The sequence below is a fragment of the Ictidomys tridecemlineatus genome, chromosome 4 (assembly GCF_052094955.1).
Source record: "Ictidomys tridecemlineatus isolate mIctTri1 chromosome 4, mIctTri1.hap1, whole genome shotgun sequence".
NCBI classification, from domain to species: Eukaryota; Metazoa; Chordata; class Mammalia; order Rodentia; family Sciuridae; genus Ictidomys; species Ictidomys tridecemlineatus.
Genome location: NC_135480.1, coordinates 58,839,188 through 58,911,276, shown reverse-complemented (window position 1 = coordinate 58,911,276; position 72,089 = coordinate 58,839,188). Strand labels below are relative to the sequence as shown.

The window sequence follows — 72,089 nt, the reverse complement described above, 5'->3', positions numbered from 1 at the left end:
TGCATCTCAAGACTCAGATGGCTTTTGAAGAGAACAATCTCTGCACTCTTCTTCGTATCTGATGGGTCTTGATACTGTAGATAATGGGATTCATCAAGGGTGGGAAAAGGATATAGATGTTGCCCATGAGGACATGAACCAGTGGAGAGAGGTGTTTGCCAAAACGATGAACCATGGTCAGACCAATGATTGGGATGTAAAAAATCAAAACAGCACAGATGTGAGACACACAAGTCTGCAAGGACTTCATTCTCTCTTCCCGAGATGCGATGGCTAAGACAGTGTGCAAGATCATAATGTAGGAGATTATGATGAGCACAGCATCTAATAAGAGGTTGCTGATCACCAAAGCCAGACCATAGATACTGTTGAAGCGGATGTCTGAACAGGCCATTCGAATTAAGTCTTGGTGCAGGCAGAAAGAGTGAGAGAGGATGTGAGGACGGCAGTATTTCAAGAACTTCAGGCGGATGATGACTGGTGGAATGAGTAAAGAACTCCTACATGAGATTGCCACTCCGATTTTCATGATTTTGTCATTGGTTAGGATGGAAGAATAGCGTAGAGGGTTGCAAATGGCAATGTAGCGGTCAAAGGCCATAGCTAGCAGGACAGAGGACTCCATGAAGGACAGACCATGGATGAAATAGGACTGAGCAATGCAGAAATCCAGGCTGATCTCTTGCATAAACCCATAAAGAACTCCCAGCACCGTGTACACAGTGGACAGTCCCATGCAAAGGTCTGTGAAGGCCAGCATGGCCAGGAAGTAGAACATGGGCTGGTGCAAGCTTGGCTCAGTCCTGATCACATGAAGGATCATGCAGTTTCCCAGGAACACCATGGCATAGATGGAGGAGAAGGGGATGGAGAGCCAGAGGGAGTAATTTTCTAGACCAGGAACGCCAGTGAGAACAAATGTTGAACTATTGAGGTGGGAGTGAGAGAGAGCAGACATGAGTAGAAGATGGAAACTTCTCCCAAAGAACTATTTTAATAATACAGGTTTGTGATGTAAGAATTTCCAATAATGTTGACCTTCATTGGTGAAGAAAATAATATATAAAACAATTCCATAAGCAGTAGTAGAGAGACCCTCTTCATTTTTCTTTATAAGTAACCCTTTTTTCTAGACTTGGAACTTGCAATGGGAGTAATGAGTATCTCAGAAATTTAGGGAGTTTTATGAAGAAACAGTAATTGAACGGGCACAAGGGATTTAGATTAGAGGCTCAACTTCTGGGAGTCTCTGTTCAATTCTGAAAAAAAAATAGTGCATGCTCAATTATTTTGAATTGTCACTAGGGCTGCTATCACCCTCAAGGGAATGTAAAATACATAGGTAACTTTTCTCTTTGGTACCATTCTTCACATAGGTACATTTGGTCATAAAATCCCTAAAGAAAAGAAAAGGTTGGAGTAATCTAACTTTTTATTACATAAAAGTTAAATGAGAGAAACTAAACAAGGTGGAATCTGAACACATCCAATTGACCATTCTTTCTTTTCTATAGATCTGTATTTATGTCTCATATTATTTCTGTGTGAAGGTTCACATTTCTTGTACATATTTATTGACCAAAAACGTCACCTCCTTTCTTGCTTTTCTCAGGAATTTTCATTTGGTTTTGAGTTATGAAATATATATTTGCACTGTACAATATTCAAATGACTACTTTTTTCTCCCCCAGTATTTTAAAGATGGTTCTTCATCATCCAATTTGAAACAGTTTCAAATATCCTGTAGTCTCATATTGTTTGCTTTATTTCAAGTATATCTTCTTTTATATCTGTATTCTTATTATAATGTTGTTTAATTTCAATTCAATAAACCTTGAATTGAAATAAAATTCAATTCTGTGGTTTGTATTTTTACTACTATTAACATCTATCCTCTTTTGAGCTTTATGTGTATATGGTTAGTTCCTATTATGAATTTTGAAGAAATATATTTGGAAATTATTTTTCAAATGTTTCTTCTACCCCATTTAGCCTCTTTTCCCCTTCTAGAGTCCAAGTTGTTTTCCCTAACTGTATGGCAGATATGAACAGCTCTTTAATGTTCTTTTGTTGTCCTCCATTCCTCCTTTCTACCTTCTCCTTCCTTTCTTTTTTTTCCCATTTTTGTCTTCCTTTTCTTTTCTTTTATTCCACCTGTTCTCATTATGTTTCCTTCAGTAGCCCTATTTTCAAACTTACAAATTCTTTCCTTATTACGAGTTTCTCAAAGGCCTTTTCTACCTCTCAGTAATTTATTTTACCTTTTTTTTGTTCTAACAATTTATTTGATTTTTTGGAATAGTTTCTCTCCATCTGCTGAAATTGCCCATTTGGTATTGTGTATTTTCTACATTTTTCCATCATTGACCTAAACATCTTAAGTATATTTTTTTAAAATCTCCCATTAGATCCAAAATCTGTGTCATATCTTAGTCTGGTTCTGATGATTTGTTTATTACTTGGAAATTTGTTTATTACTTGGCCTTGATCTGATACATTTTATAAGATAATATGAAAAAGACCATTTTTTTCTTATACATCTGGTAAAATGACAATATATATTAACCAGAGTTTGGTAATAGAAAATCTTTGTGATGAAATAAAACTATATAGTGATTTTCACCTTATTACTATATTGTATCAAGTAAAATTTTCCCAGATCAAATTGCTGTTGTAATTTTTTTTTCAGTGCTGGGGACAGTACCCAGGGCCTTGTGCTAAGCAAGTGCTCTACTATGAGATATGTCCCCAGCCTATGGTTATAAATTTAAATGTGAAAACTTGATTTTCATATCAGTTTTTTTTTAACTCTACATGTCTATTTAAAATGACACTTAACCATACAGCATTGCCACAGTAGATCATGTATCTTCATGACTAAGGAGGCTTCTTCATGAATTCTTATTGGCTCGGTACTTAATATAGCTCCTTCCTGAAGTAGTAAATTTTTCAATTCCCTTCTGCCTAACCTCTTCATTGAATGAATAAATGCTTCTGATTAAGAACATGGAAAGATATAGTCAATAAATTCACGAGTTATCACAGATAATGAAACTTACTTTCAGTAGAATAATCTTTAACTGCTTGTACTCAAATTGCATGTGACTACATTACTAAAAATATACCTTTTTCCTCTGGAGTGAATTTGTGTAAGCCTGTTGGTAAGTAAGTATCTGTGTTCATGTGGGGGTTTGTGTGCGTGTATAAGAAAGAGAGGAGAAGAGAGGGAGGAAGAAAGAGAGAGAACAAAAGACAGAAAAGAGAACTAAAATCTGAGGTAAACAATTTAAACAGAGTATCTATCTCTATACACATTCCTGGACCTACTTAATTGCCTCATCAGTAAGTGGTTATGTCTGAATAAGGGCATGTGAAATATATTCAATGTATATGCCCAGAGGCTGCAGGTTGGTGATGTAAAGTTCTCCAAAACTCATGTGCTGAAGATGAGAAAAAAAGAAAGGAAGGAGAAGGCAGAAAGGAGGAATGGAGGAGAACTATTTGGAGGAGGTAGAGGCTTTAAGAGTTGGGACCTAGTGGAAGGAAGTTAGGTCATTAGAAGGGTGAACTACAAAAAGATGTGTAAATCCTAGCCCCTTTCTGTCTCTCTCTTGTTGCTTGCCAGCCACCATGAAGTGAAGAGGTTTCCTTCGCCATGTGTTCCTATCAGGTTGTAATGTGCAGTCACAGGCCCAAAGCAACAGGACCGAGTGACCAAGGATAGCAAACTCTGACACTGTGAGCCAAAATAAAACTTTCCATATTTAATTTGATTGTTTGAAGTATTTTGTTACTGTAAGGAAAAGTTGATTAACGCACTAGCTGAGAAGAGAATACAGAAGAAACATACCCAATATCTACAGTCAGCCTGAATCAGAAGGAACGAGTCTGGGAGCTCTAAACACTAAGCTGACGTGCTCAAGCTCAGTGGCTGAGTCTCAGTCCTTGGTGCTCACACTGATTGGGATCCCTGGCTTTGGGTGTGTGAAGTTCAGGATTGGACTTCTTTCTATGACATGAACATCATTTTTCCAGTAGTAATTCCTTGTTTTTGTTTATCATGAAAGCCATGTACAACTTTAATGAGACTATGTTGCTCTTTCTGGCAATTCTTGCAGCAACGTATATTTCTCTCAGTACCTGCATCCAACTAAACATTCTAGAAATATTCTAGTGTCCTCTGCCAAAAATGTGTTGATGCCTTTCTCTTAAAAAAACATGTGGTTCATCTGCAAGCTCCATTGTATTGAGTCAGGCACTTTGCTAATCATGGCACAGGGCCATATTGTGGCAATCTGTGATCCTCTGGCATAAACAATTTTAAATCACCAATTTCTCATTCAGATTAGCATTGGCATTTCTTGCATGTACATGACTCATTCTCATCAAATGCAGAATAAGTGGCTACTATGGTCTCCCATTCATATTGCAAGCACATGGCTATAGTGATGTTGGCAGCAGAAGTTGTTGAAATCAAGAAAATATGTGGTCTATTTGTGGATTACAATATGCTTGGATTCACCATATTCTTCACACTCTCTTGCATTCAAATATTTATAACTCAAGCTGCCTCCAAGGAAAACTAAGTTCATCTGGGCTCATTGGTAGATGCTTTTAATCCTAACTACTCAGGAGGCTGGGGCAGGAGTAGCTCAAGTACACTGTCAGCCTTGGTAAATTAATAAGACCCTGTCTCAAAATAAAACTTATATCCCCTTTCGGGCTGGGGATATAGCTTATCAGTAAAGCACCCTTGGGTTCATTCTCCAGTATTGTAAACAAATAAACAAACTAGATTCAAGGCCTTTAATACCTGCATCACCCACACTGTGTCCTCTTGGAGTTTCATCTCCTGCTTTGCTGTGCCCCCTCCCCTGACTCAGACAATGGCAAGGCCCTACTGAGGTGGATGGCACAAGGTGTCCATCCTCTGGAGGAGCGCAGCATGTTTCTGGGAATGGGCTGGTTTGTTTTTGTATTCCTTTAATAAGTATAGTTGCGACTTCTCATATGACCATTAAGTATGAAGGAAAAAACATGACTTTCCCAATTAATGCAACTACTTCTAAAGAATAGATCTGTTTGCTCTAAATGCAATGATTCAGCTGTGGAGCGTAAATTGTTAATGTCTAATGAAAAACTCCCTGTATTCCTGTCAAGGAAGTTTTTGAGAAATTAAGTTAAAATCTAGAGAAGAAGAATTAATGTTAAGAAGACAGATTAGTGCTTAGTACTGGGCAACTTGTTCTTGTTCCTGTGCACAATGGTTTGTTCTCTTACTCTTGTTTGATTAAAATTAATAACAAGTTAACCACTTGCCGTAACCATGGCACCGGTTCCAGTTAGTAAGTCAAGAAAGAATAGTCAAGGTATAGGTCAATATTCTGGGACATTTCTAACTATTATTAAAAGCTAACTAAGCAGAAACAGCTCAAAGCAAAATGCTAGCTGAAAGGAAAAATGCTTGCTTATGCATAACCCAAGATACATTCTTCTATTCTAATTGTAGCAATTTAATACTTTGTTTCTTTGAATAATGATTCCTGTTTTGTAACCACAAAGTATTGTGAGCCTGCCAAAATGAAAAGTATATATGATCAACTTCACAAGTAAAGATTGGGATTCAGCTCACTTTGGTGTCTGTGTTGTTTCTCCACCCCCTTTTGCCAACTCCTCACCATCCATTCCTCTCCTGAGACCCCCTGTTGGAGCTGGTCTCTGACACTGCTTTCTTTATCTTTACACAAAGGTTTAGTTTCCATATGCCAGCCCATATTCATGTTCTATCTAATCTTATTTAGCTATCCCACTTTTCCTCAATCCTATCATTTATTTGGTAAACACCAAAGAGGTTAGAGATCAAGTGTCCAAAAATTTCTACACTAAGGATTCCTCTTTATTTCTCACATAACTCATTTTATTCATTCTGAAAAAGCTTTGTTCTTGGTGAGCATTGGTGTTTTCTCAAATTCATAGTGTAATGAAATACATATTTTAGATCTTTGTTCAAAATGGTCAGTTATTGTCTCTTAAACAATCACTTGATCACAGATATTTTGAAACACGGGGAGTTAATCACATTTGATCAGCACATGACATAAAAAGCTAAAATTATGAAGTTTTTAAAAGATCAGAGGCTCCAACAAAGGACATTCTTAAAAAGCAGTACTAAATGTTACAATTTAGTTCTGATAAAAGGAAACATTTTAATTAAAGATATATTTAAAACTTAAATTATAACTATCAATTCTTTTATTTCCAAGATGAGGTATATGGCCTTGACATTATTGCATTCCACATGTCCTAAAGATATTCCTGCTGTTTTTTTTTCATGTAACATAATCATATTATATTATTATTATATTATCAAATTATTATTATATTATCAAAATTGTCTTGCACTAAATAATTACCTTAAAAAATCCAAGATTTAAGTTTAAATATTTTATTTATAGCTTGAAATTATCATTTAAACTTTTTTCAGTGTTTGATCACTCAAAAGAAGGATCTTTTAGGTAATTTTCATGGAAGTGTTACAGAGAATGATATTATGCTTGTTATAACAGTTTTCTGTAAAACATGATCAAAGGAACATGTGTATTAGACTGATAGAATGCTAAGTTTACAATCTATTTTTTTTTCTTCAAAATTCTAGACAGGCTTTCTTCAAAAACTATACCTTCTTGTCCAAATGAAAGGACTATTGAAAATGTAGCTGCTATCGTCTGGAGCTAGAGGGCTCATATCCACTTGACAATCCAATGAATCTGATTATTTTTTAAATGATGTAATTTCTCTGCCCACTACTATTTATATTTCTTACTCTATATTAATGCGATATTTCTTTTAGAGAATTGTGCAAACTTTGTGATTACTATGTGTATTTCATTATCTTCCTTCAATTTGCTCCAAAACATAAACTCTGTATTATAAAATTATTTAAATATAACTAGAAATTTTATAGTTTTGATAAATGAAATTCTGTGACAATTTCTTCCAAATCCTTGAAATGACATTGACTAAATAAACAGGAATAACAAATTTGGCATGAGACTATTGTATTATGGACACATTGTTTTGGAGGCATAGTTTTAGCACCTAGTCCAAGAGAACAAAACCCACTCTTAAGTTGAAATCCAAAGTTTATAATAAGAATTATTGAAAGACATATTAATGTATATGCAGAATACTTAACAAATTAGAACAGTTTAAAAAATAGAAATAATGTATATTTGTTATATTTAACAAATAGAAATAATCTATATTTGTTTCCTAAAAGTTGGCAATAAAGATGAAAAAGTAAGTTTATTGTGATTTTCAAATTTTTGTGTGGCCTCTGATTAGTTTACTAAAAATGTTGTATTGGTATTTGTTATTTCAATATCATGTTGCAGGTCAATGTTTATACTTATTCATGTTCTTTATTTGTTACACATTGAAATCATTACGTTGGAATTTGTAGGAATTAGAGTACAACATGGTTCATTGTAAAGATGAATATAACCGACACACTTAGTCAAACTCACCAGAAAATAAAAAGATAAATGACCAATTATATATTTAGCAAATAGCATGATCAAATTTTACCAATGTATTTAATAACTTGGACAAAAAAGGGAAAATTACTTTTTTAACACACAAACCACCAAAGCTCCTTCCAAAAGAAGCAGATAACAGAAAGAGCCTTTCACCTATCTGAGAAATTGTAATTGGAAACATTTTACCAAACAGTTTACCAGGTCCAGCTAGATATACTGGGTGAACACAACCAAATGTATAAAGAAACTAAAATTAAAACTCTATAAACTTTTCCCAAAACATTTTTAATAGAGTATAATAATTATACATAATAGTTTGATTCATTTTGACAAAATCATACATGCATGGAATTTGATTTACTCTATTTTGGTCCCTAGTGCCCCCTTTCCCTCTTCTCCCTTCTTCCTCTACTGTACTGGTTTTCTTTTCACTCATTAATAAATTATTTCTGATCTGTGTTTTATACACATACATAAAGGTAGAATTTACTTTGGCATATCTATACATGCATATAATGTGATTTTGTTAAATTAATTCTGTATTTCCTCCCCTATCCACCACCCCTTCTCCCCTGCTTTTGACCTCCTTGTTCTACTCCACTGATTTTTCCAATATCATTATGATATTTGACCATTCCCACTTCCTCCTTATTTTGCTTTAGCTTCTGCATACCAGAGAAAACATTCAACCTTTGATTTTCTGAATCTGGTTTATCGCATGATGTTCTCCATTTCCATCCATTTACTGGCAAATGCCATAATTTCATTATTCTTTATGGAGTAAAAGGCATACACACACACACACACACACACACACACCATATTTTCTTAATCCATTTGTATGTTGACAGGCATCTGGGCTCATTCCATAGATAGGTGCATCATAAACTCTGGTTACTGTTTCATAGCTTAGATCAGTAATTTAAGTTCTGTCAGATTTTCAGCCACACTTAAGGATAACAAATAACGGTACATAAGCACAGGTCTCTTGCAGCCTGGGGTCAGCTTATATTACAGCTTTGAGTGGGTACTGTGTGGCATGAGAAAAGTTACAAAATTTTCTCTTGTCACCAAGTGCCTGTGGCAGCAGGTCAGGCTCTCCAAACTTTTAGCATCATAATTCCCAGTCCAAAATCTCGCCTTTAAATATTTATAAAATCTGTTTATAAATTTTATTTACAAAATCTGTTTACTGTTTTATTTATAAAATCTTAGGAAATTTATTTTATCTATGTGTAAATACTCTCAATCAAGGAAGTTTATACAGAACAGTTTTAATGATGTCTAGAGCATAATAAATATTTTATGAATGTCAGGAATTATTAATAAATAAAATAATAAAGTTTAATTTTCACATTTTCATAGCCATGTTGGTGTTGAAATTTGGTTCAAATATGGAACACTGAAAAACAGCTAATGTCAAAAACAAATTAGCATTATTTTTAAGTAGAAGTTGCCAAAATTAGGAGTTTTTACCATAAGGATAGAATTAGTTGAAAAGAGTACATACACATATATATTATGTGTATACATGTATTTGTCTTCCATATATAGGGAATTTTTTGAAATGTAAAGCTATTTTGCTTTTTGACTATTCTTGATCTTACCCTAGAGTCTTATTCTCTTTAAGTGTTACTACCAGAATGTGGACTATATAATGAGAAAATTCTTGTATGCAGAAAAAATTCTTTCTACACACACACACACACACACACACACACACACAAACTGAATCCCTTGAGCATGAGATGTGGGAGAGAGACAAAGACAGAAATGAAAGATATGATCTTCAAGATCCCATTTTCAACTACACATTCCCTGGTCCTCATTCAAATTGTCAAGGTATGAAAGGACAAACTCAATGTGATTTGAGAGGTAAACTGAAAGCCAGGAAAGAGTGACACTTGATTTCTTACTTGAGTATCTGAAGGAGAGTCCTGGTGTGACATCTCAGGACATGGGATGTTAGCACTGGAGTGCAAATGACACTGATACATGTTCCATATGAGAAAGTGAGTGTGCCACTGGTTTCCTTCTCCCCCCAAAGGCACACTGGGATGTGGGAGAGCTCAGTACTGTGGGAAACAGGCTAATCATGACAAATAATTGTGACATTGTCATGAGAGACATCTTGACTATGTCTACATTTGTCAAAGGACTTCATGGCCAAGGACCATAAAAACAAATGTTCAGTGGGATCAGTAAAAGAAAGTAGGTCATGTTTGAGGGATTGTAAGGTAAAAATCAAGGATACAGATGGGTCACAAAATGAACACCAAAGAAAATATCAAAGTTCAGCAGAGAGTACAGAAAAGATAAATTTTTATACAAAGTCTGGAGATAAGCTGACATTATTTCAACATAGGCCAAATAAAATGTCAAATAACAACAGGCCAAATGACATGCTGGAGGCTAACCCTCTCCTCTCCCTTACTCCTCAAATACAGGTCAGTTTCCTCCTTTTAAAAATTGGTTCTTTGTAGTTTTACATAACACTAGAATTAATTTTGACATAATTAAAAAAGTGTGGAATATACTTTGCTCTAATTCAGTAGCTTTCCTTTTAAAGAGGGTGATATGGGGTGGAACGTGGGAGGCTCAGAGACCTATGGAGAAAAAAGTTGTCCAGTACAGATTGTCAACTGCCAATTGGCAGAAAAGTTATTCAAATACCTCATTTTATACTACAACAAAGGAATTTTTGTTCAGAAGCATTAATTGACAGTTAAGTGGAAGGTTTTCAGTTCATTAACATATACAGGGTCACTTGGAGCAAAACAAGACTACAACAAGAAACAAACAACCCCCCAAAGCCTACCCATACCTGTCTTTAAATACAAACTGCAAAACCTACTACACAGGAATTTGATACCAGGATATTGGCTGACAAAGGATGGATCTATTAAATAATGTATTCAGTTGGTAACCCACTTGAAAGTAAATATTCACATCAATATACAATTTAAAATACTTCACAAAAGTAATACCACCAACCACAAAGTACCAGAATAATGAGGGAATAGCTCTTATACAAAATGAAATATCACTGAACATTTTTATGGTAAAAGTGCTATTTTTTAAAAATTGTCCCATTACTATTTATTTTCTACTAATGTAAAATCCATTTACTGCAAGATACTCAGCTGCATTTTGAGAAATGTTTTATAATTATGTGGTATATATGTTTATATTACCTTTATTCAAAACCCAAACCAGTAAAATGTTGATCAACTGATGAATGAATAAACAGATTTTTGTATATGAAACAAAACAAGCAGTAACGAGTAGAATTCAAAATACAACTATGCAGGTCTGGGTATATGGTTCAGTGGTACAGTGCTTGCCTAGCATGCATGAGATCTTGGGTTGAAATCTTAAGACTGAAAAACAACAACAAAACTGTGGATATAACCACAGGAATAAGTCTATAAAGAGTTATTTTAAGTGAAATTACCCAACATGAAAGATATTAGCAACTACTTAATGTGCGTGACTTTCTCTGAAAGGCAAGCATATATGATGGAAATGAGAAGAGAAGCAGCCAATAATTAGAGGTTGTAATAGAGGGTGAATTAAACTCAGTTAGAAGGGTACTTTTGAGGGAGATGGAAATACTTTATTTATTAATTGGGTTACAGCTATAGGACTCTCAGGTATTTTTCATAGCTCATGAAACTATTCACATATCTAACTATAATGTATTATATTTGTAATTCTATCTCAAGAAATCAACCTTAAACCAACCATGATCATTTACGCGTTTAAGTACTATGCCCCTTTTCTATTCATCTTGTCTTTGAAATTTAATGTATAATATAGCAAGCCAACTTATATTCCAGAATATGCACATGCAATGGATTGAAAGCACACTTAATTTGTCTTTAATCACTTCAATATGCAGGTTTTATAACTTAAAAAGTGTCAGCAGTGAATGAGTAGATTGTTATTATGACATACTAATGAAATATGTTTCTAATTTAATCTTTTCAAAGACTGAGGTATATGTTGTTATCTTTTACATTAATTGATATTTAAATGCACAGAGTTTAAAGGATATGCCAATGTCTAATATTAATTAGATATGTATCATTGTAGAAATACTAATTAGGAGTATCTAATGCTAATTAGATATTTTTAATTGTAGAAATGACTTTTTAAATTTTATTTTATTGGTTCTTGTTAGTTATACATGACAATAGTAACCATTTTAATATATTTAGACAAACATGAAATATATTTTATCCTATTCAGACCCTAGTATCTCTCTTCTGCTTTCATTTCCTCTACTTCTGTTCCCTTCCCTTTTAGAAATAATTTTTTTTGCAAATGTACACATACAAACTAGAGTGTAAATATGTTCAGCTTATTACCATCCAAGATTTAATTTGGTGACTGCTTGTACATCTGTTTGTCATATAAATGTTTAGGATAGTCACAAAACTATTTAAAAACATTGTATTAAAGAGAAAAACAGAAGAAAGCAAGAAGGAAAGAACTGTCATGAGACCTTTTACAAAGTATTTTAGACAAAAGACACAATTTCCATCACAGGCTACCACCTAATTATTGGCATATCTTTTAAACTCTGCACATTTAAACATCAATTTTGTAAAAGATAGCAACATATACCTCAGTCTTTTGAAAAGATTAAATTAGAATCATATTTCATTAGTATGTCATAATAACAATTTACTCATTACATCCACTGCTGACACTTTTTACGTTATAAAATCTGCAGATTGAAGTGATTAAAGACAAATTAAATGTGCTTTCAATCCATTGCATGTGCATATTTTGGAATATAAGTTGGCCTGCTATATTATACATTAAATTTCAAAGACAGGAAGAGTAACAAAAGGGACAGTACATAAAAATGTAAATGATAGTATAAATTGAATTTAGAAACTATTTTTAAATACTTACTGAATATCAACTTTTCTTAATTCTAGTGGTTGACTTTTAAATACATTCATATTGCATCTCACGATTTAGACAGCTTTCAAGGAGAACAACCTCTGCACTCTCCTTCGTATCTGGTGAGTCTTGATACTGTAGATAATGGGGTTCATCAAGGGTGGAAAAAGGATATAGATGTTGCCCATGAGGACATGAACCAGAGGAGAGAGGTGTTTGCCAAAGCGATGAACCATGGTCAGACCAATGATTGGGATGTAGAAAACCAAAACAGCACAGATGTGAGACACACAAGTCTGCAAGGACTTCATTCTCTCCTCCCGGGATGCAATGGCTAAGACAGTGTGCAAGATCATAATGTAGGAGATTAGGATGAGCACAGCATCCAGCAGCAAGTTCATGATCACCAGAACCAGAGCATAGATGCTGTTGAAGCGGATGTCTGAACAGGCCAATCGAAGTAAGTCTTGGTGCAGGCAGAAAGAGTGAGAGAGGATGTGAGGACGGCAGTAATTTAAGAACTTCAGGCGGATTATGGCAGGAGAAATGAATGAAAAACTTCTACACAAAATTGCCACTCCGATTTTCATGATTTTGTCATTGGTTAGGATGGAGGAGTAGCGTAGAGGGTTGCAAATGGCAATGTAGCGGTCAAAGGCCATAGCTAGCAGGACAGAGGACTCCATGAAGGACAGACCATGGATGAAATAGGACTGAGCAATGCAGAAATCCAGGCTGATCTCTTGCATGAACCCATAGAGGACTCCCAGCACCGTGTGCACAGTAGACAGCCACATGCACAGATCCGTGAGGGACAGCATGGCCAGGAAGTAGAACATGGGCTGGTGCAAGCTTGGCTCTGTCCTGACCACATGGAGGATCATGCAGTTTCCTAGAAACACCATTGCATAGATGGAGGAGAAGGGGATGGAGAGCCAGAGGGAGTAATCTTCTAGACCAGGAACGCCAGTGAGAACAAATGTTGAACTATTGAGGTGGGAGTGAGAGAGAGCAGACATGAGTAGAAGATGGAAAATCTTCCAAGAGAGTTATTTTAACTGCACACGTTTGTGATTCCTGAATCTTTAGTGGTTTTTATATGCTTTCAGGAAGAAAATTAAACATTAAATTTCATGATTAGCAATATAGAAACCTGTGTCATTATTTTTCCAGATAAACTTCTTCTCTCCTCATGGAAACTACAGTGTGTGTGATCAGTATTCCAGGAAATTAAGAACTTTTATGCAGTAATATTATTGGAAATGGGCACCTGGGATTTGTGGACGATGGACTTCTGTAATCCTCTGTTCACTTCTAAAGAGAATAATACATGCTCACAGGTGTGAAGTGGCACCATAGAGGCTTAACCCTCAGGAGACTGAAATACAAATGCATTTTCTAAGCTCTGCCTTTGGTTTCCACTAAAGATTTATGAAATCCCTAAGGAAATGGGTTGGTTAATGTAATCTAATTTTGTAGAACTCAAAAATCAGCCAAGATCCACTAAACAAGTGGAATCTGAACTGCCAAACGCAATGCCTCCCAATAAAATTGGGAAAAGATTGAAAATCTTCTGATGAGTGTTTGGTGAAATAATAAGAATAACCTGAATCTTCCAAGTTCGTTGTGTTATTAAAATGACATGCTTTCTACTATTTCCTTTTGTGTTTCAATAGCAGATCATGATGACCTCGACCAAGAATCCAGTGACTTAAAGATAAAATTTCCCAGGTATTTTAATTTAATTTTATTTTATTTTATTAAGAAAGAGGGAATATGTGGGAGGCTGACTAGCACATGACCGTGTCTGACTGCCCTGCTGATCAGTGAGGCAACTGGCGGTCACGCTGTGATCTGGATAGCCCTGGACTTCTATGGTACAAGTGACATGGGCATGACTTCCTATATCCCCATGGGTCCAGCTATGCTCACTTTTCCTTTGTAATATTACCCCTTGCCCTGTTTAGAATAGAATGTTCCATGGAAACACCTTTTGTGTGTCCCCTTCTCTTACTGTGCCCTTGGGTGTGGCCTTCCTAGATGTCAGTCAACCTTGGGACAGCAGTCATCGTGAAGCTAGACTCAGCCCTCTGAAACCTGACCCCTTGCCTCATTTGAATGGCTTCTCCTCAATAAAAGAGGTCAAGACATGCACTCGCACTGTCTCTTTTTTTTTCTCTCTCTCCAGACCATCACAGGAGCTGTCACAGCGCCCCCAAAGAAAAAGGCATTTTTTTCTCTTGTTTGGTTATTTTGTGCAGCCTAGTTAGCCCAGTTCCCCTGGAGTGACCCCTGATTGTTTTAGTCGTGAGCAACCTGGCATTCACAGCAAACAAATAATCAAGGATGTGAAGAGACAGCCTTCAGAATGGGAGAAAATCTTCACCACCTGCACCTCAGATAGAGCATTAATCTCCAAGACATACAGAAAAATTTAAAAACTAAACACCAAAAAACAAATAACCCAATCAATAAATGGGCAAAGGAACTGAACAGACACCTCAAAGAAGAACAAATATGATTAGTCAACAAATACACGAAAAAATATTCAACATCACAAGCAATTAGAGAAATCCAAATTAAAATTACAACAAGATTTCATCTCACTCCAGTCAGAATGGAAAGTATAAAGAATACAAGTAACAATAAATGTTGCATGGATGTAGGGAGAAAAGTTAACTCATACATTGCTGGTGGAACTGCAAATTGGTGCAACCACTCTGGAAAGCAGAATGGTGATTCCTCAGAAAACTTGGAATGGAACCACCATTTGACCTACTTATTCCACTCCTCAGCATATACCCAAAGTACTTAAAATCAGTATACTACAGTGACTAGTCCACATCAACGTTTTGAGCAGCTAAATTCACAATAGCTAAGCTATGGAACCAGCCTAGGTGCCCTTCCACAGATGAATGGATAAAGAAAATATGGTGCATATTTCCAATTGAGTATTACTCAGTCATAAAAAGGAATGAAGTATGGCATTTGCTGGTAAATGGATGAAACTGGAGACTATCATGCTAGTGAAATAAGTCAATCCAAAGAAACCGAAGGTCCACTATTCTCATGTTTCTCTCTCTCTCTCTCTCTCACTCTCTCTTTCTCTGTCTCTCTCTCTCCAGTACACTGGATTGAACTCAGGGACACTCGACCACTGAGTCACATCCCTAGCCCTACTTTGTATTTTATTTAGAGACAGGATCTCACTGAGTTGCTTAGTGCCTTGCCCTTGCTGAGACTGGCTTTGAAATCTCAATCCTCCTGCCTCAGAATTCCTGAGCTGCAGGGATTACAGGTGCCTGGCCAAATGTTTTCTCTGGTATGTGGATGCTGACTCACAATAGGCTGGGAGGTGTGGAGACAGGATGGGAAGTTTACCAGAACAGAGTTCGGGCAGTGGGGGAAAGGGAAGAGGATGGAAATGGTAAAACAGTAGAATAAGTTGGACATAACTTTCTATGTTCATATATAAATACATGACCAGAGTAATGACACACCATTTACCACAAAAATGGGAAGTTATGTTCCACATACATATGATATGATAAATTGCATTCTACTGCATGTATAACTAAAAACAACAAACTAATAAAGAGAAAAACAAAAGAGTAAATTATGTGATTTTTCCCATAATATTTTTTTGTAACTGCTCTTATGCAATCAAGTTTGGAAATCTTTATAAATATATAAATCATTGATAATCATTTTCAATTTACAATAATTGCATATCTGTAAATGGGTGCAAAACAAATATAGGGATTGCCCAGAAGTTAAAAATAAAACTGTCACATGACACAGCCATTTTACATCTAAATTTATAACAGAAAATGAAATATACATGAAAACATTATACTTCCATATTTTTGCAGCATTATTCACAATAGCCAAGGTACAGAAACAAGCTAAGTCTTAATTGACAGATAAAAATATAAGGAATCATGATATATTAATAAAATGGAAGATTATTCAGCTAAAAATATAAGGAAATACCATTGTGTTCTTAAGTATGAAACTCAAGATATTATGCTAAGTGGAATAAGCCAAACAAAAAAATATGTTCCATTATACCACTTAGATATGGAATCTAAAGAAGTGAAAGATATATCAAAGGTATAAATGATACTTTCTAGGGGTTGAGGGGGAAAGTAGTGAAAATAGAGGTTATGGGATTAAAATTTTGATCATAAGATGAATATATTCTACATATCTAGTGTATAGCATGTTGGTTTTGGTTAATTGTAATGTACATATTTTATTCTGAGAATTTATTCTAAGAGTAGTTTTAAAGACTCTTCACACACACACATACAAACACACAAACACAAATACCATGTGAGGTAATGGATATGTCATTGCCTTGCTTGTGAAAAACATCACAAAGGTATGCCCTATCAAAACACCACTGTATTCTATGCCTTAAAAATATACATGTGTTTATTTTCAATTATACCTCAAAAATTTAAAAAAATGCAAATTGATAAATCTAGATGTTCAATTCTTCTATAAAGCAGTATTAGCATTCCCTATGATACATAGTCCCAAACTACATTGTAGACCTAAGTATAAAGCAGTGAGAGTATAACTTACATTTTTCTGTTGTTGATCATGTTTTGATGGTGTCCTTAATAAATTAATTGGATAAGTCACAAAGATTTAGTCCTACAATTTCTTTCAATGTTTTATAGATATATAGTGGTGCACATCTTAAATTATAGCTACTTTGGAGATCAAAGCAGATGGATGGCTAGTTTAAAGTCAGTCTAGACAATTTAGCAAGAACATCTCTCAATAATTAAAAAAATACAAAACAAACAAACAAACAAACAGATAAAAAGTCTTGGGATATTGAATACTCAGTCGTAGAGCTGTTGTAAGCTTGTGAGTCCATGAGTACAATTTCTAGTAGAATCCCTGTTATTATCAAATAGGTGTATGTGTGTATTTTTCTGTGTGTGTGTGTGTGTAGACCAAATACCTTTTACTAGAAATCTGTGACTTATTCTAGAGTACATCTTTTCATTCTATATATTCAAGAATCTAAAAATATTGGCAAAATTGGCAAAAATTTTCAGTACAGGTTTATCAAAGACAATAATTGTTTTCCTTTCTTTTTTCCAACTTTATTACAAATCAATAGCATATGAATGGATCATCTTACATCTATGATGCCCATGTCCAATTTGAAGAAGAGCTCATTATTAGTAAATGACAACCTTTCTAAAGAACATATGTAGTAGGTTAGTAGGCATGGTAAGAACTCAATCTAAAAACACCAAGCAAATTGTCCAGCTGGAAGGTAGTCTCTTATGCATGACAAATAAACAGTACAATTTAATCTCAATGATTAGAGATCTCTATGCCGAATCTTAACCTATACAGGGGTAAAAAATCAACAGGGACTTTGTTTCCCTAGCACACTTTTATAATTTCAGTTTCCCTGAATTCAGCTAGTCCATTTCAGCACTCATGAAAAGTATATTAAAGGTCCTACATCAATGTTACCATAACAACAAAATAATTTAATATTTTATAATCCCTCCCCCTATTTCTACATGTTTTGCCTCAAGTTTCACCACTTAAATAAGCAAGGGAAAGATGAAAATTCCAGTTTCCCAAAGATCCTGTTACCTGAAAACTGGTGGTTGGACAAATGACTAAGACACAGAGGTTAGGTGATTGATTGTGGCTAATGCACTATCCATTACTACTTAATTTTTTTTCTATGCATTTCCTCTGTGCACACTCACCAATATCTGCTGAGTTCTCAGACCTTCAGGAATATATTTCTTTCTGTCTCCTTATGTGAAATACAGAAGAAAAGTAAGACAAAGGAGCTATAATAAAATTTAATCTAATATGAATAGATAGTTAAGCTGAATCTCATCATGCAAACCATTGAAACTACATGTATTTTAAAAATCAATTTATGTTAAAGAAATTACTATTTACCTCATCCTTGATGTAGAGCTTATATTAAAAACACTTATATTTCTCGATCACAGTAACAATGCAGACACTTTATTCTTTTAATGGAAACTAGGAATTGAAATGATAAATGAAAATATGGCCTCAATCTAAACATTTTTAAATGATTTTAATGGCTTTCAAATTCTAGTTACTGTTGGTATTATACTTTAAAGAAACTGATAACAAAACTCTCTTTTTCTCCACTAATGCCAATACTGATTATTCATATCTTTGGCTAAATGATTGCACACAGAGTGGGAGGGGGAGAGTATTAGGACGATGGACAATCAGGCATCAAGACTACTTACTCTTTGTTTATTTCACTACTCCATAAAAGATATAAAAAGTCCAGTCTCCATATGATGCTCTACCCATTGAAAGGCCATGTTACTGAACTTGTTGTAGGGTACATGCATAACAACTAAATATATTGCTTAAAATAATAAAAGAGACAAAATAATGGTTGATGTTTCAGCAATTATTTGATGAGACTTTAACACAAACATTTACTTTTGCCTGATGGATATGTTAAAAAATGTTCTCATTCAGCTGTCCTTGAAAAGGTATAGATTTTACTGTCAAATCTACCTATATTAATATGGTTTTCATAACATATAGTGTGACTTATAAAATTGTTCATTTAAACATATAGTGTGACTTATAAAATTGTTCATTTAAAATTGTTACACATGTCAACATCATAGACTTATGATAGCTGTGGAAAAAATGGGGTAGAATTTGTGACAAGTAAATCATCATTTAAATGGAAGTGAGAAATATATTTTGAAATACTTACTGAATACAACATTTCTTAACTCCAGTGGTTGACTTATAAATACATTCATATTGCATGATAAGACTTAGACTGCTTTCAAGGAGAACAGCCTCTGCACTCTCCTTCGTATCTGGTGGGTCTTGATACTATAGATAATGGGGTTCATCAAGGGTGGAAAAAGGATATAGATGTTGCCCATAAGGACATGAACCAGTGGAGAGAGGTGTTTGCCAAAGCGATGAACCATGGTCAGACCAATGATTGGGATGTAGAAAACCAAAACAGCACAGATGTGAGACACACAAGTCTGCAAGGACTTCATTCTCTCCTCCCGGGATGCAATGGCTAAGACAGTGTGCAAGATCATAATATAGGATATTAGGATGAGCACAGCATCCAGCAGCAAGTTTGTGATCACCAGAACCAGAGCATAGATGCTGTTGAAGCGGATGTCTGAACAGGCCAATCAAAGTAAGTCTTGGTGCAGGCAGAAAGAGTGAGAGAGGATGTGAGGACGGCAGTATTTTAAGAACTTCAGGCGGATGATGACTGGTGGAATGAGTAAAGAACTCCTACATGAGATTGCCACCCCGATTTTCATGATTTTGTCATTAGTTATGATGGAGGAGTAGCGTAGAGGGTTGCAAATGGCAATGTAGCGGTCAAAGGCCATAGCTAGGAGGACAGAGGACTCCATAAAGGACAAACCATGGATGAAATAGGACTGAGCAATGCAGAAATCCAGGCTGATCTCTTGCATAAACCCATAGAGGACACCCAGCACTGTGTGCACAGTGGACAGTCCAATGCACAGGTCTGTGGAGGCCAGCATGGCCAGAAAGTAGAACATGGGCTGGTGCAAACTTGGCTCAGTCCTGATCACATGGAGGATCATGAAGTTTCCCAGGAACACCATGGCATAGATGGAGGAGAAGGGGATGGAGAGCCAGAGGGAGTAATCTTCTAGACCAGGAACGCCAGTGAGAACAAATGTTGAACTATTGAGGTGGGAGTGAGAGAGAGCAGACATTAGTAGAAGATGGAAAATCTTCCAAGAGAGCTATTTTAATTGTACAGGTTTGTTATTCCTGAATCTTTAATGGTGTTTATATGGTTTAAGGAAGAAAATAAAACATTCCATAAGAGGCAATATAGACACACCCGTGTCTCTGTTATTCGCAGATAATCATCTTCTCTCCTCATGGAAATGACAGTGGCAGTAATCGGTATTCCAAGAAATTAGAAACTTTTATGCAGTAGTATTAGTGTAAATGGGCACCTGGGATTTGGTGTGGAGGATGGACTTCTGGGAACCTCTGTTTAATTCTAAAGAATATAATGAATGATCACAGGTGTGAAGTGGCACCATGGCTGGCTTCACCCTCAGGAGACTGAAATACACAGGCTCTTTCCCCTTTGGTATCACAGCTGTACCTTCAACTTGCACAAACACATCATAAGATCCCTAAAGAAAAGGGTTAGTTAATGTAATCTAATTTTGTAGAACACAAAAATGAGCTAAGATCCACTAAACAAGTGAAAACTGAACTGTATTGCATTCTATATTGGACACTTCCCTTAAATATTTGCATATTTAAAATTTATTTCATTTTCTTCTTTATTTTCATCCCCTTTTTAATTGCAAATGAGATTTCTACATTTTCTGATTCACAGTACTATTATATCTTATGTGTTTCATTAATAAGCTAGCACAATTGTCATGCATTTTATACTGGATATTAATAAATAATATTGTATGCTATCTCTGTTATCAATAACTCTGCTGTCTGTTTATAGTTAGAATAAAACTAGATATTTTGAGCACATATCACTTCTGTAATAACCAGTTTATAAGGTTATACTATATAGATCTAGCCTCTTTAGATCAACTGTAGTACCCAATGATTTCAGAACTTTCCATGAAATGCAAAAAAAAAAAATGACATGATTGTTTTGTTTGTCTGTTTTGTTTTCTTTTGTTTTGTCTTTTGGTGGTGAGGATTTAACCCAGAGGCACTGTACTCTTGAACTTGTAAGGTCTTGATAAGTTGCTGAGTCTAGCCTCAAACTTGCAATCTTCCTATCTCAGTCTTCTGAGAAATTGGAATCAAAAGTATGCACCAATGTGACTGGCAACATGAGTTTGTTTTTTAACAGACTTTATGAATTATTACAGCTTATAAGAATATATCTAGAATTTTTTGGAACTTCATAAAAAACTCCCAAATAATTTGTAAACTTGGTTAAAAGAAACTTTTTTAAAAGCATGATTGTATTTCTTAAAGAGAATTTAATATCTACAAATATTTTTTAAAAATCACATATTTACAACATATATGACATTATCGTGCAATGCCTCTGATTGCCAGAATACTATATGAAAGGGTAATTAAGACAGCTAATAAAGATGAATAATCACCTTGATACAGAATAGAGTTATTCAATGTGTGTAATTTTTTTCTGAATAGGGATTCAGTCAAAATATCAGTGACTAATGCAATGAGTTTCTGGTAATATGGCTAAGAAAAGCCACTGGGAAATGTAACCAAGGTATTGGATAGGTCAAGATAGAAGGGAAAATAAATAAATGCCAGTTTTTAGGCAAAGACTTTCCCAGCTTGCAAGAACAGATATTTTAGTCATGTCACTAATAAAATTGATTAAATAAGGAGCCCCTTCTTAATGATTCTTCAATATATTGTGACCACCTTTGGTTTCACTATATTTTATGTTTATGCCCATTAAATATGCTAACTAATAAAAAATTCAATGCATATTTATGAACACAGGAAAAAAATGATTTAGAATAAATTATATGACCTTTCTAATAGTATTTTTGGAGAAACCACTATTATGTGTTCAGGTTAGAAATTGTTATAAATGAGTAAATCATTGATAATCATTTCCAAATTAAAATTATTGTGTATCTCTAAATGTGTGCAACATAAAGTATGAAAGTTGCCCAGAAATAAAAAACAGGACTCTCATATTTCCTAAGTATTCCATTTCTGAATTTATATCTAGCAGAATATAAAATAGACCTCAAAACATGGTATTTTCATATTTATTGAAGCATAATCACAACATGTAAGATATGGAAACAACCTAAGTGTTCACTGGCAAACATATAAGAAGTTGTAGTTAAAACTGAATACTATTCATCTTAAAATGAATAAAACTGAGGAAATTATGGTAAGTGAAATAAGGCACATAAGGAAAAGAGAATGGTCCATAATATCCCTTAAATTTGATACCTAAAAAATTGAGAGAATATTGAGGGTAGAAATGGTAGTTTCCAGGGACTAAGGGAGTAAGTAGATGGCCCAATACTGGCTATAGCTAAAACTTTCACACTTTTTTTTTCACATTTTGTAGTGGTGCATTATTAGGATGGGATTTATAAATTTCATATTCATACAAGCACACCATGTAGCTATAGAATTTGGCCAGTATCACTCCTCAGCACTTCCCCGTTTCTCCCCATCTGACTTAAACCCTTTGGTCCTTTTTCTCTCCTGATCTCCTTTTGACCTCTATGGGATCTGCTCAACTTTCTTTTTCCTCTTCCTCTCTAGTTCCAAATTTGAGAGAAAACATATGACCCTTGACCTGAGTTTGACTTATTACAATTAAGATAATGGTTTCTAGTTCCTTCCATTTTCCTGCAAATGTCATAATTTCATTTTCTTCATTGCTGAATAAAATTATATTGTGAATATATATAAGATATTTTCTTTATCCATTCACTCCTTTATAGACACTTAGTTTGGTTAGATTTTATTATTGGGAATTGTATTGCTATAAACATGGGTACTTATGTATCACTCTATTATTGTGAATTTAATTCTTTAGTATACTTATTGAAGTGGCATAGCTGGGTCATACTGTGATTCCATGTCCAGTCTTTTGAGGAATCTCCATACTGATTTATATCGTGGAAGTACTAAGTTATAATCCCACCAAAAGTGTAAAAGTGTTCTTTTTACCCCATATCCTCTCCAGTATTGATTATTACTTGTTTGTTTATGACTTCTATTTTGACTGGATAGGATGAAGTCTCATTGTAGTTTTGATTAGCAATTCCCTTATTGTTAATGATGCTGAACAATTTTTCATGTATTTGTTGACCATTTTCATTTATTCTTTTGAAAAGTGTCCATTTAATAATTGGGCCATTTGATTTTCTGGTGTAAAGTTGTGGGGGTTTTTGTTCTTTATACATTTTATGTATCAGTCCTCTGTCAGAAGGTTAGCTAGCAAAGATTTTCTCCTATTCTGTAGACTCTTCTCACATTCCTGTTTCCTTTGCTGTATAGAAGGACTATAAAATAGACTTAAAACATTCTATTATGAAGTGAACAGGTCTACATACTTAGTGTACAGAATGATAACTGTGGTTAATAATAATGTATATACTGTATTCTGGGAAGTTATTTTTAGGTAGTGAGGTAGTTTTAAAGAATTTCAACACACACACACACATACACATACACACATACACACTTCCACATAGATGTAAAATAATGGGTATGTCAATTGGCTTGAATGTGGAAAACATTTCAAAAGGTGTGCTCTATAAAAACACCACCATATTCTATGCCTTAAAAACATACATTTGTTTCAATTGTCAATTATATCTCAAAAGCTGAAAAATGGAAATTGATGAATCTAGATGTAAGTTCATTTTTTCCAACAGCATTAGCATCCCTCTGATACATATTCCAAAAGTGGATATTAGATATTATCTTAGACCTAACTATAAATTAGTAAGAGAAAACATGGATAAAATATGTGTGAACTTGGACATATGTTGAATTTGGTCATAGTTGATTTTGTACAGAAGCTACAGAATTACAATGGTGTTTTTCCTCTTCAGTCTGTCGGGGTTGAGTGTCACAGCACTGATGAACTCAGGTGAGGTTGAACCATGTGATTCTCTGCTCTCCTGTTTCAGTTCTCATACCACACACAGATGTCCTCATGTGGTCGTTTAGTGCCATGTTGTAAAGATTTTTGTGCTTTTTATTGGTAATTGTTGTTGAATATGTCCCCCAAGGGAAGTGGTGAAAGTATGAATAATTCCTAAATACAAAAGCATGGCAATGTTACTTAGGGAAAAAAATATGTCAGACAAACATCATTCACCATTTGCATGAGTTATAATGCTGTTAACTGTGTGTTCAATGCTGATGAATCAATATGTTCCATCCAGAAACAAAAATAAAGTTGCCCATTCTGCACATAATGAATTTCCAAGAACAGTGGTGAAGTAACATTTATTATATAGATGGGAAATATGAGTAATATGGAAAAGCAGAAATATTTCAAGACATATGAGGTGACAACTGACTAAACTGTGAAGTGAACAACATTGGTATGAGGCTGCTCAGTATTATACACAGGGTCAGGAAAATAAACTCATCTAGGCTGCTGCTGGTTGTCTCCCCAGGTTCAAAAGGGAATGGGAAATTATAGACAAGGCAAAGGTGCAGATCAGGGGAAAATGAAATAAATTAAAGCCAACAAGAGAATCATTAAGTTTTATCAAGAAAAAAGTTTTGAGGATGAGCATATTTTTGATAATGATGACACTGTTAGTTTCACAAGGACATTGGTATATAAACCTATATTGTAACAGGATTTCAATTGGTAAAATTTATTGGCCACAGGCTGATAGTAATTGAACTCCCCATAGCAGTAGTTTTCTATGTATTGTTTATATCAACTTTATAGATCACAAATTCAATCAATAATGAGATTAATTTATAAGTGCATGCTTTTTGACTGTCAGTACAAATAGGTAGAGAAATAAATATTTTTCTAATACCTGAACTCAACCCACTGGGAGAGAATTTAAAGCAGTAATTTCCTATGATGAATGACCTGTTGCACATGTAAAGCTTTGCCTTTTCTGTCTTTTGCAGCATTCCATTATGATAACAAAATAACTGAGATGATTAACTTACTAAGAGGATAGGATTATTTTGGTTCACTGCTTTGTACACTCTGGTACCTGATCTATTGAGCCCTGTGGCAAGGCACCATAACACAGCAGGAGCACAGGGCAGAGTGAAAACACTGAACTCAGAATCCAGGAAGCAAAAGAGAAAAAGGCAGAGGTCCTACAGTTTCATGTGAAAGACACACCTCCTATGCCTGACATTGAATGGGTATACTATGATATTAATCCATATTGCAACATTATTCAGTATTTCATATCTTTTCATAGGTGGAAAGTATTTCATTGAATGTATCTACTACATTTTATATGATAATATTTGATGGACATTTCTGGTTTTTATTTTATTTTACATTTTGTGCTATTACCAAGAATACTATGGTGTACATTCATATACAAACATGTTTTCAAATCTTTTGGGCATATATGTAGCAGTGGGTTAGAATAATAATTCTACTTTTCTAACATTTTGAGAAGCTGATTAACTATTTTCTAAACCTGTTGTAACCTTTTGTATTCCCACCAATAAATGATGTTGGTTGAGATTTCTTAAGAGACTCAGTAACACTTGTGATTCTATCTACTTTGTAGTGATTCTGGTGGGTATGAATCTTGAGTTTTGATTTGCTCTTCTCTAATGACTAATGATTGATGGTATTATATTGTTTATCATTAAATTACTTAATTGGAAGAGCTATGATTCCATTATCAAAAACTTGATTTACAAATATATTTATTTCTGTCTATTGCTTTTCTTTGCAATGTCAAGGGGATGACCTTTGAAGTGCAAAATATTATAATTTTTCTTGAGCATAATTTACATTTTTCTGTTGTTGATCATATTTTGATGGTATACTTAATAAGTAGTTGCCTAAGAGAAGCCACAAAGATTTATTTGTATGTTTTCTACCAAAATTTTATAAATATATACTGGTGCACACCTTTTATTCTAGCTACTTTGGAGATTGAGCAGAATGGTGGATAATTCAGCCTAGTCAACTTATCAAGACCATGTCTCAATATTAAAAAACAAATAAAAATGAAAAGGCCTGGTGTGTTGATTGCTGAGTCATAGAGCAGTTACAAACTCATGATTACCTGAGTACAATCTCTAGTATAATTTTTAGTATCATCAAAGATGTGTGTGTGTGTAGATAGATTAGCTATTGCTAGAAATCTGTGATCACTTCAGAGTACATTTTTGCATACTTGTATTCATAACTCTAAGATAACTTTGTTTAAATATTGATGACCCACTTATGCAGTACATGTTGATTAAAATAGTTCTTTTTTCCTTCAATTTTGTCAACTTTATTACAAATCAATAGCACGTGAATGGATCACCTTATATCTATGATGCCCATGTCAATTTCAAGAAGAGTTCATTATTAGCAAATGACAATCTTTCTAAAGAACTTATATAGTAGGCTAGTAGGCATGTCACAAACTTAATCTAAAAACATCAAGCAAATTGTCCAGCTGGAAGGTGTGCTCTCATGCATGACAAATAAACAGTATTTTTTCTAGACTGATTTAATTTCAATGATTAGAGATCCCTATGCCAAATCTTAATCTGTGCATGGGTGAAAAATCACCAGGGATTTTGTCTCTGTAGCACACTTTGATGTTTTCAGGTTCCCCAGATCCAGCTAGTCTGTTTAGCACTCATGAAATTGGAAATGGCAAGTATATTAAAGGACCTACATTAATGTCTACCATACATTCAAATATTATAAAAACAAAACGGTGTATTATTTTATAACCTCTTTTCCTTTAGCTCAACATGTTATGTGTAAAGCTTCACCAGTTAAATTACTAACCAGAAAATGAAAATTCCAGTTTCTAAAAAATCCTGTTACCTGCAAACTGGTGGTTGGGCAAGTCAAAGGTGGGCTGAGACACAGAGGTTAGATGAAGGATTATGGCTAAAGAAGTACTCACACTCTTCTTTGTGTTTTTCTCTACATCTCCTCAGTACACAATCACCCCTCTCTACTGGGTTGTCAGAGCTTCAGGAATATATTTCTTTCTGTCCCCTCACGTGAAATCCAGAAGAAAAGTAAGACTGAAGGATCTATGTTGAAATTTGAAAGTGAGACAGAATAGCCAAATCTCATCTTGTAAACCTCTGAACCTATATGTATTTTAAAAAATAAATTTGTATTAAAGAAATTAATATTGACTTCATTCTTATGTAGAGCTTATATAAGAAACATTTATATTACTTGATCTTTTAACAATCTAGGCACTATTTTTAATGGAAATGGAATTGAAATGAGTAATGATAAATGAAAATAATGATTTTTAAATATTAGTTACTGTTGGTATTGCAATTTAGATAAAGACACCAATAATAAAACTCTACTTTCCTCCACTATGGCACTTACTGGTTGTTCCTATCTTCAGTTACATTATTGCACATAAACTGGGGGTGGGGGCAATTGTTGGATTAGTGGACAATCTAGTATAAAGCTTACTTATTGTTTGTCTTAGTACTCTTTACAAGATTTAGGAAGGCCAGTCTCCTTATGATGTTTAGTCCATTAAATGGCCATGTAACTGTACTTGATATAGAGCATATGGATAAACGCAAAAATGTTGCTTAGAATAACAAAAATTGATAAAATAAAAGTTAGTCTTTCAGAAATTATTTGAAGGGAATTAGACATCAAAATGTACCTTTTTCCCAATGAATGTACTAAAATATACCTTTACTCATGTGTCCCTAATCAGTATGAACTTTACTTTCAAAATTATCTAAAACATTAACATGGTTCTTATTCAACATACAAATTATGATTTATAAAATTCTTCATAGATTTGTAGTAGCTGTGAAAAATCGGGGATACAATCATTTAAATAGAAGTTAGAGAATCTATTTTGAATTACTTACTGAATCTCAACTTTTCTTAACTGTACACATTGACTTCCAAATACATTCACATTGCAACTGAAGACTTAGACTGTTTTCAAGGAGAACAACCTCTGCACTCTCCTTCGTATCTGGTGGGTCTTGATACTGTAGATAATGGGGTTCATCAAGGGTGGAAAAAGGATATAGATGTTGCCCATGAGGACATGAACCAGAGGAGAGAGGTGTTTGCCAAAGCGATGAACCATGGTCAGACCAATGATTGGGATGTAGAAAACCAAAACAGCACAGATGTGAGACACACAAGTCTGCAAGGACTTCATTCTCTCCTCCCGGGATGCAATGGCTAAGACAGTGTGCAAGATCATAATGTAGGAGATTAGGATGAGCACAGCATCCAGCAGCAAGTTCATGATCACCAGAACCAGAGCATAGATGCTGTTGAAGCGGATGTCTGAACAGGCCAATCGAAGTAAGTCTTGGTGCAGGCAGAAAGAGTGAGAGAGGATGTGAAGACGGCAATAATTTAAGAACTTCAGGCGGATGATGGCAGGAGAAATGAATGAAAAACTTCTACACAAAATTGCCACTCCGATTTTCATGATTTTGTCATTGGTTAGGATGGAGGAGTAGCGTAGAGGGTTGCAAATGGCAATGTAGCGGTCAAAGGCCATAGCCAGGAGGACAGAGGACTCCATGAGGGATAGACCATGGATGAAATAGGACTGAGCAATGCAGAAATCCAGGCTGATCTCTTGCATGAACCCATAGAGGACACCCAGCACTGTGTGCACAGTGGACAGTCCCATGCACAGATCCGTGAGGGACAGCATGGCCAGGAAGTAGAACATGGGCTGGTGCAAGCTTGGCTCAGTTCTGATCACATGGAGCACCGTACAGTTTCCCAGAAACACCATGGCATAGATGGAGGAGAAGGGGATGGAGAGCCAGAGGGAGTAAACTTCTAGACCAGGAACGCCAGTGAGAACAAATGTTGAACTATTGAGATGGGAGTGAGAGAGAGCAGACATGAGTAGAAGATGGAAAATCTTCCAAGAGAGCTATTTTAATTATTCAAGTTTGTGATTCCCAAATTTCCAGCAATGTTAATCTGCTTTCAGAAGAAAATCAAATATAATGCAGTTTCCACAAGCAGCAATATAGAAAGTGATTCTTTATTCCTGTTATCTCTACATGGAACTTACAGTGTGAATGATGAGAGATATCAGAAATTTAGGTGCTTTTTATATAGTTACAATGATGCTAATAGGTACATGGGGTTTAGTTTGCAATCTAGCCTTTTGGGAATGTCTGTTCAATCTTAAAGAAAATTAATACATGACCATAGTGTAAAGCACTACCATGGCTGATACACCCTTGGGATTAGGTGAAATACATGACCAATTTCCCCTTCAGTACCACATTATAGCTTTCCGCTGTTGCAACAGATCATAAAATCCCTTTAAATGTACTGGTTAGGATAATTTAACTTGATGAACATGGAAATTTGAATAAGAGACACTAAATCAATTAAGTGATATCTTAAATTTTGCTCAATTTTCTTTGCCTATTTAAATTATACTTTGTATTTCTTTCTGTTTTCATCCACCCCTTCCACCTGTATAAAATTTCTACTTTTTCTTAATCACAATGTAATCACTTTTTATATTACTTATTTCTGATATCATACGTGGCATAAATTTTATACTGGAAATTAATAAATATTCATACTATTAATTGTGTTAATGTCAGTGTTAAGTAACTACTTATTCTAATAAGTTTATTTATTTTAAGCATATAAAATTTTTGTAAAAGCTAATCATTATATATGATTTGCATCTACCCTCCATAGATCTGTAGCAATTCCCTCAAATTTCAGAAATTCCGATTAATTATTTTACAGCAACATGACATGAGTTTCTTTGTTTGAGTTTATAATATATTGAATTTTACAAGAAAAAACCTAGGATTTTAGAATATAATTAAAGCTCCATAGAAGTCTATTAAATGATTTGTATAATTGGATAACAGAAAACTTTTTCTAAGAAGAAGTGATTTGATTTTTTTGAAAGAAGTTAATATTTCCAAATATAAGGTTAATATTTAATTTTTTGATAGCTTTGGTACTGTCCTCAGAATATGATTTATTGGCTGCATACTAGCCTTGAGAGAAGGTACTTAATAAATTTGTTAAGGAGAAAAAGTTACCTTGAAATAGAATTGTATTATTCAAGAAATGTAGTATTTTTCTTAATAGGTATTCAGTTAAAATATCAGTGATTAATGCAATAAATTTTTTGAAACATGGTTTGGAGATGGTACTGAGAAATGTCACAAGATATTGGCAAGTGCAGTGTGGAAGAGAAATTACATGTCAATTTTTCTATGAAGTTTTTCTATGTCTGTAGAAACAGAGTAAAAAAAAATTTCCATTAAGCTATTTCAGTAATGTTCTTAACAGAGAACTCATTAAATGGGAAAAATATTTTAATCAATGTGTGTCTCTTTTCTGTTTAGTAAGAAACTTGTGGTTTGATATATTTTATGCTTTTATTTATCTAAATGTAGTCCCTTACAAAAGTAGAGCCTCAATACACGTTTGTTGAATACAAGTATAAGTTAATTACAGTAAATTCTGTAGCTTCTCCAATAAAACTTGATTTTTGAAAGCTTTATCACAGAATCTAGTTATAATCCCTAAAAATATGCAAATAACTGATCATCATTTATATTTTGAAATAATTGGGTGTCTCCAAATATGTCTGCAATTGCTGCAGTCTGGCTGGGCACAAAATCACGAGCCACCACACACCTTGTAGATTCAAACAGCAACTCTTTATTCCCCAACTCACACCGGCATTCTACAATCACGTTCTGGGGAAATTCATGTTCTGGGCCAAATCCATGTACTCCATCCATGTACTCAGCAGGATACGCCCTATTCCCGGCAGGGTACACCTTAAACCTGGAACCGCCCTAAACCCAAGGAGCAGGATACTCCCTAAAACCTGATCCGCCCTAAACCCAGATCTGCCCTGGTCCTTGAGCAAGGTCACCTTACTCAAGCATACATGCAATGTCACTGCAAATGACCTGAGTCTAAGACAAGCCCATTTCCACAATGGAGAGTCCTTCCTCTAAGCAACATGGGGTAGGCTGACAAGAAAATTTTGATGCATCATTCCTACTTGGCAATGGCTCTCAGCATGAAATAATCTATGGAATGTTTCAGGTATCAAAACACAGTGAGCACAGACTTGTAAGATCCTATCTGAGTTCAATTCACTTGATGAGTCTGGAAACAGTGATGTAATGATACAAATGGCCCATTAATCAGGCAAATTTTAGCTTCTCTGTGTTAGTTACCTTTCTGTCACTAAAATAAAATACCTGGAATGATTAACTTATGAAGATAAAAGTTTTGTGCAGGTTCATAGTTTGCAGATACTGGCATGTTATAAATTGATTCCATCCATTTGAGCCTGTGCCAAGGTAACATGTGTGGCAGAAGCACATGATGAACAAAACACTTAACCAGAAATCCAAAGAGAAAAAGGGAGAATCCCATGAATTTCCTTTGAGAAATCACTTCCAACAACCATAGTGTAACTTGGAGCATACTGTTTTTGAGATTCATCCATGTTGTATTATTATTATTCAGCATTCTACTTCTTTTTACATTTACATTTGTGTTTTTTCCCACTTTTTGACTATGACCAATAATGCTATGATGAGCATTTATTTACAAACATAAGTTTTCAATTCTCTTGGGTAGATATCCAGCTGTGGATCAGAATAATAATTCTATTTTTTAACATTTTTAGAAGCTGATAAACTATTTCCCAAAGCTTCTGAAACATTTTATATTTCAACCAATAACATGTTGGTTGAGATTTCTTTATAAACTCACCAACACTTGTTATTCTTTCTATTTTGATTCTGGTGGCTATGAATCTTGAGACAGGGCTTAATGAACAAAAAATTTGGTTCTCAAGCCTTTTCCAGCTTCTAGAGGCTATCTACATTTTTTGAATATATCCCTAATTTGATCTTAATGGTCCTGCAGGACATTGAAAAAATGCAAAATCACAGTTTATCAAGTGATATTCTCAAAAAAAGTTTATCAAGTGATATTCTCAAAAAAAGGTAACTGATCATAGAGGATTGAACCACTCGTATGTTAGCAATTAAGTACTGTATGCCATAGACTTTTCATAGATGGTACATAATTTTTTTATAAATTTAAATAGCATTGTTTCTATAGGTGGAAAAATAGTGCCACAAATTTTAGTACATTTAGCCACTGTCACATAATTTGACAAGAAAAAAAATCACAATTCTCATACAATAGTTGTTTTTCATGGAGAAATTCTAATTTTAGAGTTCTGTCCCTGCATTTATTATTTTATGCTAAGATTGCTCTTCTTTTCCAACTTCCATTGTCTCACTCTACACAATTCATATGTATTCTCAGTTTATACTGGTAATTATGGAAACTGGGAAAAAGAAATAACCAAGGTATGAATAATGTGCAGGAATTAAAAGCAATCTAGAATATTCCCTTCAGCCACTCCTTCCTTCAATAGTGAAGTCAAAGACCCCTCTCTGAAGACTTTGATCACATTTCCTCTTTGAGACATACTTATTCAGATTCTCTGTATATGAAGCCTCCCTGGGAAGATCACAGAACTGTAGAAAGTTACAGCAGGTAAGAGTTTCAAAATCAAGAAGTCATGTGTTATCACTTTATATATAAATAAAATAAGACCCAAAGATAAGATTTTACTAGAATTGTCTCAGAATATACAGAATAGATAAGTACTCTTGGACAATCAGGAAGCCTACAATATAAGCATATTTTACCTATGGGTTAATCACAACTGTCTATAAAAAAGGATCATGATGGCTGCAGAGTTCCCTAATTCAAGGTTGATTTTTAATTAGTGATGAAAACAGTAACTTTATGGGAAAATTTTCATTTTTTTTTTTAGAAACTAGGAATGACTCTCTAGATCAACCACTGTTTTCCTATGCAAACAAGCTAAAGCTATATTAACCACTCATGCTTCATCATATAATAGCTAAAAGAGTTTATGATATTCACATTGGTTAAAGTACAGAGATTATAAATCTTGGTAACTCCATTTTGTGTAAAATAGCACTTCTCTGGTATAACCACATTGAAAAGTGCTTCACTGAGCCAGCTTACATGGAAGGTAAAATGGTTGATTCTGGATATTGGGAGTTGTCTAGCAGGTGTTGGTGAAAACTGAGACATACAATGATTTTATGTAAATATCTTAGTGGTGTTCAGAAAAGTTTTTTGATATGGATGATATCACTTTCAATTTTTTGAAGGTAATTTATGAGTCCCTTGAGTATACTAGAACTGGTGTCTTAGAATTGGTTCTGACCTCTTCCCAGCTTCAATGCATTCTATTTCAAAAGTAATTCAAAGCCAGAATAAGCAATTTATGGTTTTGATGACACTTCTTTATCTTTCTTTTATCAACTCAAGTGTTAGGAACTGCCCAAAACTGAGTCTTTTTAAAACTTTTATTTGTTCTTTACAGTTACACATGACTGCAACATGTATTTTGACATATTTATACAAATATGAAATATATCTTATTTTAATTAGGATCCTAATCTTGTGGATGTACACAATATTGAGACTATTTGTGGTGTATTCACATATGAACATAGGAAAGTTATGTTAGATTGCACAGTCTTTCCTATTCCTACGTTCCCTCCCTTACCTTACCCCTCATGTTTCTAATCCACTGAACTTCTATTATTCACCTCACCCCACTTTTCATTGGTTAACATCCATGTATCAGAGTGAATATTCAACCTTTGTTTGGAGGGATTGGCTTATTTTACATCACAATAGTCTCCAAATCCATTCATTTATCAGTGAATGTCATACAGTCATTCATTATGATTCATAGTCATTCATTATGATTCATTAATTATGATTAATTAATATTCCATTGTGTATATTAACCACATTTCTATACCCATTTATCTGTTGATGGGCGTCTAAGTTGATTCCATAATTTAGCTATCCTGAATTATGCTGCTATAAATATTGATGTGGCTGCATCATTGTAGTATGCTGATTTTAGATCCTTTGGATATATACCAAGAAATTATATATTGCATCAAATGGTGGTTCATTCCTAGTTTTTTGAGGAAGCTCCATACTTCTTTGCAGAGTGGTTGCACCAATTTGCAGTCCCACCAGCAATATATGAGTGCATTCTTTTGACCACTTTCTTGCCAACATTTATTGTTGCTTGTATTCTTGTTAATTGCTATTCTGACTGGAGTGAAATGAAATCTCAGTGTAGTTTTAATTTGCACTTCTCTAGTTTTTAGAGATGTTGAACTTTTTTTCATATACATGTTGACCATATTACTTGTTGACCACTTCTTTTGAGAAGTGTCTATTTCCTTTGCCAATTTATTGATTGAGTTATTTGTGTAGAGGGATTGCTTTTTGAGTTCTCTGTATATTCTGGAAATTAAAGCCCTACCTACCTATCTGAGGTGCAGGTGGAAAAGATTTTATCCCATTCTGTATGCCCTCTCTTCCTGTTCTTTATTGTTTCCTTTGCTGTGATGAAGCTTTTTAGTTTGATACCATCCCATTTATTAATTTTCAAATTTTACTTCTACAGTTTTAGGAATCCAAGATTGAGTCCTATGCTCTGAATACTTAATGGATGGTTCCAGAGTTACTGAGATTCAGGGAGGAAAAACGATGGAGCCTTGCAATGCTTCCTGTATGCCTTCTCCTCTTAAATAAGGCTAGAAGGATCAGCTAAAATTCTTGGCCTGTAGAAATGATTATTTTGTCACTCATCAATTCCTCAGTAGAATCAAATTATTGACTTCATTTGAATGTTGATATTTCTTCACTTTGCATGTCTCTAGGAATGAATTTCTTTATCTGCATGGAATGCAACAGGGGGGTGCACTGTTCTGTTCACATAGGAAGACCAGAAAATAAAATATGCAAGTCAGTATTCATATGAGTGACTATGCACTTTGAAGGGAAACATTTTGGTAATATTTAAAGGGGATATTGGGAACTGAACCTATGATTGTACCTAAGGGATTTAGTCTGAGTAAGTTTTAACTCTGACATTTAAAATTCTGATATTCAGAAAAGGAAATTAATTTTCATATAAGATTTGATCTAGGACATGGGGAATCTTAAAAAGTAGTGATTTCCTTTGGTCTCTGGGTATTTTCCTTTTCTTCTCTCATCAGAACTAGTGTTCTTCAAACATTGCACTAAGAAAGGCATTTGTTTTTGCTTGGGTCAGCATAGGAACAGCAAGTTGTAGCAAAAGTAGATAAAACTTATATCCCAAGGTAGGATGATCCTTAGAATTTTTCCTAGATTTATCCTCTATCCTTCCCTTATGTGTCCATTTTTAACTGCAGGAGCAACTGGATTTCCATCTGCATTAAAATTTGAGTAAATTTCATGTTTAATCAATTGAGAGAAAATCAAACTCATTAATTTATTAATTTTTGGTGGGTTATATTAATTAACCAGTCTCTCACTGAGGACATAAAAGAAGAATATTAAGTCCCTAAAAAAATGTTACATAAAGAAATTAATGTTTCAGCTGAGAACTGAATAATTCACAGAATTTGTTGGTAAAGGGCAGAAATCAGGGGGGAAAAAAGTCAGGAACAGGAAATGAGCAAAGGAAAGTTTAAAAAGATATGTACATAATTCCAGAATACATTTTCTAACAACAAGAAAAATGCTTGTAAGGAGGGTTGAAGTGAATGACAATAGTAATATTAATAGTATAGTGTATATAGTATACAGTGCTGCCTACATGGTAAGCATTCTTTTAAGCATAGTTTTCAAGTCATGCTTTTTCAAGTACTTCAGTTGCAGTCATTTCACAATAGAGCTTTCCTTGAAGACCAAGTAAAGACTCAGATAATTTAATGTAACATTCTTTCTGGGAAGCATAAAATACTAGAACTAAGTAATGGTTTTTTATCATTGGTTATTTTATTTTTGGATTGCATAAGGTATGGTTTAAGAAGTAGAAAGATCTAAATAAGAGAATTATAAAAGGTGAAACTATTCCAGTGTTACAGGTGAGCAAAGAAATACCAAAAACAGGTCATGGTGGATATCTTAGAGTGGTAGGATTTAATTAATTTTCATCAGAACAGAAATCATCTCTTTTCATAGATATGACATCATCCTAAGAATGAGGCTCCATTCAGATAATTCTCAATCCTAAACAATGTAGTTCTGGAAGAGATAATGGAGACCAACAAAGCAAATGATCATGTGTGATATATCAAGGATGAACAAGTGAGAAGGAGTTTTCCTGGAAACTAAGTCTTTCTTCTCTAACAAAGAGGAGAAATAATCTATACATACTACAGTAAATTAACTGAAGGAACTAACTTTGTTATTCCAGGATATACAGTATGCATGACATTTCATAGGATTATGTATTGTGTTTATATTTAAATTCTACCGGTGAGGAGGTAATTTATGTTGAAAGCCTCATACATCTGGCTGTAATGTGTGCACCATGGAGTCTCTGCCCTTCTGGGTTGGTATCCCTTTCTGTGCCAGGTACATCACTGCTCTTTGGAAGAATTCCCAACTCCTGGTCACCATCAAAGCCAACTGCAAGTTGCATGAGCCCAATGTACCTCCTTTCTGGGAATGCTAGGAGCCACTGCTTTCACTACTTGTATTCTGCCCAAGATGCTAGAAAATTCTGGATTTCATCTATTGAAACTGTCGTTTGATAGCTGTGTCTTACAGATGTGGTTTATCCACACATTGCAGTGTAGTGAGTCAGGTGTTTGGCTGGCTATGTCATTGGACCACTATGTGGAAATGTGTGATCCTGAAACATGCAAACACTTTTGCTCACCAATTTCTCACTCAGATTAGGTTTGAGGTGGCACTCTGAGTCACCCATTTATCTGCACGTCTCATTCTCCTAAATGCTGTTTCAGGTTCAGCTGGAGCACTGTGTCTCTCATTTATACTGGGAACATGTGTCCATACTGAAGGTGGCATCAGAAGACATTCGAATCAACAAGATATATATATGTAAAGCTGGTGTGACTTCAGTATACTGAAATGTGACATAACTTTCACCACACTCTCCTACTTTCAAATATTCATAATTGTCTTCAAGTTGCTCAAAAGGAAACTAGACTATGCCACCTATGTTTATATCTTCTCTGAGTTTCATCTCCCGGCTTTCACCTTCTTTACCCACAGTTTGGGCTTTGCATTCCATTCTAATTCATACTCTTATGTTTTACTTTGAGCTATTTGTCCCATCTTTGCTCAGTACTATCACTTATGGGTAGATTCCCAACTTATTATAGAACATGTGTGAAAGATTTCCTGTTGGAATAACTTTTGGTTTACAGCTAGCAGCTATGATCGGCTCAAAGTGCTAGTAAAACCTATGCTTGTACAAGCCTGAGAGGAACACCTGCAGGACAGGACACTCTGCTTTAGCAAGCCGTCAGTGAAACCACGTCCTCAGTGCTTGAGGTCAGCATTGCCCAGCTACAAGGCCAGGAAACTGAGAGTTAGGTACTTCAGGGCATGAAATCCCTGACTCATAAGGCCCCCTCCCCTAGGGACAATGATCCTTCCAGTCTGCCTTCCACTATGTAGCAATATTTAGAGCTTCCTCATAGTGCAGCTACATTAATCATAAGATGATTGGTTTCTAGATGTTGTATAACCTGCTTGCTTATGTATGATTGGAAGATGCATTTTATATCAATTGCAATCACTTCTGCACTAAACCGAGCTTGCCTGAAGGTCGACTGCCGTTGTCACCTGCCGTCTCTCACCAGCTCCTGGTGTCTGTGTGTTGACTCCGTGTCTCTACCCCCTTTGACTGAGGAAGCCAAGTGACCAATTGACCACACCAGTAACCAGAACATATTCAATTTTCCACTTTGATGATCCTCTTGTTTTCTCATATGATCTTATTTGAAATAATGGAAGGTCACTCTGAAAAGGTCTTTTTCTTGGTGAGAATCAGTGTTGTTTTTTTTTAAGTTAATGGTGTATTGAAATAAGAAGTTCTAGTTCTTCACTTAAGATAATAATACTTTGACTCATAATTTATTTTTTTGAGTTACACACTCTAGGAAAACTAAGCCCATCTAGTTCATCTTTATATCTCTAAAGCTGGTATGTAATGAATATTATTTTGTTGACTAAATGAAATAGTAAAATCACATTCATTACTTAATTTCATCCTTTTATGTAAAGTAAAGCATTTAAGGAATGGCAGAGATGATGAAACATTGAGCTGAGATGAATGGAAAGCCTATTCCTCATCCCTGAACAGAAATTGCAAATATCAAAAAGCAAAATAAAACCTGCAGTTCATAATATGAATTGAAATTATTAATATATTCAAGGTTTTCAAACTGTATGAATATCTACAAAAAACCCCACAGATGTAATGTGTATACTATGGTGTGCTATGTGTGTTTATGTGAGTGTGCCATGTGTGGCTGTACTTCTAGCCCCTTGTCCTCTGGTCTTTGAGCAGTAATCCCTCAATAACAGCACAACTGAAATATGCTTCACCATCCTTTGCCAAGCAAATACTAAGCATCATCATCAGGTGGAAAACTCAATTCTGTGCATTTGCAAGTCTATCAAATTCCATTTGTTACCTTGAGGTCATCATATGAGCTACATTTTTTTCAGATTTAATGCTTAATATCATCAACTTCCTTTGTTTCCATATTATGCATTGCTAACTAGATGGACACTGCTTTAAGGTAGGGGAAAGATGAGATTCCTCTGTATGTTTCTAATGCTGCAGAACGCTATGACAAAAGGCTCATCAAAGCCCTGGCCGACCTACTACCCTGACTGTAAGCCTTTTGATGTCTCACACTTTAAGAATTTGCAGCAAGGTCTTAATTCTAATACCTGTAGCTCCACCGTGTTGTCAAACTCCATCATAAATCTTAAGAACGCTTCTTGTGAGCCTGAAAACTGCACCCCATTAGTCAACCAAATTTCATGAGCCACTGAGGATTTTAAGATAGAGGACTACTTTATCAACTGAAGTACTTCAGAGCTCATGAACACTTCCATCCCTTTATTTTCATATTCCACTCTTTTTACTTAGTTTAAAATATGGGTTTTAAAATTTTCTCTTGAGACTTTTCTCTAATTTACATGTTGTTTAGAAAAGTGTTGTTTAATCTCCCAGTGTTTGGGGATTTCTATCCATGTTCTGTTAATAATTGTTATTTAATTCTATTGTGGTATGAAAACATACTTTGTATAATTTCCATTTCTCTATATCTCTATTCATTGGATATAATTTCCATTTCTCTATATCTCTATTCATTGGATATAATTTCCATTTCTCTATATCTCTATTCATGGTCTATAATGTGAATGCTCTTTGTGAATACTGCATGTGAGCTTGAGGAAAATGTTTATTTACATGTTGCTAGATGAAGTTTTTTATTAATGTCTTTCAAACCAGGTGGCTTAGTGGTGCTCTTTGGGTCACCTCCATCTTTATCAATATATTGTCTTCTTAATTACTGAAAATTAAGAATTCAAGTCTGATTATAATAGTAGATTTTTATAATTTTCATACAGTTCTATCAATTTTATTCAACTATTTTGTTGATGTGCTATTAGGATAAATCACATTAATTATTAGTCTGATTGTACAATTAATCCCTCATCATTATATAATGACCACGCTACTTTTAATAATTTTCTTTGATCCACAGTGATTTATCTAAAATTAATATAGTTACTCTAGCTTTACTTGGTGAGTTATCATTGCATATAATTTTTCATAGCTCTACTTTTAACCTTTATGTGTTTTTACATTTAAAGTGCATTTCTTATATTCAATACATATTTACTACATTTTTTGTCCTCTCTGAAAATTGTTTCAATTTGCATATTTAGACAATTTACATTTAATGTGGTTATTCACATTAGTAGATTAATATCCATCATGTTTGTAATTGCTCTTTATTTATTGTACTTATTCTCTCTTTGTCATTCCTTCTTTTTCTGTCATTTCTGAAGTTTATTGACTATATGAGAGATTTCAGGGTTAGAATACCAGTTACGCACCGTGACACACTTAGTGGTTTCCCTTGAGGTTTAAATGTTCATTTACAACTAATCAAACCCCCCTTTCCAAGAATATAATTCTGCTTCATAGGAAGTGCAGGTTCCTTATAATGGAGTTTGCCCAGTCCCTACCTTCACCTTCATAATATTGTTTCTGTTCTCTCATGTCTGCATACCTCATAGTCACTGAGCTTTTTCTTTTTCTTTTTTCTTCTGCCCTGATCAACAAATTAGTTATTAAATCAATTATTATAAGAAATATCAAATATTTTACCTCTAGTTATGATTTTCTGAGGTTCTTTCTTTATATACATTCAAGTCTCTGGTATATGTATATTTTCTTCTCTGAGCAATTAGTTTTAATCTTCTTTTTAAAATATTTTTTTAGTTGTAGATGGACACAATACCTTTATTATGTTTATTTATTTTTATGTGGTGCTGAGGATCATGCCTCACACATGTGAGGCAAGTGCTCTATCACTGAGACAAACTATATACCCTAGGTTTAACATTCTTTTAGAGCAAAACACTCTTGTCTTCAGTGCTGTCTGTTTGAGGTAAGCTCATATGGACTGATTCTCTGGGTTTACCTGACTCTCTAAATTTTGGGTTAGCAGTTTGCCATGTAACTTCATATCTCTGGAGAATTGGATAAACATGATTGTCATTTTTTAAAGATCTATTTCTTGCTATAAGAATGGAAGGAATGCTTTCCAAACTTTTCATACATGGGAACAGAAACTGAAACTCCTGATTGTCTTTTACTCTACACTTTCCTCTAATTATCTAGATAGCTTGCTGCATATTGCTTCATCAATAGATATAGATATTGAGAGGTAGATACATGGAGAAACAAGGATACAAATATATTTAAACAACAATTGTGAAATATGGGAAGACAGAGAGTGAAATTATAAATATGTTTCTCTGAGAGATTGCCATAAAAATAAAACTCAAAGATAAAGAAATAAATTATACCACATCAAATATCCTTGTTACAAAGGTTAACTGAGAAATGACATTTTGAAGACAAGGTTGGAAATGTTAATCCATCGTAACTTCATACAACAAAAGTTGTAGTGAAATGTTTTAATGTTCAGAAATTTTCTTATTTGGGAAGAAGAGACCCACCACCCGATCCCGAATCTGCTTGGTTTTGATTCCATACACCAAGGGATTGACTGTGGGAGGTACCAGAAGGTATAAACTTGCAAAGATTATATGGACGCTTGGAGGAACCTTCTTGCCTATGCGATGAGTTAAGAAGCTGAACAGTGCAGGTGTGTAGGAGACAAGGATAGTGCAAACGTGGGCGGCACAGGTGCCCAGGGCTTTGGAGCGGGCATTCTGGGAAGACAGCCGGAAGACTGCCTGGAGAATTTTGATATAGGATGTGGCTATGAGCCCCAGGTCCAATATCATCACTGAAAGGGCCACAGAAATGCCATATGCTCTGTTAATGAGGGTCTTGGCATTGGCCAACTTCACCACAGCCATGTGCTCACAGTAGGCATGATTGATGATATAATTTGTATAGTATGGCAGCCTCTTAATAAGAAGAGGACAGGGCAGAACCATGAGTATAGCTCGGCTGACACCAACTAGGCCCATTTTAATGATTTTAGATGTTGTTAGGATGGTTGTGTAATGCAATGGGATGCAAATAGCCACATAGCGATCAAAAGCCATGGCAAGTAGGAGAGCTGATTCAATAATGCAGAGTGTGTGAATAAAATACATTTGTGTTAGGCATATGTTAAAGCCAACCCTGTGATCATTAAACCAGAAGATGCTAAGCATCTTGGGGGCTGTGGAAGAGGAAAGAGCCATGTCATTCACTGCCAGCATGCAAAGGAAGAAATACATAGGCTGGTGGAGGCTTGGCTCTAGCTTAACAGTAGCAATGATGATGCTGTTCCCCAGCAGGGTCAGGGCAAACAGGAGGAAGACAGGGATGCCGATCCAGCAATGAAACTCTTGCAAGCCAGGAATACCAACGAGGAAGAAAGATGAAATGGGGTGATGTGTGCCATTATCTTCCATGTTAATACTTGAGAGGCTGCATGTTCAGTATCAAGTATGAAGGCAAAACCCCTGTGAGCAGGCATCATGATGACAGAACTCCTCCATGGCTCTGCAAAGGTAGATTCAATAAGCACTTGAGAATAGCCTATCTGAAGAGCTTATTCTTTTTCAAAACTTCCATAAATCCTTAGGGAAATATCTTCTTTTGTGATCCCTAATATCTTGATTTGCAAATAAGAAAATGAAATTAAACTGTCTCTATTTTTTTTCCTTTTTAATTTTATTCTACTTTTTAAATTTTTGTTATCTAGGATGTAAACAGATAATGATAAAATGGTTCTGTCTTTGTGTCTGTAAATTTTCAGGATGATGTGATACAGATTGTCTTACGAAAAGCAAAGGCCTGCTGATTGTGTTAATCCCAATTAATAGAGTGGCCTAGGCAGGGGGAATCCCAAGTTCAAGGGCAGCCTGGGAGACTGAGGAAGACCCTGTCAAACTAGAATGTAAAAAAGTCCATTCATTACGCGGCCCATTCATAATCATTTGTGTAGCATGTGACAAATCCTGTGTTCAATAACCCATATTGCAAAAAAAAGAAAAGAAGGAAGGGAGGAAAGGAGGGAGGGGCAGGAAACAAAAGGGAAAAACATGCACAAATAACAGACAAGCAAGGCCACTGATCTCAGGGAACTTTCAATCAAGTATGCAACTGCATATAAGCGTACACACATACACAAGAACTGTACATACAAGGATGTGCATATTAATAATTAGCATGTTATTCTAAAGGCAGTTAGCATTTTAACAATATACTGTCTACAGATAACTTAATAAAATAATCAGTAGTGTAGAATAAAGAATCTCAGAAACTAAATATGACCAAAGTTCTTTACGACACTACAAAGAATAAACTCTTACTGTACTTTGGATCACTACATTCTTAATTCAGAAAAATTCTTGACGATAGTCCAAATATTGACAAGATATTAGAAACTTACCTTAATGTTAGGAGTATCTCCTGAAATAATAAGTAAAAAAATAAAAATTGTCATTGGAATTTTAACATATATTAGTTACATATTTTTTAGACTTTCTTTTTTTTAAATTTTTTTCACCATGATTGTATCCTATACTACTTGGCCTTTCTATGCAATTAAAAACAGAATTTATAGATTTCATTTATTAATTCATTCAATTTCACTAAGAACATAGGCCAGAAAAGGATTAACTGGCTTTTCTGATCCAGCCAAGAAAAGTTAAATTTATTCACCATCATATAAAATTACCATTCATAATTTATTTATTTTATTTATTTTTTTTAAAGAGAGGAGAGAGAGAAAGAGAGAGAATTTTTAATATTTATTTTTTAGTTCTCAGCGGACACAACATCTTTGTATGTGGTGCTGAGGATCGAACCCGGGCCGCACGCATGCCAGGCGAGCGTGCTACCACTTGAGCCACATCCCCAGCACAGGATTTTCCTGAAAATAAATACCACATTTACATGTCATGAAATAAAATGTTGCAAATAAGTTATCTGCTTTTCCAAAGTAACTGTGAATATTTTATTTTTTATTCTTTCAGATAATTAAAATATTGCCCTAAATAAACACATTAGCAGTAAATGGGATAATGTGAGACTTTTCAGTGTCCTGCCCACCCATGTGTTCTCACCCAAGGTCTGGCTTTGTTAATACTCCTACTCAGTGGCAGTAAAGACCCAAGCACCAAATCCAGTCCTCTGAGTCTGACCCATCATGACTATTTTCCTGTGACCTTTACTATGAGCTTGTACTTTGATTCTAGTAATTGTCCTCTAATCTTCTTCCTCAGATGCAGATTCCTCCTATTATCTTAATTCTGAAATCTTAACACCTATCTTCATAATATACCTATTTTTATTTCTAGTTGGTCCTAATATCTAAATCCCATCCCTTGAATTCCACAAATGTGAATGTTCAATAAACATTAAGGGATATTCTAATTAACAGTTCTTCTTTGGATTTCCAAATATCACATGAAAAAAACCTTTTTTGGTGATGAGATGTGCATTGTCTTATTAAACCTATGCTCTTGTGGGTCTATGTAAATGAGCATTCGTGGTGTTTCCTTGTAAGAAGGTAAGAATCAGAAGTTGAGTTACATTAATAGTTTAAAAGTCTTAAGAATTTAAACTTATCCAGAATTCAAAAACTGAGTTATGGAGCATTGTATATTAGAGATGGGTTTTATAATTCCAGAGAGAGAGATAGAAACTTGGAGTTAGAAACTAGGAGTGTGAAATGCTTAAAGCCAGAAAGTTTTTGAGGTTCAATACAAAGAATACATTTTAAGGTTTATCCATATTCCATGATTTTTTCCACTTTTAGGAGAAGCAAAATTTTAAGAAGTTGTTGGAAGAGAATTATATACACAAGAAGAAAAGCAAAACATCTAGAAATATAAATATAGGTCCTAGCTAAGAAAATTGCATAAGATAAAAATCAAGGTTAATTATTTACATATATTTACATATTAACAAATTATATCTTTTAGTTGTCAATTAATTGTGATAAGATAATAAAAAAAATATGTTGTCACTTTGACTGGACAAGAGGACAGCTTCCCCTGAAGCTCCAGAACTTGTAAAACAGAGGGAACTGCAGAGAACAATTCCTCCAGAAACCATTTCCTATATAAAGCCCCAACCTTCTGGAAAGGTTTCTCAATTTTTCCTGGGCCTATTTTGAATGAAATCAATGAGGTCCTTCATTTTGGATTTAGTAGATTAGCAGCAAAGTGAAAAGACCAGAGAATACCCTCCTGCTCTACCATTGTGTCTGTTTCTGAAACAGGTAAATATCAATCTTCCCGCCACATGTTCTGTTATTAACTTACTTGCATCTGGATCTGTTTGCACAGACCCAGATGAAATCTGCCGCTTCAGAGAGCAGAGTGCTAGTGGCACATGTGACACTTTCTAAATTTTCTGATATAAATTATATGTGGTTATTTACTGTCTTCTCTCACTTCAAGTTTTTCTAAACAATATTCACTCCTTTTTTTTTTTTTTTCAAATCTCCCCTACTCTGAATTTTATTTGCTGGCGACAGCAGTCACACAGTCATTTAGACCATAAATCTCAGGGTTATCTTTTATCCTTCTCCCTTAGTAACTTTAAGATTTCAAACAAGTCATTTTGTCTTGTTGAATTCAATTATCTCATATTCATCAAATATAGTATACTTCACCTATGTCCATCTTCTTTAGTTAATTTTTTCATTAACTGACACACACTCCATGATTTGTCTTCCCAATTACTTTCCCTTGTTTTTTTTGTTTTTCATTGTTGTTTTGTTTCGTTTTGTTTGTTTTGTTTTTAAATTCCATACAAAATCCATTTTCTCACATCATCATAGTCATGTTTCCAACATTACATATTAGGTTACTTAAAACCTTACCATTAAGGACCCTGGGGCTGCGGCTGAGCAGTAGAGCACTTACCTGGCATGTGTGAGGCACTGGGTCGATTCTCAGCATCACATATAAATAAAAAAAATAAAGATCTATCAACAACTTAAAAATGTAAAAACAATAACAACAATAAAAACAAAAACAACCTTACCAGTAAAACAATCTTATAATAGCTCTTAGATCGCTTTCTATGACTTTAAATCTACTCTACACTTGGACTTAATTGCACTTTCTCTTGTCTGGTGGGTAAATTTCTACTTATCTTTTTAATGTGTGCCAAACACCGAATAACTGTAATAACTTTTCTCTTTATTTTAAAAAGTTACACAATATTTAATTTCCAATATTCTTTTATCTTGGAAATAGTTTAATGATTACAAATAGTAGTCTCTTGTTAACTAGTCATTTACAAACTCTACATAATGAAGAGTTTATATCTTAATGAACCTCATGTTTCTGGACTTTACATGAAATACAGTTTAAATCTTAATGGACTTTATATTTCTGTTGTGTCAGCTCACATCTTGGAATAACAAAAGCAATTATTCAGCCTGTGATTTTGGTATTAAATGAAACATATTTACATGTTGTAATATCACATTACAATAGTTTAAAGGTGCCTTTGGCTTATAAGATCAGTTTTTCTTCTGTCTACAAATTAACTTTTCTCAAAAAGTTCATTCTTGCTCACTTGGACCAATATAATCAAGTTTTTAAATTGATTATATAAATTTAATTGCTAGTAACTTGAGTTTTTAGTTTGTTTGTTTGTTTGTTTGTTTTGGAATAGAAGAAGGTGAAGATATAAGGTGAATCTGATTTGCCTAAATGTGGGTTCATTACTAGGTACCAAGGGAATTATTTTGAAATGTTGACAATAGTATTCCACAACAACATGTTTCATGATAGATGCAAGTCAAGAACCTATTTCATATTTTCTTCCATTTATACATGAATGTGCTAGCATATATACATGCACACATATACCTACCTACCTACACACACACACACACACACACACACACACACACACACCATTCTGAATTTTATATAAATTCTTTTAAGAGGCTGTTATTTCAAATTTTGCTTTCTCCCAAGGAATAAGTCAAGTAAATTAAAATAAAAAGCACAACAAATTATATGTGCCAAATTCATTTTCAGTCTCTTAAACTGCTCTTAGGGCTTGAGCAAAAAGTTAATTATATTGTCATAAATGATTGTAGCAATTTTTTCCACCAATAAAAATACTCATGTCAACAATTTCAACTTCTTTGATAAAATTTGAGTTTATTTCCTTATCTTAAAATTAAAAGAAGACAAAAAGAAAAACAAACAACTAATTTTCTTTAAATAGATCCTATGTCCAAATGATGTGATCAGGAGAGTGCTCATGAACCTCATTCACTGAATTGTTACTTTTCACTTTGTTACACTTGTATACAACCTACTTAATATATTTTATATTAACTTTGATGTCTAGAAATAACTATATGCCAGACCCACATGCATTGAAGAGTTTCCTACATGGCTTATATTTTACTGTTCCACTCTTAGATTAATAAATGACTATAAGGTATGTATGGGTGAACCTTTTCTGAACCCACTTCACTTCTCTCAATTGGTAATGCAATTTCCTTGTGAATCAAAACAGACACATTTATCATCAATAACTGTACCTCCTCTGAAAACATCAGCTCCAACCAACTGTATCATGGCCAGTCTCCCAACCTCTAATTCTCCCAGCACAAGTACTTTCTCTCATATAAACATAGACCTTTTGAAATATCAATCCATATATTAATTTGTCAGTATATTCAAACATCTTATTATATTTTATTTCTTTGTTCCTTTGCAACTCACCAACATTGTATCCAACTCTTTTGCTTCTGCATCTGAATTCTTGAACACTATTAGGAAAATGAAAAAAACATCCAAGTTAGTGCCATTTAAATCATATTTCAATTTTCCTACCTCTAAAATGTGCATAATAAAAATAAATTTTATTTTAATTGTGTTGTTGTAAGGACTATATCAACTGATAAATGTGAAAGGCTTAGTCTTCCACTTGGCACATAGTAATCACCTAATAAGTGTTAGTTATTATTGTTAGAGAGATTGATCAAATAACGTCTCCCAGTTATGCTTGGAATTCACAACAAATTATTTAAAATCCTGGTTATACTATTCAATAGGAGATGGATCTTTATGAACTTCTTTACCTCTTGATACCTTGGTTTCTTAATAAGTATGATGAAGATAATAATAATTAATACATCATAAAATTATTTCTACAAGAAAATGTTCACATAAATAAAAACTAGAAACATAGTGAACATTCAGCAAATGCTAGCTTTAAATAGATTTAATTAACCTTCCATGAACTGTGTTGTCTTCATGTAAAATTAGATACCACTTCTTAGAAGGGAAAACTGTTAAGAATTATAAATTACCTACAAGCATTCTTAAATGTACATGTATCCTTATTACTCATTCCCTAAAAGAAAAGAAGGCCTCCCATTCCCACACGTAAGTATCCACAATATGCACCTCAGATCTAATCTATATTTAGAATTAACTGTGTCAGCAGCCTCTGTTCTATTTAATTTAAACCCTTCTTCCACCACTCTATCCTTTCTCTTAGTCAATTGTTCCTTAAAACAAACCAATTCATTTCTTTCTTGTCTCCATTTATATCATCTTTTTTTAAAGGAAATTGAATAGTCCCTATCTGTTTTAAAAAATAATCTATTTACCCGATAGATGCAGGAAAAACTACTAAATTTTTATATCTATTTATTTTTATATTTATATCCTTCATGAGACTCTGAGAGTCATGAGAAGAAAGTACTGAAATACAAAATATTTTCAATGAATTTCCAGAGGAAAATTCATGTTTTTGTATATCCTCCGCAGCCAAAGTATTTCATAGATTTTTATCCTGTTACCGAAGCTTGTGACTGCTCTACTCTAAATGGTATTTCTGTAATAATTCTATAACCTATGCCTTCCTCAACTTATCTTTAAACATATTCTTTCCATTTTATGACTAACATGAGTTCCAAAATCAGAAACCATAGAAACTTCATAGGTTTTTGCCCAAAAATTCAAAAACAAAACAACACCAACAACAACAGAAAAGATACTAAACTAATACTTTTTATCTTTGGAGAACATTTGATTTCTATTCTCTAGTTCTAAATCACATTACTCAAACCATATATATGTCTGTTATAAACATGTATCTGGATTTTTCTACCTGCATATCATCTTTTCCTCCTTGACTGCAAAATACTTTATCTCAAATAATGCATCACAAAATAAATAACATGTACTGTTGCTCCCTGAAAATTCTCAAATGATCCTTTTTCATTGCAGTGCTCAAACAAAGAAACTTACCTGGTTAAAATACACAACGGCACTGGCTTTTGGGCATTGAGTCCTCTGTGGAAAACTTGGTAATTATGGTTGTCCCATAACAGGAGATTATGAAGGTCACTTGTCTCATCAGGCTTTGGAAGGCCCAGAGGTTCACTGATTATACACAGAAGAGATAAACACATGGAGGGGAGACAAGACTACAACTATGCACAGACATTTGTACATGAAAGCTATAACACTATAAATATCACAGCACTGGTATGGGCATAAAGGGCTTCTATTACTATTTTAGAAAATATAGTCTCTAGAGACAGGGTCATGGTGCTTGGCTTGACTGAAGTACAAAAATAAATATTTACTCAATTGAGAATGTTTAAGAAGATCAAGATTTCCCAGAGTCTAATACTTATATACAGATGCATATTAAGACATTGCAAACCTATTCTGAATTGAAACCATTTGATTTCAATGTAGATCCCAGCTAAGAATAATGACACCAAGAACTTAAAATTCGGGATATTTCAAGATTTCCATTATTATTTTGAATGCATACCATCTTATTGGAACACGATTTCTACATGTCCAGTCTCTTCAAGATTCTCCTTTCTATATCCAGTGTTCTTCTGTGCACTGAAAAAGCCTGCAGTGCAGCTGTAGTTTCTTCAGTTAGTGAGGAATTAGATGCTCTCTGTAACAGCCTTGCTCATCTATAGAGATGATGATGATCAAATTTCCTGCCCCTCTGGATTTTTAGCTCCTGATACTTTCTGGTCTACTACAGTAGACCAGAAATGATAATTTAGTTACTCATATACTTCAGGTATTACTTTCTTCCTGTTACTAGGAAAGAAAACACTTTCACATGCTGGAGAGTCCTTTGTGATTTTCGCTCATGGAAAGGAGTGGATTTAAAGAATTATTTCTTATGATTGTTGATCCTCAGTTTTTCTCATGGATTTATAGCTGCTTCCTTTATATATAGCACATTTATAACACAATTATAAATTTTGTTAGTTGTAAATGCTGCAAGTAATTCTCCCAATTGAGTCATCTGTTAGGTTTTTCTATGATTTCTTTAATTGAAAAAAAAAAAAAGCCCTTCATTTTATGTAAAGTCATCCCAAATTTGCCTATTATTTATTCTTGGGATTTCCTTTGTATTATTTTTAGATTTTTTTCATACTATATCACAAAGATATGTTAATGCATACCTTTCTGATTTCATATGTTTTGTAATGTTTTTCTTGTCTTTAAAGAAGAGAACTGTTCAATTCTAAAATTCATTTGGAAAAATATAAGAGCCAGAATAACCAAAGAAATTCTAAGCCATAAAAACAATGCTGGAGGAATCACAATCTCTGACTTCAAATTATACTACAGAGCTAAGTAACAAAAACTGAGTGGAACTGGGATAAAAATAGATGCATAGACCAATGGTACAGAATAGAAGACACAAATAGAGACAAACCCACACACCTGTAGTCATCTGATCCTTGACAAAGGTGCCAAAAACATATTGTAGGAAAGACAGCCATTTTTTACACATGTTCTTGGAAAAACTTGTTATCATCTGTAGAAGAAGGAAGCTAGACTCTTATCTCTCACTCTGCACAAAAGTCAACTCAAAATGGATCATAAACCCAGGAATTAGACCCCAAACTGTGAATTTGTTGATGAAGGTTAATGGTTGTTTGTTTTCTGACATATGCAGAAACTATAGAAAATGACAGTAAAGAAAGGTGGGAGTGGATCTCATGAACATTAAACGGAGACCAGAAAAAGAAAGGAACCAAGGGGTGGGAGGTAGAGATGGAGTGGGGGAATGCTGGGGAATGATACTAATCAAATTATATTGTTGCATTGTGTACATGTACAAATTTTTAACAACAAACCCCATCAGAATGTGCAACTAAGACACCAATTAAAAATTGTGTGGAGAAAAAAAGGACAGATGCTTGTGCTGGACATAGTAGCACATGCCTGTAGACACAGCAACTCAGGAGGCTGATGCAGGAGGATTACAAGTTTGAGGCCAGTTTGTGCAACTTAGATCCAGTCTCAAAAACAAACACACACTGAGACCCAGTTTCAAAAACAACAATGACAACAACACACACAAAAACAAACAAACAAACAGTCTGTGGATGTAGCTCAGTGGTGGAGTGCCCCTGTGTGTTCAATCTTCAGTACCCAACTCCCCAAACATCCAAACAAAAACAAACAAAAAAACAAAGAGCATTGGGGAATTTTGCTTTTACATTCAGTGTAGCAATCTACAGTGGTCCTCCCTTATGCCCAGTTTTCTTTCAACATTTTTGGTTTCCTATGGTCAACAATGGTATAAAAATAAAAATGAGAAATTCCAGAAATACACCATTCATGAATTTCAAATTATGTATTTTTCTTGGTGTGATGAAATCTTGTTTAGTATTCTTCCATTTTGTAGAATTATATTTTGTCCAGCATATCCATCCTATATGCACTGTATGTCCATTAATCACTTAGTGTACTATCCATTCTTCTAGTTGTTTAAATTATACTGTTCATTACTATATCATGGAAGAGGGCAACCATTACAGGAAAGAAAACACACTAATATTTCAAAATTATGTTTTCTTAGTGTCTTATTTATCTCTTTTGAAGTTTATGGAAAAGACTTTCACTGAATAGTCTCCTTGGATTTGTAGAAATTAAAGAAAATCATCTGGGAGATCCTCATTTTGTCAGGGAAGGCACTCAATTGTATCAGAAGCTTCATTGAAAATACACTAATCCTAAAGGCACAAAATCTTTAGGGGAACTTTAGACTTATTAATAAAGAAGATACGGCAATGAGATTCAGAGATCTCTCCATCATCAATTAGTCCTTAATTTGGCTTCTCAGTAATCATATACCACTTCCGACAGTGATCAAGGCCAACAGGGTGGAAGCTTAGCAGATTACTCCAATGTGTTGAGCTTTTCTGTACAAAAGGATCATCTACAGCAATAGTCCAAAGCAAGAATACTCTCAAGATATAAAAGAACCCAGGAGGAGAGATTTTATTTGTGTGGAGACTTTTTACTGTAGACAAATGGATTTCAAAAATGCAATAGACAATCTGTGGGCCCATATGAGATATAGTGATTTTTCAATCAATATTTTAGAAAAATTGGTGGAGGAAAGTCCATATATATGATTGTCCAAATAAGAACATGCAAAGATCCTTCGTAATGTTTATGTTTCATGTCTTTATTTCCAGATCTAAGAACTATCTATTTGTGTTCTTTATTATTACCTGTACCAAATCTGGTTATTTTTTTCTCCTATGAGAAAAGGAAGGTAGCAACACGTTAAGACTCATAATGCCTTTAACATAACCTCTTTTATTGATGCACCATTGGTCTTATTATCCCTTCAGTGACCCAAAACCAGTGTTTAATGTAGTTATATCATCACCATGACCCCAAACTATCTACTGTGTTGCTGGGTTAGGTTTGATTTCTAAAGGCACAACAAGTGAGAGCATCAGAAAGAACCAAGGGCAGAGTTACCAGCATAGGGAGAAGACAAGTGTGTAATTACACCTGAGTGACACCGATGAAAACCTCAGCTGAAAGACTCATTAGAATGGTGGCTAAAGTAAAAGACACGGCTAAAATAATGCAGAGAGCCATCCCATACACTGGAGACTTTGACTCTCAAATGTTTCTAACCTTAAGTTCTTCTCAAATAAAAACTCCTGTACTTGTAAAAGTTTTATCTTCCTTGTATCCTCCTTCTGCAATTTTCCCTCTGTGAAATAAATCCAAAATAGACTTCTCAGATTTATAAGAAAAATCAATGGTTTATCTTCATCAAAAAAGGTTATGCGTTTCTGAGGACTTGGTTCAATATATTCAAGGTTACATGGCCATGAATATAAATAAAATTCCACTTTATTCAATTTAAAGTTTCGTCTAGTCAATGTATTTTTCTATAATGAATAAATATCCATGGAATAAAAAGAAATTGATGAGAAGGTATTGCATTGAATATGCTTTCAGAATAGGAGTCAATTATAACCTTGAACAGTTTAATGTTATCAGGCACAAATGGTCAGATTTAGCATCTCCAAAATTCATAGGTAGATTTTAAAAATAAAATCTGGGGTTGGAGCCGTGGTTTATTTTTCTTTGCATTGCATTTGGGTGCTATAATTTTTCCCTCTATTACTAATAATTTAATAGCTTACTATTTGCACTTCTAATTGGCATATTATGCAGAAATACTAATAGTTTTAATCAGGCTTCATCCAGATACTTGGTATATATCAGCACCCATTGGTAAACAATAATTATGTAATATTTTTAGGATTGGAAAAATAAAAAATCTATATCTGTAAATATTTTATATAATATTCACACTTATCCCATCTCTTTCAAATTAGAGCTCTTTTATTTATTTTTTTTTCTTCATTGAATTCAGGGACACCTTATACCTGAGCACATTCTCAGACCTTTATATTTTACTTTGAGAGAGGTTGTCACAAAATTGCTAAAGCCAACTTGAAACTTGCAATTCTCCTGCCATAGCTTTTTTAGTCACTGGGATCACAGCAGAGTGCTGCCACATTTAAATGGACCCCCTTTTAAATCTTGAACCTGTGGATCAAGTGAGTACATGATGGACTATTGGATCTTAGCCATTCACTGTTAAATAAATTCATGGAAAATAGTCATGGCAGCTCTATATTAATTGCATAGTATTTCACATACAATAAATAATACTTTTTATTGAACACTTATTCAAGTAAATGGTTTTATTATCATGTAGAAGTATCATTTACTATTTTTACTAATCACTCTTTTGATTTATAATAGTGTTGTTGTAGAAAGACCATGAGAATTGGCAAGATGGCCTGCATTTGATTTTCAGATCGTTACCTGATATTTATGCAGAACAAAATGACAACTTTTTGAGTTTAGTGTTCCTATCCAATGGAAACATTATATATATATATATATAATGTTTCCGACCCAGTGTCACTTTACCGCTGAACACATCCTCAGTCATTTTTATTTTATATTTTGAGACAGGATCTTCCTACATTGCTAAAGCTGGCTTTGAACTTGCCATCATCTTGCCTCAGCCTCCCAAGCTGCTAGGATTACAGACATGTGCCATAATAACTGGCTCAAAATTGGGGATCTTTATGGGTTTCAATAACAGACACATCAGAAAATGTGTTTTGAACTTGAAAAGTTCTATGAAGTGGGAGTTGACTGTAATACCTATTTCCCTGCATAAACATCTCTCTTCCTACACTAGACCATGAGCAGGGAACAAGGGTTGTGTATTATTTTCTATAATGGTAGTTGGTTCATTGAACATGGGAAAAAAATGGCTTTAAAATACCTGCTGGTAAGTTGTTCTATTTTTACCTCACAGCTCATGCTATATCAGGAGGTAGTAGATTCCTAAAGAGTGCATTTCTAACATTGTATAACAGCCCCTTGTGCTCTTACAATCTCACTGTCACAAAATTTATGTCTTTGACAAGTAAAAACCACACCAGCATCCTTTATTCTTTGGCTGGTTTGTGTCTGTCAGAGCAGTGGCAGTGTAGGCTGTTGCCACTGACAGGGCTTTTATTAATCTCCCAGGATTGTATCAGAAATATACTCTGCCCATGAGCTAATTTAATCACTTAAGTTCTCTTTGGATTTACGAAAAGGACCGTGGGCCCAGAGGACACATCTTCTTGGATTTCTCAGTCACTGAGACTTAGGTCTCCTGGGAGAGAGAAAGCTATACCTCCAGACTCTTGGCTGGTGCTGAGTCCTAGATGGAAGCAGAGTCAACACATCCTGCAGAGAGCCTCAGTGAGTCTTCAGTTGCAAGTAGAGGGGATAACAAACACCTAGATTTCCTAATTGGACAGATGGTAGATGACTGCTGTTTTCATAAGCTGCCCCAGGAATCTCAGGTTTTAGAGTAGCAAGCTCCTTATTGAGAGGAAAGTCTGTGATGTCTCCTATGCCATGCCTCCCCCAAGCTATAGCACCTAACCAGGACACTGGGTTAAGCTAACCCAAGGCTGGGGTGGAGGCATGTTTCATGCTCTTACAATTATATTGCTTATTCATGTTCAAATTGTAACAACTGATCAGACCATAATACTCTTTCAAACTAAAGAAGGAGTTTTTACAGTCATCTTCACAAGAAAAAATTATGCCAGAATGTGAAAGCTGGGTTCTTCCTGAAATGGGAATCAGCAGAAGACAAGAGCCTGAGGTTGTTTCTCCAAGCACAGCAAATCGCAGGTTAGATCTCCCATAACTGAAGAGAGATCCCTGAGAATCTTTCAGGTTTTAATTCATAGACTTCTGCATGGTTTACTTATTACTTTAAGCTTTCTAATTAAATATGTCTATGGAAAACTAAGGGCAAAAGAGATTTGCCTTACTTCATCCAAAATAGAAAAGGAGACAAGACAGAAAAAGAAGGCGCTCTTTTGGGTATAGAAGTCAGTTTCTCAAGACAGCAAGAGCTGAGATCTCAGAAGGCTTAAATGGTAAATTTCACCTACTGCATTGGTTTTTTCTTTTCTTTGTTTTGAATATTTATCTATGGCCAGGCATGGTTGTACACAGCTGTAATCCTAGGACCTCAGGAGGCTGAGAAAGAAGGATTGCAAGATTGAGGCCAGCCTCAGAAACTTACAGAGGACCTAGGCAACATAGTGAGACTATCAAAATAAAATTAAAAAAAAGTGGGGATATAATTCAGTGGTAAAGGATTCCTGGGTTCATTTCCTACCATACCCACCCACCAAAAAAAAAAAAAAATAGTGTCTCTAGGTATTTGTGGTAAAATAGACTTGGAAAGAAAATGGAAAAGATGAAAGGTCTGAATATCTGAAGCCAAGGCATGGTGTAAGAGTGCTATAAATAGGAATAAAGAGGGGAAAACTCTAAAGTATTTAATGAAAGTTTACTCTTGATAAGTTAAAAAATCATGGGCTATGGACTGTGTGTGTTAGACAACATTCTGATTCTTTCTAAGAAAAGAATGACAAGCTTCTCAAATTGGTTGTTTGCACTTATTAATGATCTTTCCTGCCAGAAGGAAATGAATTCAGAATAAGCCCAAAGTTGCAGTGGGCTATTATTTTCATTGAGATAAGCATCAGTTATAAAGGAGAAAGGAGAATGATCTGAATGACAAAAGAAACATGGGGGTTCTGGATGATTCCTAGATCAGAACTGAATGATGGAAGGTAAAAAAGGAATCCCACATTGGGGACTATGAGGACTATGACATGTTTTGTTGTTGTTGTTATTGTTGTTTTGGTTTTTGCTATTTTTCTCTTCTTATTTGTTATTTTTAGTCATACATGACAGTATAATCTATTTTAATACATTCATGCAAATATGAAATATATCTTATTCTAATTAGGGCCCCAATCTTGTGGATGTACATGATGTTGAGATTCACAGTGGTGTGTTCATATGTGTACATGGGAAAGTTTCATCAGATTCATTCTACTGTCTTTCCTATTCCTATTCCTCCTCCCTTCTCTTCATTCCCCTTTGTCTAATCCACTGAGATTCTATCCTCCTTACCCCCTTTTGCAGGTTAACATCCACATATCAGAGAGAAAGAACATTTGACTTCATTTTGTGGGAATGGTTTATTTCACTTATTTCACTATTCATAAAATAATCTCCATTTTGGATTATTTTATGAATAGTGGTTTAGAAGACACCTAACCTAGTTTCTATGATCAACTTATTTCTGTGTTTTGTTTTGCTATATCAAAACACATTTATTTAAAATTAGTATGCTCAGTACTTTGAGATGAAGCATAATGGTGAGTACAAAAAAGAAGGTATGCGAATGGAAGCTTCACTGAGACCAGAAACCAGAGAGGAAAAAGATTGGAAGGACCAAGAGAAGCTTTTACCTGAGTAGGATCAGATGAAGAATGCAAAAATTCACTGTCACCAAAATTTCTCTTCCTCTTTTGTTCCCTTGGCATTGTTTCTATCTTGGGGGTAGAATCCCTTGACCATGACTCAGCACATCCTTCAACTGATACATAACTACACTCTTCATATGACAAGATCCCCTATCTCTTTCTCTCTGATTCTTCCATGAGCCTGGAAAACTTATCTTTCCTGTTGTAAAATTAAATGACCCTCAGTTCACCATTGGTATACCCTTTTTCTCCCAGGGTTCCCCAGGCTCTTTCTCTCTCAAAAAAAAAAAAAAATCCTTCTCTCTCTTCTCCTGAAGAGCCCTCTCTGCAACTGCACAGTTCTTAGTTCATACTTGTCTATACTCTGCAGGAAACAAAGGAGGAAGCGAGGAAGAAGGTAAAATGTGTAGGCGATGTGAGGACACTGGTGCTAAGTCAGAATAATGTTGTATTGGAGCTCACTTTGCATACAGTTGGTTTGGCTGAAAAACATGCATACTGTGATGCTGCAAAACAAGGACCCGGTCTCAACATATACTACATTAAGTTGATACAACAATACACAAATCAAGGATAACCTATAGTTCTCTTTCTACTCCACTCCAAATAAATTACTAGAGAAAAGACTATGAGAGATTCAAGGTAGGCTTTCAATTCAATTATAGACATAGTGATTTTATCTGATAAATGATGTTGAACTCCTAAAAAGATTACAAAAGAATCAACCTAATTTAAAAAAAAATACCCTTGTTCTACATCTCCAGTGCCTCTTTCTTCCATCCTAGGCTTTAGAATCAAAGGACTGAGTAAAACATGACAATGTCTTTAAATCAAACCAACATCAGAGACATCTGGTACACCATGACTGGGATCCCAGGACTGGAAGAGGCACACATATGGATTTCCATCCCCATTTGTTTCATGTACCTAGTGGCTATTCTGGGCAACACTCTCTTGTTATTCCTGATCTTCACTGAGCGCAGTCTTCATGAACCTATGTACCTCTTCCTCTCCATGTTGGCCCTGGCAGATATCTTGCTCTCCACAGTTACCACACCAAAGATGCTAGCAATCTTCTGGTTCCAAGCTGGGGGTATTTCCTTTGGTAACTGTGTGTCTCAGATGTTTTTCCTTCACTTAATCTTTGTGGCAGAGTCGGCTATATTGTTGGCCATGGCATTTGACCGTTTTGTGGCCATCTGTCATCCACTAAGATACTCGACCATTCTAACACCCTCAGTCATTGGAAAAATGGGTGCTGCAGCAGTAACTAGGAGTTTCTTCATCTGCTTCCCCTTGGTTTTTCTGGTATATCGGCTCCATTACTGTGGAAAGAACATTATTCGTCATTCATACTGTGAACATATGGGCATTGCTAGATTGGCCTGTGATAGCATCAAAGTGAACATCTACTATGGGGTGATTGTGGCCCTGTTTTCCACATGCCTAGATGTGGTACTAATCATCATCTCCTATGCTCTTATACTTTGTACTGTGTTTAGAATCCCTTCCTGGGATGCCCGACTCAAGGCTCTGGGTACTTGTGGTTCCCATGTCTGTGTCATCCTCTTGTTCTATACACCAGCTTTTTTTTCCTTCTTTGCTCACCGGTTTGGGGGACATAGCATACCCCTGCATGTGCATATCCTCCTTGCTAATCTTTATGTAGTGGTACCACCCACCCTGAACCCCATCATCTATGGAGTTAAGACCAAGCAAATCCAGGACAGAGTTATTCAGATCTTTTATTTGAACAAGACACTTTGTTAATTTAAACCCAACAGATTAGTTCTTTATTATCCCAAGAAACTCAAAAATTGATGTGCATTTGAAATTATAGTGAACATCTTTTATCATGCCAACATTAAGAAGAAAATAATAGCAAATTTTTGAGTAAATGACACAATATTAAATTTTTCCTGTGTGTCTATCTTTTTCTCAGGACAGTATTAGAGCAAGGATATCTTATTTTCTGTATAATATTTAGCTTTGTTACAACAGGCTTAAAGTGTAGTAATTTGAAAGCAAGTTTCAATTGTATATTGACTCAAAAAACAGAATTACAGATACAACCCACCTCCACGTGCTAAAAGATATGAAAAATAAATTTCCCAAACTGTGTAATAAACATACAGCCTATTTTACTATAAAATAGGAAGATAAAATAGTACTATAGTTCAAATAAAGTATAGTTCAAATAGTACTATAGTTCAATTATTATAGCTTGGCATTATAATAATTGAACATTTGGTTTATGGTTTGGGTTTGGAAATTCAGCTATCTGACTGAATAGTATATTTACTATTCCTGGGCCTATATATATAAACTACATAATCAACATATATATTATTTTATGCCCATTATAAGGTGATTGGAAGGCTTACACTACAAGCTCACCTGACATGATCTACATAAAACTCCTAAAACAAAGCCCAGCACAAAATGGAAATGAAATGATGTTGCTTACTGTTGTTATAATTGGCAGTTATGGAACCAGCCTTTGTCCCACAAATATAAGACCTGCAGGACAGAAAAAGGAAGCTCTGCATTCCATTTCTTCTTTCCTATAATTACTGTTAGGCATCTTGGGACATAGTGAGTATAGTTAATCCTGGGTATTAAATCATTTAAATTTGTCCCAGTAGAGACAAGAGAAAGACATTATCAATGATTGGTTTCAAAATTAAGAGCATGTATGCCAATTAAGACCATTGAAATGAACCTATATTCATATTTATTAACTAAAGGGGCAGTACACTCTTGGTCATGATATAATGGCCCTATGGCCTAAATATTTTTCACCATGAAGGCCAGGGTATTTTTAATGGCCATGGTAAGATGCATTCATCAGGAAATAGAAGCAACAGTGGGATATCAAGAAGATTATAGGAACACAAGATAAAGTTGAATTAAAAATTTACATATTCTTTTCTAAAAATATACTTGCAAAGGAAAAAATGTGTATATATATGCTCAAAGCATTGGTGATGAAAATGAACAACTAAAAATTATAAATGCCCATAATGAATGTGTTAACATGCATCTTAAAATTGTGTATAATGCAATTATTACAGAATGTTACATGTATGTGCTTATATGGAAGAGAACTTAAAAATACTTTTCAGAGAATCAGATATTGAAGAATACTAATCATGTGATCTCAATTATATAGATGCATGCCATTATATTCATTTCTGGAACCATATAGGCATTGCATTTTGTAACAGAGAAGTATATACAGAATTCTCTGATGTTGTGGATATTTTTTAAGGAAACATTTTAAATAAAAAAGTTTAAAAATTAATTTTGCCTTCCAATTGTCTTTTCAAAATGAGACATGTAGCATTAACATTACATTACTCCATAAGTTTATAGATATTACTGTTCTTCTCTTTATATAATATTATTTTGTAAACAAGGTAAATTGTAAACTCTGTGTATATAAAATTTAATTGTTAAGCATTGAATGCCATCGGGATAGGTTTCTCCTCAGAAAATCATTCAGTCTATTCAACTCACAATTCATACTTGTTCACATTTAATCCCAGTGAAGATAAATTGTGAGTGACTAAATTGTTTACATATCACATTAAATTTCTTATTTTCCGTAACTTAAATTCTCAGAAAGTTTGCTCCAAATGGATTAAGTGTACTTTACAACCAAACAAGGATAACATATTTAGCATAAGATCTATTGTCTCCAGAATACATGGTATGGAAGGAATACATTTAACCTGTAGTCTAAGACATCAAGACCAGTGTTCTCCTTACTCCTAAGTTTGTAATAACATGCTAAAAATACTTTATTGGTGTGCAATGGTTAATTTCTGTAGAAATAATTTATATTTAATCTATAACCAGATGATGCAAAAAAAAAAAAGTTTACCAGGATTTTCAAAAATTTTTTATAGTCCCTGATTAGTTCAAGTTTAATGTTGTCTTTGGAATTATTTTGGTGTCTCAATGTGCTCTTAAAGGCCAATGTTGATACATATTCATAGAAAGTAAATTGTATATTGAATTAAATTGAGGAAAAAGATATTAAGGTATTTACTAATATCTAAAGGTGGTTGGTATAGGAAAATTTATTTGAGTGATATAAACAGGAAGGAGATACATCATTAGTACTATGAACACACACACACACATTTTCATTAAAGAAATAATTTAAAACAATTTGAATTTATTCCATCATTTTAACATATTTGAATATTACCTCATTTAAGAAAAAATTATTATTTTCTAGATTGGGTTAGATGAGAACTTTGAGATATTTTACGCTACTCTCTTGAAGCAAACAAAAGCAACCTTATTAATAGGATATATGTAAATTTAAGATATTTTTAGGGGCTGGGGTTGTGGGTCAGCGGTAGAGTGCTTGCCTAGCACATGCAAGGCCCTGGGTTCGATCCTCAGCACTACATAAAAATAAATAAATAAAGATATTGTGTCCAACTAAAAAATAAATGTTAAAAAATTTAAAAGATAGTTTAAATCAAGTAAGTATAAGTTGAATCCTACAGAACAAATATAATTATTTATTTAATATTTTATATTGCATGTGAGTACTTATATTCCTTGAGTTAATATTTATGATATACTTAACAAAATAATACCAAGACTAGTTTCTCTTGAGCACAGTGTAACATAAAAATACTTATTGATTTGATTTTAATAATAAATAATTTTGTAGGATAAATTAAGTGTATAGCAACTTTTATCTTTTCATCATTATTTTATGATGTAAAATGTTACTTAGTTCACAATTTTCAGTTGCTAATTTTTGTAAAAAATTTAATGAATGTAAAAGTTTTATTGTTTACTTCTAAAAAATCTTTTTTCCTGTATTTTGGTCCTTTTTGGTTATATATAACATTAAGATTCATTTTGACATAATTATAAAGGCATGGGAATATAATTTACTCTAATTTGATCCCCATCATTTCCCCTTTTGCTCCCTTATTCTCTCCCCCTGTACCTCTCCCTCTATTCTACTTTAAAGAACTAAATAAATACTTATTAAAATAAATATAAATTGTCAACATCTCTAGCAATTAGGAAAATTCAAAACAAAACTATATTGAGATTTCATTCAACTCCAGACAGAATGGCAATTATCAAGAATACAATTAATAATAAGTATTGGTGAAGATATTGCAAAAGAGCTACATTCATAAACTGATGGTGGAACTGTAGACTAGTACAATCACTTTGGAAAGCAGTATATGGAGATTTCTCTAAAACTTAGGAATAGAACCACCATATAATCCAGCTATCTCATTCTTGGCACATATCTGAAAGATCTAAAATCAGCACACTATAGGGATATGTCATATCAATGTTGATAGTAGCACAATTCCCAAGAGCCAAGCCATGTAACCAAATTATGTGTCCTTCAACAGATGAATGGATACAGAAAATGTGGTATAAAACATCTTTTTTAAATACAAGTTTCCATAGAAAACATCCCTACCATCATTTGGGATAAAGGAAGATCTAATTATACTGTCACATTACATTTGTATGCCCCATATGTGTTTTTATAAAATGATAGATGATGTGGTATTGCCCCAGTATATCATTCTATTCTTAAGACTAAGGTGACTCCTTTATGAGCTCTTATGTTTTCTTTACTTTTTGCAGATCCTGAAATAGTAAATGCCCCTTCAGTTCCCTTCTGTTTGATCTCTTAACTGAATTAATTATAGTTTTTAGGTAAAGATACATGTAAGAAAAAAAAAAGGAGACAACAGAGACAAGATGCAGAGGTAGGAAAGAAAGATGGCAAATGGCAGAGAGGCCAAGTTGCCAAGCTGTATTTATATCAATAGGTTACTTTAGATCATTGGCAAAATTAGTACATATTGTTCATTGTATTACTAGGAAGGTTACAGACCTAGCAACATTATTCAGCATATTTCTCAGTTATATACTAAGTTGCAATGTGCAATGTTAGGAGCTTTGTGTTCTTCTAAAGAAAGTCCATTGTATAAAGTTACTATTATGTGAACAGGTTTAGATTCAGTGAACATTATGGTTTTCTAACCAGAGAGTCCCTATATTCCCAGGAGCCGTGTGCTTGAGATCAAAGTCGAGACTTATCAGACTCCAACACAGAGTTTTCTTGTGAAGGACATTGCTACAGCATCCAGGCATCCTGTGTCTTTGCACAGAAACTTTCCCAGAACCCAGGCAACATCACCATTTTGATCACTATCATTTTCACCTATAAATAAGAAAATTAAATTATTTCTGATTATTTTCTTTCTTGTGTAGTTTTATTTTATTCTACTCTTTATTTACAAGATTTATAAAATACAACATAGTGACAAAATTCTATGCTTACATATTTTCTTACAACTTTTATGAATGATGGTATGTAGATGGATTTAAGAAAAGCAACTGTGAAGGGCTAGGAATGTAGATCATTGGTAGAGCATTGCCTGGCACATGGGAGGCCCTTGGTTCAATTTGTAGTAAAAAAGGAAAAGCTCTGTTCTCAAGAAAACATTATTCAAGGTGCTACTAAATATAGAAACACACATTCAGGCATAAATGCACATGCATCTGTGCATGGAGGACAGTGAAAGAAAATATTTTGCAGCTGTGGTATGGGGGCCAACTGCTAGGGAAGCTGATTACTGGCAGAATAAAGTCTGGCCCCAAAAAATAACTTGCCAGGCAGACACATGCATAATGACTGAGCCTAAGTGACTAGAGGAAAATCAGGCATTGAGAGAGATTTACACAGAGGAGTACTGGTCTCAGAAGTCCACCTGTCTTCCAAACTTCAACTCCAATCCAGCTGCTTGTAGGACAGGCTGCGAAAGAAGCACCTGACTGGGAATTTGAAAGGGTGGCGCAGGAGAGATTGAATTCAGAGACTGAATCAGAGAGCAGGAATTGTGGAATCTGTAGGCAAAGTAGTGGGCTAACATCAGGCTCCTACAGCATATGAGAGAAACCCAAAGGAGATTCCTGGGTTGAGGTCTTCCAATGTGGACCAGCAGTTGCTGAGCCCTTGAGGTACACTGACTTAGAATCTCCAGAACAACTGGCTCCCAGTGAAGAGACCAGAGTATATCTAAGCTTTCTACACCCTGTCTCCATGAGTTCCATGACAATGAATAATGCTTTCACCCTAGCAATCCCAATGGTCCTGAGGGAGGAGCTAGCATCAAACTCCAGACAACCTCAATGCTCAGAAGGGAAGTTAAAAACTTTTGAACTCCTGTGGAAACAATAGCTCAATTTTCCATTGATATCCTTTTTATTTTGTTTTCTCTCACATTTCTACCATTTTTGAAATCAAGTATTTTTTCATTCATTAGTTTATTGAGGACTGAGTAGTCTAAATATAGAAGTCTGAAAAGTATACTACAGTTTTGTTGTGTATTCTTATATTTTTGATTTTTTCTATTTTTAATTTTTAATTTTTATTTTTAAAAGTTTTACTTTATATATATTTTTATTCTTACTTATCTGTTTCCCAGGATTTTCTTTTTCTCTTTTATCCTGCCTAGAACCAAACTCTATTAATCCCTCTTTTACTCTACTTACAATATTTTACTTCTATCTTCTCTCATCTTTCCTCAGAAACATTGCATCCTACACCACTTCTGTTCTCTCTTTGTCCACCATTTGAAATTGTAAATCCTTTTGTAAACTGTTTATATTGGAAACAATGATTGAACACAAATCTCTGGGTATTGCGACAAAACTGTAGACATCTAAATAGGAGCTACATGATTTAAGATTGTATAATGTTTGCATTGGGTGCTGTTATTATTTGTCTCCCCCTTAAAGGTGAGGTACTGGAAAACTTCAGGGACACTATAAGTCTACGAGGTAGAAACTGCATTGCCTCAGATCCACACAGCTAGATGGGCATACACACAAACAAAATGAAAAAAACAAAAGAGAGAGAATGAAACATCCCAAACAAAGATGCTTCAGTGATGGAATCCATTGACAACACAGTAGAAAAAGTGTCAGAGAGTTTAGAATGTACATAGTTAAACTGACCCACAACATAAAGGACAATGTAAGAAACAAAATTAGAAATTAAATTCAGGGAATAAAATATCACTTCAATAAAGATATAGTTTGAAAAGAAATCAAGCAGAAATCCTGGAGATGAAGGAATCAATAAGACAAATTAAAAATTAAGTTGAAAGTATAAACAACAGATTTGGAAAAAAACTTCAGGTGATAAAAAAATATACAATTTTGAAAATGAAGTTGACTGTGTAGAGAAGCTCTTAAGAAACCATGAACAGTACTCCCAAGAAGTATGGGAGTTCTTTTCATATTAAGTTCCATCTTAATATGAAAAAAAACAAATTTAAGATTTATTGGGATAGATGAAGGTGTGTAGATACAAACCAAAGGAATGTGCAATCTTTTTAATGAAATAATCTCAGAAAATTTCCCAAACCACAAGAATGAAATGGAAAATCAAATACAAGAGGTTTACGGGACGCCAAATGTACAAAATTACAACAGACCCACATCATGACACATTATAATGAAAATGCCTAACCTACAGAAGAAGGATAGAATTTTAAAGGATACAAGAAAATAATATCAGATTACATATGTTGGGAAACGGATTCAGATGTCAGCTGACCTCTCAGCCCAGATCCTCAAAGCTAGGAGGCTCTGGAAATAATATATTCCAAGCTTCAAAAGAAAATTGATGCCAACTAATAATTCTATGTACAGCAAAATTAAGCTTCAGATTCAAAGATTAAATTAAAACTTCTATAATAAACAAAAGTTAAAAGCATTCACTATTAGAAAGCCTACACTACAGAATATCTTCAACAAAATATTCCATGAAGATAAAAATGAAAAAATAAAAGTGAAAATCAGCAAAGAGAGAATCTAAACTAAAGGAATAATCAATCAAAGGTCAAACAAATTCAAATTAAAAAACAGAAATAAACCAAAATGACTAGAAATACAAATCATATCTCAATTAAAAACAACCTTGAATGTTAATGGCCAAAATCATCAATAAAAAGACATACACTGGAAGATTGGATTAAAAAACAAGATCCAACAATATGCTATCTCCAAGAGACTCACCTCCTAGGAAAAAGACATCCATAGCCTGAAGGTGAAAGGATGGGAAAAAATATATCACTCACATGTGTTGTGTAAACAAGCAGGGATTTCTATCCTCATATCATATAAGGTGGACATCAAGCTAAAGTTAATCAGAAAGGACAAAAAATGACCTTTCATAATGCTTAAAAGAATTATACATTAATAAAACATAACAATCATAAATATTTAGGCCCCAAACAATAGAACATCTATGTACTTCAAACAAACGCTTCTCAATTTCAAGAGTCACATAGATGACAACACACTAATACTGGCTGACTTTAGCACACATCTCTCACTATGGGATAGATACTCCAAACAAAAATTAAAAAAAAAAAACTATCAAACTAAATAATACAATCAATAATTTAGACTTAATAGGAATATAAAGAACATTTCATTCATCAATGAGCAAATACACTTTCTTTTCATCAGCACACAGATCCTTCTCTAAAATGGAACATATCTTATACCACAAAGCAAGAAAAAAAATACAGAAGAAAAAAAATACAGATACTACCCTGCATTCTATCTGGTCATAATGGAATGATTGGAAATCAAAGACAAACTTTCCATTGGAGAGAGAGTTAGAAACTGAATTCCTCAACAAAACTCCTAAAGGACAATTAGTAAAATCAAGAATCAGTGAATGGAATGGAATAAAACTAAAAAGCTTCTTCAAAGCAAAAGAAAGAATCAAGAATGTGAGGAGACAGCTTGTAGAATGGGAGAAAATATTTACCACCTGCACCTCAGATAGAACATTAATCTCCAGTATATATTAAGAACTCAAAAAACTTACCACCAAAAAAACCCCAAAAATCCATCAATAAATGAGTAGAAAAAATGAACAGATACTATACAGATGAAGAAATATGAATGGGCAACAAATATATGAAAATATTTGATTAAAGAAATGAAAATTAAAACTACACTGAGATTTCTTCTCACTACAGTCAGAATAGCAATCATCAAGAATATTGGCAACAATAAATGTTGGTGGGAATGTAGGGAAAAAGGTACACTAATATATCCCTGGTGGGACAGACTATTGGTGCAATCACTCTGGAAAGCAGTATGAAGATTTCTCAGAAAACTTGGAGCGGAACCACCATTTGACTTAGTTATCCCACTTCTCAGCATATTCCCAAAGGACTTAAAATCAGTATACTACAGTTATGCAGCCATGTTAATGTTTATAGAAGCTCAATTCACAATATCTAAACTATGGAACCAAACCAAGTGTCCTTCAACAGACATACACAATTGAATATTACTCAGCCATAAAGAAGAATGAAATCATGGCATTTTCAGGAAAATGGATGGAGATGTAGCATATCATACTGAGCAAAATAAACCAATCTCAAAGAACCAAATGCAGAATGTTTTCTCTGATATGCAGATGCTAATTCACAATGTGGTGGGGGCGACTGGGGTGGAATAGAGGTACTTTGGTTTAGACAGAGGAGAGTAAAGTGAGGGAAGGGGATATTGGGTAAGGAAGGACAGTAGAATGAACCAGGCATTATTACCCTATGTGCATATATGATTACATTACCAGCACAATTCTACATCATGTACAACCAGAAAAAGAAAGTTATAGTCCTTACATATAATGTGTCTAAATGCATCTACTATCATGTTTATGTTTACCATGAGTTAGGAAATAATACTATTTTATAAAAAAAAGAAATAAAATAATATATTATACAGTAAGCAATGGGATTGTAATGCTTTCTTGTGCCATCTAAGAGAAGTTAACTTTTTCAACATCATAAAAAGTTAATCTTCATAACTGGTTTTTAGATGTTTCATCAAGACTAATTTTACATAACATCTTATTAAATAAGATATAACAAATAAAGTGATATGATCCCCCACGTAATTTGAGTATTTCACTTTTTCTTTATTTCTGATAATACAGTGCCATAAATAAACACATGAGCAGTTAATGCGATGGTGTGAATCTGTTCAGTGTTATGTCTACTCATGCCCACGCTGTAGCTTTTTTATCTGTCCTACTCAATGACAATGAACAGTTAAGCACCAAATTCATTTATTTTACTCTGAAGTTGTTCTTTGATTCTGATAACAAATCTCTGATCTTCTTCTTAAGATGCTGATTCTGCCTACTATCATGATTATAATACTATCATGATTTATAATATTCTTGTTTTATTTTCAGTTGTTAATTCTTTCACATAAATTCCACTGACATAAAGGTTAATAAACATTAGGAAATATTCTAATTGGTAATGCATTTTTGTTTGGATTTCCAAACAATGGAATATTGTGGGGACAAAATTTCAGGCTATGATGTGTGCATGGTTCTATTAAACATAAGTTATTCTAAGTCTATATAAGTGATGATATGATGTGAAAATTAGAAGTTGAGTTTATTATTAAAATAATTTATAAGAGTTAAGACTTTAATCTAGAATAACTAAACACAGAATTGTGGGGAATCCTTCATCAGAAGCAAGACTTATATATTGAAGCTGGGGGCACGTGCCTGTAATCCCAGTGGCTTGGGAGGCTGAGCCAGAAGGATCGAGTTCAACACCAGCCTGAGCAATTTAGCAAGGTCCTAAGCAACTCAGTGAGACCCTGTATCTATATAAAATACAAAATAGATGGGATATGTCTTAGTGGTCAAGAGCCCCTGAATTCAATCCCTGATACCCACCCCCCAAAAAGTTAATCAATGACTTGGGAATTAGACCAGAAACTTTACAACTGCTAGAAGAAAACATAGGGTCAACATTCTTTGTATTGGTACAGGCACTGACTTCCTTAACAAGACTCCAAAAACTCAAGAAATAAAACCAAGAATCAATAAGTTGGATGCCTTCAAATTTAAAACCTTCTGATCAATAAAGAAAATGATGAATAGAGTGAAGAGAGATCCTACAAAATGGGAGAGAATCTTCACCAGTTACACCTTTGGCAGGGGATTAATATTCGGAATATATAAAGAACTCAAGAAATGTAACAACAAAAACAAAAACATTTACCCAATTAATAAATGGGCAAAAGAACTAAATAGACATTTCTCAAAAGAATAAACACAAATAACCAACAGATATATTTTTAAAATGTTAAACATCTCCAACAATCAGAGAAATACAAATAAAAACTACACTAAGATTTCATTCTCACTCTACTCAGAATGGTAATAATAAAGCTGATGAGGATGTGGAGAAAAAGATACAGTCATACACTGTTGGCAAGACTACAAACTAGTGCAATCAGTCTGGAAAAGCAATATTCAGATTCCTCACAAAACTAGGAATGGAACCACCATATGACCTAACTATCATCCCACTCCTGGGAGTTCTAAAGAACCAAAATCAATATGCTATGGTGAAACAGTCATTCCAAAGTGCATAGAAGTGTAACTTATAATAGCCAAATTATAAAACTGGTCCAGATATTCATCAATGGATGAAGAAAATGTGGTGTATATACACAATGGAGTTTTATTCAGTTATAAATAAAAATTTAATTATGGCATTTGTGGGTAAATGGATAGAAATTTAGACTATCATGCTAAGTGAAATAAACCAGATTCAGAAAATCAAAATATGAATGTTTTCCTCTCATCTAGAAGCAAGAAGAAAATATGTAAAAAAAAGAGGGGAGAATTAAAAAAGTACAGGTGAGATCAGTGAAGGGGAAGGAGATTGAGAAGGAGGGAGGAGGGAAGGATAGAGGAGGAAATGTGGAATGAATTTAACAAAATCATGTTATATTACATGTATATATAACACATCCACCTTTATGTATAGATAGAAAGAAGCAATAGGAAATAAATAAATAAATGAATTAAAGCAATATCAGTAAAGTAGAGGAAGAATAGAGAGAGTGAGAATAGAAAGTGAAGAGGGGTTATGGGGACTAAAATGGAGTAAATAAAAATCCCATGGATATATAATTCTGACACAGTTAACCCTATTTCTATGTATAAGTATAATACTCTCATAAAAAAATGAAAGGTTTCATCTATTCCTCCCATGTTCCCCCTCCCTAACCCACTATGAGTCAGCTTCCTTATATCAGAGAAGACATTCGCCATTTGGTTTTTTGGGATTGGCTAACTTCATTTAGTATTATCTTCTCCAAAGCTATCCAAATACCTGTAAATGCTATGATTTTACTTTTTTTTATTGCTGAGTAAAATTCTATTGTGTATATAGACCACATTTTTTTTATCCATTCATCCACTGAAGGGCATCTAGTTTGGCTCCACAGTTTAGCTGTTGTGAATTGTGCTGCTATAAACATTGATGTGGCTGTGTCCCTGTCGTATGCTGTTTTTAAGTTCTTTGGGTACAGTCCAAGGAGATGGATAGCTGGGTCAAATGGTGGTTCCATTCCCAGATTTCCAAGGAATCTCCATACTGAGGGAAAGGGAAGAGGCAGAGGATTAGCAAGGATGGTGGAGTGTGATGAACATCATTATCCAAAGTACATGTACGAAGATACAAATTGGGTGTCAACCTACTTTATATACAAACAGAGATATAAAAAATTGTGGTATATATGTGTAATAAGAATTTTAATGCAAAAAAAGGATATGTATACTTATATTCATAAAGACATTAATTGGCGTGAACATAGTTTATATACAAAGATATGAAAAACTGTGCTCTATATGTGTAATAAGAATTGTAATGCATTCCACTGTTGTGTATTTAAAAAAATAAAATCAATAAAGAAGAAAGGTTTTAATAAAAGGAGTACTTGATATCTTTTAAGTTTTGTTCATGTTCCATGACATTTTATGCTTTTGAGAGAATCAAAATTTTAAGAGAGTGTTTGACAGAGAAGTAAGTATACAGAAAAACAAAACACCTAGAATTAGAACCAAGTTCTAGCTAAGTGAATTTCTTTTGGTACAAATCCAGGGTAGTTACTTGTGATACATACATTACTTATTAACCAATCATGTCATTTATTAGTCACCAATTAATTATTAAGATAATAATAAGAGAAAGATTAAGGTTAGTCCACTTTACCTTAACCAGAGGATAGCTTCCCTAAAGATGCCCGAAGCTGTGAAACATAGAAAAGTGCAGAGAACTCTCCCAACAGCATCATTTCTGGTACAACACTCCCCCCTTCTAGAGAGGTTTCTCAGTCTTCTCCCAGGCCTGTTGTGAATGAAATCAGTAGGGTCATTCTAAGGTCTAATAAACCATCAGCAGACAAACCTGTTATCCTCCTGTTGTTCTGACATCGTGTCTGTTTCTGAAACATATGACCTGATCCCTCTGTCTCCAGGCTTTTGACACCTTACCTGCATTTGGGTTTGTTTACAGAATTCATTTCCTGGAATTTGCCACTTAAGAGAGTAGGGTGCTGGTGGAAGATGTGATACTTTCTATATTTTCAGTGATACAATATGTTTATGAAGTGTCTTACGCTCACTTCAGGATTTCTTAAACAATATGCAGTTTTTTTAAGATAATGTTGTTTTTTCTTTCAGTCTAATAATCTATAGTGGTCCTACTTATACATGGTTTTGCTTTCAGAAATTTTGGTTACCTGTGGTCAACTGTGGTCCAAAAATATTTAATGAGAAATTCCAGAAACACACTCTTCATAGGTTTGCTGGTATAGGAGAAGGCATTCTATATATAGGATTCAGTACTATCTGTTGTAGGCATCATTTGGGGATCTTACGATGTATTATGTATAGATAAGAGGACCATTGTATATCTTGGAATTGAAATGCTTAGTTTATTTTTAGTGTAATTATTAGTATTATTTGGTTAAATTCTACTACCTCAAAATTTGTTTTCATTTAATTTACTACTTATTCTGTTCTTACATTTTAAAATTAACAAAATGGTTTTAATATCCCATTCTGACCTTTTCTATTGGATTTTGTACTTCTGTATTTTATACCATCTTTATGTTAGATGTTGATCCAAAATCCCTAAAAATACTTCTTTTTTTTTATAAAGTCCACAATGGCTAAATACT

The 72,089-nt window shown here is 34.3% G+C and overlaps 6 protein-coding genes across 6 annotated transcripts; 1 reads left to right on the top strand and 5 right to left on the bottom strand.

Moving 5' to 3' along the window:
- Positions 1-13: 13 nt before the first annotated feature.
- LOC101968811 (olfactory receptor 51V1) lies at positions 14-958 on the bottom strand. Its single transcript, XM_005342105.2, has one exon. It carries the CDS (start codon positions 956-958, stop codon positions 14-16), a length of 945 nt encoding a protein of 314 aa, XP_005342162.1.
- Positions 959-12,526: 11,568 nt separating this feature from the next.
- Positions 12,527-13,471, bottom strand: LOC144376836 (olfactory receptor 51V1-like). Its single transcript, XM_078045112.1, has one exon. The coding sequence runs from the start codon at positions 13,469-13,471 to the stop codon at positions 12,527-12,529; it is 945 nt and encodes a 314-aa protein (XP_077901238.1).
- A 5,811-nt stretch (positions 13,472-19,282) lies between these two features.
- LOC101969094 (olfactory receptor 51V1) lies at positions 19,283-20,227 on the bottom strand. The gene is given in 1 exon segment (XM_005342106.3): positions 19,283-20,227. A coding segment is annotated over 1 exon segment (945 nt).
- A 7,887-nt stretch (positions 20,228-28,114) lies between these two features.
- Positions 28,115-29,059, bottom strand: LOC144376834 (olfactory receptor 51V1-like). The gene has a single exon (XM_078045111.1). The coding sequence runs from the start codon at positions 29,057-29,059 to the stop codon at positions 28,115-28,117; it is 945 nt and encodes a 314-aa protein (XP_077901237.1).
- A 12,171-nt stretch (positions 29,060-41,230) lies between these two features.
- On the bottom strand, positions 41,231-42,309 carry LOC101963890 (olfactory receptor 52P1). Its single transcript, XM_078045110.1, has one exon. The coding sequence runs from the start codon at positions 42,229-42,231 to the stop codon at positions 41,278-41,280; it is 954 nt and encodes a 317-aa protein (XP_077901236.1). The 5' UTR covers positions 42,232-42,309; the 3' UTR covers positions 41,231-41,277.
- A 15,494-nt stretch (positions 42,310-57,803) lies between these two features.
- LOC101969374 (olfactory receptor 52Z1P) lies at positions 57,804-58,760 on the top strand. Its single transcript, XM_005342107.2, has one exon. The coding sequence runs from the start codon at positions 57,804-57,806 to the stop codon at positions 58,758-58,760; it is 957 nt and encodes a 318-aa protein (XP_005342164.2).
- Positions 58,761-72,089: the final 13,329 nt, after the last annotated feature.

Coding starts and splice junctions, on each gene's coding strand:
- LOC101968811 (XM_005342105.2), bottom strand. CDS start 958: ATGTCTGCTCTCTCTCACTCCCACCTCAATAGTTCAACATTTGTTCTC.
- LOC144376836 (XM_078045112.1), bottom strand. CDS start 13,471: ATGTCTGCTCTCTCTCACTCCCACCTCAATAGTTCAACATTTGTTCTC.
- LOC144376834 (XM_078045111.1), bottom strand. CDS start 29,059: ATGTCTGCTCTCTCTCACTCCCATCTCAATAGTTCAACATTTGTTCTC.
- LOC101963890 (XM_078045110.1), bottom strand. CDS start 42,231: ATGGAAGATAATGGCACACATCACCCCATTTCATCTTTCTTCCTCGTT.
- LOC101969374 (XM_005342107.2), top strand. CDS start 57,804: ATGACAATGTCTTTAAATCAAACCAACATCAGAGACATCTGGTACACC.